We start from the raw sequence: 72,089 nt of genomic DNA on the forward strand, positions 1-72,089 counted from the left end.
GATCCAACAGCACTCAATAATTTGGAGAATTATTAAAACATTGTTTTGCACAGAAAATTAAAGCAAGCACTGGGAACTATATGGAGTACAGAGGACCCAGTGCCCTGTAGGAGACCACGGGAACTGGCAGAGCCACCAAGGAAAGCAGTGAGAAGGTCCCTCTGAAAATTGAAAGTGAAGCCACCTCCCTTCTGGGTGAGCGTCTAAAGGGAAAGAATGCAGTGCCTCAAAGAGACAGCTGCACTGTCCACAGTGGGCAGGACATGCCAGCAGCCCTGGTGTCCACCAGGCCTGTGTGGGCATGGGGTCTCTTCACGTCAGGGAGCATGATGGGGCCTCCTAGGTAGGGAACTACTGCCACCGTGAGGACAGGAGTGAACCTGGAGGGCAGGGCAGGAGGTGACGTAAATCAAAGAGAAGCCCTGTGTCTCACTCAGGTGTGGGATCTACAGTAGTCAACGCCTCAGAAACAGAGTGAAAAGAGGGTTGTGAAGAGGAGGGTGGTGAGGGACACGTGGGGTTGGTCAAGTGCACAAAGTTCCATTACCACATGCATGAACTTTGGGACCCACTGCCCAGCGTGGAGACCGCATTAGTGAGACAATGTTGTGTTCTTCACATTTTTATGGCATCTCAAGTGACCTCAGCACACACACATACTGAGATAACTATGTGACATCATAGATATGTTAATGAGCTGTGTCAATATGTTAATGAATTGTGTCAATCAGTGTACAATATATACAATATTTACACATGTCAGGTCTGCCTTGGTACACATTAAATGCACACACATTTGTTTCTCAGTCATACTTTAAAGAAGCAGGGCAGGTGGGGGGGGGGATCTGTAAGCATTTTCCCCAGATCACAAAGATGGGCTCAGTTCTCCACCCTGTGAGCTGGAGGCAAGGCTGAAACTCCACCAATCTCCCTCATCCGTGAATCCATTTGAGACTCACATCAGACCCATATATCCCTGCATCCTGTGACCTACATTCACTCTTCTGTGATTCCTGTCCCAGGGGCCTCAGGACAGCCCTTCTACCCGCCATCACCTCAAAAAGACCCATCACCAGAGTCCTCCTTCTATTGTCTTTTATCCATTCCCGATTCTAATATCTTGGTCCCTCCCCATAACCTCTGTATCCTACACAAACCCATGTCCAAGGTGCAACTCTCACCATCCTCCACTTCCAATTCAAACCCTAGATCAATTGCCGTCGATCCCATCCTCCTCCACTTTTCTCCTTGGTGACACCGCTTTGTCTTACTTCTTGTAGGGATGTGTGTTTTAACTCACTGTGTTTCCGCTGGTGTCTTTGCATGTCCTCCAGCTCTGCCATGTTGCTAAAACTGTGGCCTCCAAGAAAGTCTTGGAATCTAGGAGCAGGCGTCTTTCTCTGGATTTTCCTGTTTCTCTTGCTATCTGGGGAGTCCTGACCTTTTTTGCTCTCTCTGCCCAGTATCTCCACCAGCTTCCTCATGGCCCTGTCTCTAATTTGTCACCATGAAGGCCCATTAGCTCTCTCCAGCCTTACCCTCCTTTTCGGACACTCTAGGTCTCTTTTGGATCAATACATACACTCAGGACAACCCACCCCATGTGAAGTCACAATTTTCCACCACAGGTATACATTGATGCCTCCGAGACATGAATCTTTTATGACTTTCACCAAGCAGTGACCCTCACCTTTGTTCACACTCGCTCCCAGTCTCCAGACACCCATTCATTCCTGTGTCACCATGTACCCATGACTCTACTGTCTGGTAGGAACTTGTCCTTAGTGTCCCTACCTGTTTGCCCCCTGTGTGCCCAAACTCCACCATAATCATTAACTGTTTCTGGGTATTTAAGGAGATTTGCTCCCCCCACCTTCTCTGTTTTGCCCTGTCTTTCCACAGCATCCCGGCTTGTCCCCATGCCCTCCTTCCCCTCGTCCTCTGTCATCCCCTAGCTTAGCAGTTCCATCTCAGACACCTAGGTAGTGTCACCACCCAGAATGCTTCAGTTGGTCTTGCCCTCCGTTGGTCGTGACTTCCGTGGTACTTATCACAGCAGTTATTAAGACGATTTACTATAAACGTGGACCTAGGAGGTTGAGAGGGATTACAGAAAAAGGCAGGGGAGCTCCTTTTCTTCTTGAGGCCCTTGAATTACTGAGTAGCAGTGGCAGATCTTGTGGTTATAGAAGGGGTAGCTTTGTCCTGTCCAGCAATCGGTTCCTGCTGCTGCTGTTGATCATGGACTCATTTAGAATTCTGTATCTTGTACTGATGTGCTAGGTCTGCCCACTGTCAATAATGGAGATTGGTATTGGTAGAATATATTTATCCACAAAATTTTGGCATGAATCGGCAATGAGTTGTGCCAATGAGTCCAAATTCACTGACTTGAATTTGTGCCAATGAGTCCAATGACTTCAAGGTGAATTATGACCATCACATTTTTTCTTTAAGTTGTATCTGTTAAAATTTTTTTCCCAGGTCTTCAGTCTCCTTCCATCTCCCTGATAATGATGTAACTGATGGTGTTACTAAAGGAAATGAAGAATAGTAATTTACTACCCTTGAAGTAGAAACCTCTCAGGGAAGCAAGGAACAGAGTGAGGTGTGCACAGCTCACTGCCCATTCTGCACTTGACAAGACACAGGGTTTTCTACTTCCTTGGAGACCCTGTCTCCCTCCAGGGACCAGGGATAAATAAGGTCCTCTCCAAACACTCCAGAATTCCCTTAAGAGAAATTAGGGAGAACTTGTAATTGTTTTTGATCAGTGTCACCTGGGGAGGAAGTTTCCAGTAGTGTCCTCAGCTCCCCCAGCCTGCCCACCCATTGCTGCCACAGGCACAGTGATAATTGCAGGTCTGAGTGGAGGTGAGGTCACAGAGTCAAGGACTCATATCTCAGGAGCTGTCCACCTAGTCAGAGAGGCCTCTGCACTCAGATTGCCATCCTGGTAAAATAAAGAATCCAGTGTGTTATCCAACGTCAGCCTGCAGCAGAGTCTGAGAGGGAACACCCCCTTCAAGAATCTGGGTAAGTGGTTGTGTCAGAAAAAGGCATTCTGGTTGGAACCCAGTAGAATGCCAGAGCCACCCAGGAAGTAGATCAGTTCTGTGGGAGCAGATCAGATGGTGAAGGTGCATGGAGTTCCAGCCATATTCCTAGTCTCTCACAGCTCCTCATCTAACTTAATGTGATCCACTGAGCATCACATTAAGTTAGATTCATATTTTCCATGTGAAAATGAAGTGTGACTTTTAAAGTGTATGAATCTTCAGGCGGTGGGCTGCTCAGCCTCCAGAAGAAGATTTCTACCTGAAACCTTCAGGATTGCTGGAGCTGAACCGTAGTCTCCCCACGCCTGATGTACAGAGTACAAAGAATTGACAGGAATCCTCCCTCATCCTGGGTAGAAAATATATCTGACTAGTGATTGTTTGAGCAGGAATTTTTCATTCACTCTGGGCTGATACCATTAGTGGATTTGGTGACTGTACCAATCTTGCTGTCATCAGCAGTCTATGATTATCATGACACTGTTTCCCTCTTAATGTGATAAGAAACATGTATCGAAAATGGATCATAAATATTGTGGGTTTCCAACACCACCTTTCAGACATAATATCTTCTTGCTTTCACTGGTTTAATCATATCCCCCTGATTGTAGCATACATAACATCAGGTCTAGGAGTTTGATAGTGAAGGAGGCAGCGAGTGTGCAGGGGTCAGATAGGAGATCGCATCACCTTCTGCTCAGATTTTCTGTGATTCTAAATTGGCTCTAAGTGAAAATTTCTGAAATATATGCATTTGAATGACAGGTGATAATCTGGTATTTGAATTTTTAAAAACACAACATCATGCTCCACATGTGCCAGACTGCACCAGGTTTCTTCTGATATCACTCAACAATCTTGCTTCCTTGAAATAGTTGCACTTGAATCGGGTGTTAATTAACTCAAGAGTGTCACCTCTGAAATCAGTAATGCCGTGGCTTCGCCTCTCTCTCATCACATGATCTGGTTACATGTGCTAAAGCTCTTGGTGTGGATTGTGGTTCATGGACCAGTCCTGTGGTAGATGCCATTGTACTTGGTTCCTAACCCTCAGAGTGGTCCTGAAGTGGAGCCAGTGTGGCCTCATGCACATAACCAGTCAGGTGCCTGCGGTGATCTTGTTCCCTCACTTCACCTGCATTCAAGAGAACGTGTAAATGTTCCCTGATAAGATAGACTGGCTGATAAAACGAATCTTTTCAAGAGAATGGGAACTTGTTACAACAAAAATGCATAAATGCCACTAGCTCAGATGGTCATTGTAATGTTAAAAAAAAAGTAAATCTAGAACTGTGTTGTTTGCAAACCCCCTTGATGGCTGCAGGGAGGTCTGATGTTTCACTGTACTGTCTCTGTTACCGCTGAACAAGTTCCAAGAGCTCTCTGCCCTGAGCCAGTGTGAATTTAGGCAAATACCTAACCTCTGCATGCCTGAATTCTTGTAATTATTCAATGTCGTCTCAGCACTTGCCTCATGATTGTGAGGACTGAAGAAGTCACCATGTTCTACCTGCACAGCAGGGATTGACCCAAGCTTCATGCTTTTAACTACTTACACAAAACTTATTAGACCAATCTAGAAAAGCAAAAACATGAAGCATATGTTTGTTCACAGTGGGAACTCTGCAGTGTGGGCAATGCTGGGTTTTGGTTGAGAGGACACATGCAGCCCAGGCCTCCTCTTCCCCTGCAGGACCCTCTGGATGGGGCAGCAGGGACCTGGCAGGATGGCAACCAGTGATGTGGCTGTAGGCATCATCTTCCTGGCACAGACTGTGGTTGGAGCTCTGGGCAATTCCTCTCTTCTCCTCCATTACCTGGTCCTTTACTTCACTGGGTGCAGGGTAAGACACACAGACTGGATTCTTCAGCACTTGATTGTGGCCAACTTGTTAACTCTTCTGAGTAGAGGAGTTCCCCAGACAGTGGCAGCTTTCAGTTTGAAATATTTCCTCAGTGATGTTGGATGCAAGCTGCTTTTCTATCTTCACAGGGTGGGCAGGGGTGTGTCCATTGGCAGCACCTGCCTCCTGAGCATCTTTCAGGCCATGAAGATTAGTTCTAGGAACTCCAGGTGGGCAGAACTTAAAATGTCCATTTGCAAGTATGTTGACTCTTCTGTGTACCTGAGCTGGCTCCTGTACCTGCTTCTAAATATTGTTGTTCTTAGGTACACGACTGGGAACAGAAACAACAAAAACAGCACAAGCCTGAAAGATTTGGGATACTGTTCTACCATTCAGTACAACGTAACTATACAATCACTATTTGCAGCATTGGTATCATTCCCTGATGCCCTGTGCATGGGGCTCATGCTCTGGGCCAGCAGCTCCATGGTGCTCATCCTGTACAGGCACAAGCAGAGAATGCAGTACCTTCAAAAGACCAGCTCCCCCAGGTCCTCCCCTGAGACCAGAGCCACCAAAACCATCCTCCTCCTGGTGAGCACCTTTGTCTCATTTTACACACTTTCATGCATCTTTCAGATTTATGTGGGTATTATGTCTAATCCCAACTTGTTCCTGGTGAACACAGCCACAATATTTGCTGGGTGTTTCCCAGCTGTCAGCCCCTTCCTGCTCATGCATAGGAACTCCAGTGCACCCAGGCTCTGCCTTGCATGGATAAGGAATAGGAAAACCTCTGATATCACGAGGAATATGTAAATTGTAAGCTTTTGCACAATGACATTAGGTCTAGGAGTTTGATAGTGAAGGAGGCAATTAGGAAATCACATCACCTTCTGCTCAGTTTTTCTGTGATTCTAAATTGGCTCTAAGTGAAAATTCTGAAATATATGCATTTGAATGACAGGTGATAATCTGGTATTTGAATTTTTAAAAGCACAACATCATGCTCCACATGTGCCAGACTGCACCAGGTTTCTTGAGATATCATTCACCAATCTTGCTTCCTTGAGATAGTTGCATTTAAGTCAGGTGTTAATTAACTCAGGAGTGTAATCTCTGAAATCCGTAATGCCTTGGCTTCTCCTCTCTCTCATCACATGATCTTGTTTCATTTGCTAAAGGTTGTTTATTTGTTTTTACCCACAAAATTGTAAGAACAGTAATCCAAAGTCATATACCATAAGAATGGTGACTTATAAATATTTATTTGTGTATTATAACTGTGTGTATGTGTTTGTGTGTGCACGCTTATGTTCATGCATATCACTAGGATTGTTTATCAGACATCAAGCACTATTTCTGGATCAATAGATATAACAAATATAAATCTTAGATTTAAATATAAAACTACAAGTTGGCAAAATCCTTCGCCATAAAATTGACTCATGTTTTCCAACTCTTTTGATTGATTAACTTGTTTAAACATCATGTGGAATGTGTTTTTCATTTATCTATTCTTATGTTTATGTTTGAGCTATGTCTCTTGATGATAATGTCGATGCAAGCATTTTCAAAGAGTATTTTCCCTTGCACAATGGGTATCAATGGTCTAGTAGTGGTCTATTTTAAGATGTTTTAATTTTTCTATTTCTTCTGTGTAATTTTTATAATGCTGCATTTCATCTTTTCCAAAGTTGATAAGAATGTAAATTTATGTAATATATTTATTGTCCACTTGAGAATGTATGACATTGAAAACTAATATATTTTGGTTATAGCTGATTTTTAAGTCACTGACATGTATCTTTAAAATACACGTAAAAGATGGGTAAAATTTCTGTACAAGATGGGTATGCCTCAATTACCTTACAGAAACTAAACACACTCCCCAGAGTGGAGCTCCTGTGTGGAAAACAGCATCCTCATTCTTTAATATGCCTTGTCTTTCCTCTTCCATAAGTTATCACCAAGAGTGACTCACAGGTGACATCTGACAGGTAGATCACATTCACCTCTTTCATAGTTTATATAGACAAACAAGTGCAATATGGACTCTTGTATATTGACTTTGAAAATTCCAAGAGTTTAAAGTACATATTTTTCCCTGTTGGTGTTAGAATTCAAGTGCAGGAATATCACTTAACCCCAGTGTTCCTCTCCTGATGCACATGTGCTTTGCTTTGGTTATGATTTATTTGTTTTTTTTTCCCCCAAGTTCCATGTGTTGGAAGATTTGCCCCAGTGTGATGTGTTGGGTGTGGAGCCTTTGAAAAGTGAAGGCAAGGAGAAGGGGCTTGGGTAATGGAGCAGTCACCCTTGGAGGGATAAATGCTGATCTCCTGGAGTATGGAGATCATTTGACACACTAATGGGTGGTCCCACCGCAAGTGCCGGTGTCTCCACCGTCTTGCTCCCTGTCCTGCCCTGTGGTCTCTTCTGCATGTGCTCCCACCATTGTGATTCCATCTGCTGTGAGGGACTCATCAGAGCTGAGCAGAGGCTGACACCATATTCTTTAATCTCCAGAACTGTAGATCAATGCATTTATTTTCTTTACCAGGTGTTGCATAGGCATTTGGTTATGCAGGAGAAACAAATCAATACGACATATGAGTGCCTTTCAGTTTGGAGCATCATGATCTGCATTGACATGCGGGATCTGCAACATGATTTGATGACACTTGCAGGAGTTTCTGTGGGGTGTCCATGGAGTGGTGCCCTTGTAGGTCAGAGTTGACACATACTCAGCTTTAGGATACACTGCCAATAATGTTACTGAGTGTTTATATGAGTTTCAACCCATGAGGTGCTTCTGTTTTTATTTTTAAGGAAGAAGATTCTTTTATTCATCATACCATGCAATTAACGTGAAATCCTATTTTGATTCAACTAGAATGTGTAATGCTGTTATAAAATTATATTTCTCACATTTATTTGTGAAGAAAATGTCACACATTGTTGATAGGGGCCGACAGATGTGAGTGATGGGAACACAAAGTGAAGGGAATAATTCCATACATGGGCTCACTCTGCTGACCCCCTTAGGGTTGATTTTCCAAGAAGAAATTCACCAGCAGCCCTTCCTGGCTTAGGTGAAAAGGATCCATTACATTCCTCAGCACACTACCTATTATCTGTAGGAGAAATTTAGACTTGAAATAATGTGCATAAAAGGAACCCAAACGACAATGAAGGGGGAGCCTTTGGTCACTCTTTTCACCCCTCAGATCCTGAAATTCAGGAGATCAGGCTTATTCCTCCTAACCAGAAAATCTGTAAGAATGCATGGTTAGAGATCCAATGAGAACTGGTTAACGAGGGCCAAGGTGACCTAGAGTTGTCATGGCAAAGGGGACTTAAAAGTTGATGTCATCCTGCTGTCAGTCAAATGTCAAGGATGGAGCTGGTATAACTCTCTGGAAACTTCTCTGGAATCCCCAATGAAACTGGGGAGCAGGAGAAGCAGGCTCTCTTCTTCCTCTCTGAGAGGACTGACATGTCAGAAATGGTTCTGACTTAAGCAGGAGAACTGGGGCTCGAGGAGTGCCGCAGCCCGGCTGGGCAAAATAACCGGGAGGTGACCAGCAACTTGAAGGTTGAAGCGGGAACTGCTTTATTGCAGGGGAACTCAGCCGGAACTGAGTGGACACGCAAGATATCGAGAGCCGCTTTATTGCAGAACAGCAGAGGTATATATACCTAACTGATGACACACAGCTTGGCTCAATTAGAATCATCTAGATACAGCAGTCAGCCAATAAGGAATCCTCACCATCTTAAAGGCTCAGTGGTGTTGCCTCACAAACCATTCCTCCTGGCAAACTGTCAGGCGCCATCTTGACTTGGTCGTGGCCCCCAACAGAGGAGGTCTTCATGCTGCCTCAGTTTCCCAGACGACTCCTACTCTGTAATACCATCGGATCCCCTCCCACAGTGTAGGCATTCTGTCTCTTCTCACTTAAATCTCATTCTGCTCACTTTTCCTCTTCATTATGGTCTATGGGTTGTATTTTTCAAATTTGTAAGAAAAAAACATAAGGAATTGGTGAGGCCTGCAGCTGCACAAACCCCATTGAGGTGAATCAAGATTCATCCCCAAAACTCCATTTTCATCATGACCATGCTTGGTGTTATGGAGTAATTTTAGCAGAATTGTCAAAAAACAGTAAAGAGCAATTAACAGATACTCTTTTATTTTTATGCCCATTTCTTGTTGTTTGACTTCTACAGCTTTGTAACATTTTTCTTTAGTGGGTTCCAGTTACACATACTGTTGGGGTATCCTTCGACACAATCATACAAGGTGGAATATCATTTGCTCAACATTGCTAAGACACAGTTAGAAAGGCAACCACCAAATCCCAGGTGGTAGGGGGCCAGCGGCAGAGGGCTGAGTGGTTAGGTAGTGAGACTGTGTTTCTACTGGAGCCGCTGCCTCAGGGCTCCTTTTCATTGAGAGACACGGCTGGCTGTGGGCGCCAGACCATCAGCACATTTCTCCTGCAGTAACAGATACTCGATTGCTCAAGATCCAATTAGTTTTCTTTCCCGTTTTTATACTTCCAAAGCAGAGATGAATGCCTTTGTCTTTTTCACCCAGGGAGGCAAATATGGAATGCAGCCATTGCAAGTCTTTCAAGTTGTAACGAACCGAGGAAACGAATTATTATCAAAAGTGTCTCTGAAGGTTTTTAATATTTAAAATAGCAGTCTTCTGTGTAATTTCTCAAAATCACCTTTCTATTTTTGTATGCAACTCAATGACTCCAACATATTTGATATTTGATCTTCACTTTAGAAATTTCTTTTTTTTTTTTTTTTGTGGTGCTGAGGCTTGAACCCAGGGCTTTGTGCATGCAAGGCAAGCACTCTACCAACTGAGCTATAGTCCCAGTCCTAGAAATTTCTTAAACCAACCAATGTTTTCTGTGAATAAGGCTGGAAGTTATGGTCTCAGAAATTTGTACGTATAAAGTAATTTTAAGTTTTGTTTTCACTGACCTGAAGAACTTTTTCCACTTCTGAGCCCAGGAAAGCATACACATATATGAACTTGCAAGTGTTCGTGTAAATAGGTGAGCTAATTTACCAGTAGAATAAAGCTAGACACTGAGGGGACACGTGTGAGGTGCAGCATGGTCCTCCCTGGACACCCAGCTCTGTGTCAAGGAGGTCCGCCCAGCACAGCTATGTGCCCATCTGCTTCCCCTGCAGCCCTGGCTCTCAGGTAACATCTGCCAGAATCGAGAGGTCAAGGCTGTTGGCAACGTTCTAGATTACTCTTCCTCTGCACTTTGTATTCATCCTGGTATCAAATGAGCATCAAGAATTCAGGAATGGCTTCTTCTGCATCCTGTGCCTCTGCACTCCCTGAAGAGCAGCCCTCCACCTTCACCCCAGCCTCTCTCCACTTCCTGATGGCTTGGACACCCTCTCCAAGGAACTCTGGTTCCATGCCAGCTGTGAGTGGTACAGTGCCCACGTGGCCCTGAGGCTGGGTGAGCACCGTGGTCTTCAGGTCCAGAGACATCTGCCAGCTCACGTTCTCTGCCAAGCTCTGGATGCTGGTTGTAGGCCACCTACCTCTTTCCCAGATGCTGCAGGGGATAGAACAGCGCTATCCAAGTGGCATCTTCTTCAGCCTGTTTTCTGAAAAGATGGACATCCTGCTGGTTCTCCTCTTCCTGTGTGTGTACAGGCACTCTTCACCTTCCTTGTCACGTGGAATCAAGTGTCTGGATGCTACTGTGAAGGACCTTCTCAATTACTGCAACAGCCCTGGAGCTGGGGACAGCATGTGGCCTGCAGCATGTGGGAGAAGCCACTCCCTGCTGTTGGTGGGAGGATGGCCACCCAGGGGCCAGAACTCAGAGGGGTGCCAGGTGTTCCTATGCATAACAAGAGAACGTTGAGTGGTCTGGTTTTCTTTAATTTTTTTTCTGCCATGACACCTGACTCTAAGGTGTTCTCTCTCTTTTAATCAGACATCAACTTATACCTCTAAAGTTTACACCAGGAATCCATCCTGATTCTACTTGTTACATACATTCATAGTGATTTAGTGTTTTATAAAGTAAACAAAACATTTCAACATGTTCTGAGAATGATGATTTGACGTTCTGTCCTCACCTGTCACTGCCTCACCCAGGATGACACCCCTTCCCTTCTGAGCTGTCTCCTGTCCAGGCTCCTCCTTCCCCCTCTCCTGACCCCCTCAGTCCTATCAATGTCCTGGCACCACACATTCAAGGTTAGTCCTGGGGTCTAACGTCCTCAGTGGGAGAGGATCCTGGGAAGACTGTGGGTAGGAGCCCCAGGACTCTGTCTCCACACAGACACGGCTTCACTGCCACAGATGTGGGTGAAGACTCACGTTTTCATTGAGCTCTTTGGAGGTCAGGACTGTGAGCAGTGAGGCTGAGAAAGTACAGACATGAGCCAGGCCCCAGCAAGGCCAGGCCAACTCCTGTGGAAACAGGAAAAACACAAAGAACTACCTGAGAGTGAGACATCCACTGCCTGGTGCCCACCCCCACAAAAAAGGCCCAGTAACCAGATTGGACCCTGAGGAGCTGTGGACACTGTGTGCCTTACCCAGGATGGGGTTGGAGGCCAGCTGCCTTAAGTGGGTCTGTATGAGCTTCAGGACAGCAGCCAGTCTCCTGGGCCCCTCCCAGGACCCTCCCACTTTGGGAGCTCTGCTTGCTTTCTGTTTCTCTATTAAACCCTGTTGCTTTGCTCCCACCTCCGTGTGTGTGGATCTCATTCCTTGAATTTGTGAGATAAAGAATCCACCCTCTGCTCTGTGCTTCACCACCTGAAGGTTTTTCTGATAAGCTCTCTTCTAACAGTGTAGCCTTCAATTCAGGTTCTGTGTGAGTCTCTTTGCCAGCTGTGAATCAGAGGATTCATTTTGTTTGCTCTAAATTCTTGTTATTTGCAGTTTTGGTGCTGACAGGTGGCCTTACCCATTGGGGAAGACTGGACTTACAACAAGCAAATTCTAGAGATAAAATTGGGCTCCCAGAACATGTGATTTGTATGAAAGTTCACCTGTCCAGACCTGTATGTAAAACATGCCAAAGGGCACATATATAAAATGACTAGTTCAGAAGATCTAAGGTCCAAGAGGTTATCATTGATATAGTATAGTTTAGTTTTTTCTCTTTTTCTGAGGAGTGGGGTTACTGGATGATTAAACCGTGGGACTCAACCACTGAGCCACATCCACAGTCCTTTTTTAAAAACTGCTGTGACAGGTTCTTACTAAGTTGTTTAGGGCCATGCTAAGTTGCTGAGGCTGGTCTTCAACCTGCAATCCCCCTGCCTCAGTGTCCCATGTTGCTGGGATTACAGCTGGACACCCCTGCACCAGGCATGATGGTAGTATATTTTAGTTATTATTTTGCCAATAAGTAGATTAGAACTGTTTTTTATCAAAGTGGGACATATGGGAAACTATGAGAGAGATAATTTATTCAACCCAGTAACCGCTTTGCCATGCACCTTAAGGTGTCACATTGCCTAACATGACACACACAGGAGAACTTACTTGTTTCAGATATTGGACAGCACACCTTGGTAGATATCTATTCTACCAAGAAGATATGCAAAAAGGACATCCATAATAAGATGCTCAGAATCTCCAATCACCAGGGAAATATACAAAGCCATGCAGAGATGTTACCTCACAAGTGTTAGAATGAATGATTCAAAAAGGTGAGAAAACAAGAACTGGGAAACACATGGAGAACAGAGCACCTTGTCCCCTGTAGGAGACTATGTGAACTGGAAGAGCCACCATGGAAAGTGACACAAAGATCTCTATGAAAATTGAGGATGAAACATGTATGTGGTGCAGCAATCTCACATCTGGAGTGTGACTGAAGGGAAAGAATTCCTATCTCAAAGGGACAACTGAAAGTACCTGTTCCTTGCAGAATTACTCATAATAGCCCAAACATAGAAGTAACCTACATGTCCACCAGGGGATGTGGGGGTATAGAAAATGTTGTGTATACCATGGAACCTCCTAAATAGGGAAATACTGCACTGACAGGACATAAATGAACCTGGGGGTGGTGCAAGAGGTGACCTTATTTAAATACAAGTATCCTATGACCTCACTGTTGTAGAGAACTCCACAGAAACAGAGTGGATTGAGGGTTGAAAAGAGGTGGGTAGTAAGGGACATGGGGGTTGGCCAAAATTCCATTATGACATAAATGAGCTCTGGGGATCCGTTACACAGCATGGACCCTGCACTAGTAGAACTGTGTTGTGTTCTTGGAATTTGCTGAGATCCTGAGTGTCCTCACCACACACCAGGTAGCCATGGAGGTGGTGGTATATTAACTAACACAACTGTGGTGATCTCTGTGCAGTGTATTTCACATCAAGTTTCCTGTTGTGTACCTTAAATGAACCACCCAGCTCACCTCCACCTGCCCCCACAAATTGCATATCCTGTGTCTGGCATTCCCGTGCCCTGTATCTACTCCAAGATCCAACACTTAGCCCATTCCCTGTGTTGGCTGCACAACACCCTCAGTCCCATGGTGCTTAACCTTCAGGCACCTCAGCTCCTCCATGAACAGCATGTGTACCCCTGACCACTACCCACCACCCTCTAGAGCCTGCAGGCAGCCCCACGTACCTGCTCTTCCCTGGGCCTCCCTTTATTCCTCTCCATTCTCTAATTATGTATAAGGTATGCTTTGGGGGAAATCTATTTATTCCACCTGGATCCCAGCTACTTTCTGGATCTAGATTCACTCCTTGATGATGTTCTTTTTGCCACATCACTTTGACAGCTTTGAAAGGCTACAGCTTTTCCAGGAATTTATCCCAACATCTAAAAGTTTTCCTATATCTGAATCTCTTCTGTACTCAAATCAAATTTTCATATAAAATTAGACTTTCTTATAAGCCAAGAGAAAAAAAAGAATTTCTAGGTCTCTCCAATATTCCCCAGAGGATTCAGATTCACAGAAAACCTATGTCTCATGTGGCATTCTTGGAGGATATTAAATGGGTGATGGAAAGAGTTACCAGGGCAATCAGGGGAAATGAAATCTGTACCCCTGTGTAATAGTAGTTTTAGCTCCAAAGACCCTGTAGAGGTCTGCCTCTAGGCCTCCTTTGTCACCCCTATCCCAGGTGATCTCCAAGACCTTGGTATGGTCCATCTCTTAAAAGTGGAGGCTAGAATATTCTGACATTTTGTTCCATGGCAGTGGCTTTGGGACACTTCATTTTGATTCCAAACACCCGGAGGATGCAGACACAACACTGGTTTCCCTCTGCAGACCCTCCAGCCTGAACTTCTGGGAGGGATGGAACCTGAAGGTCATCCAGGCAGAATACCTGACCAGGCCCTGGAATCCCCAGGGACCAGGCCTGAGTGACCTGTTCCTCCTTGAAAATCATTGACAAGTATTGTCTTGTGTCAGTGCCAGGAGAACAACGAGTCTGTGACTCTCCAGGGAGGACAATGTGGCTTCATCTTGGGTCCTTTTCTGGATGCTGCCCGCCTGCTCCTTCCCTCAGCTGATTTCACCCTGTGACCTTCTCCTGTAATAAGTCATAATGGGAGCACAATACCCTTCAACTGTCCCTGAGCCCTACTGGGGAGCTGCTGAACTTGAGTGTAATTTGGGAATCCTTGAACTTGCAGTTGGTGTCAGAAGTGAGGGTGGCTTATGCAAAATGTGCTCCCTCTGTTTTGTAGTTTAGTTTGAGAGGCAGAGTTAGTAAGAAAAGTCAGTGTGACAAGTGCTCACATCTGGAAAAGGGATTCAGGGGGAGAAATATCCCTTATCCATCTGATCAGTTAGTAAGAGATTTGAGGGCCCAAGACCTTACAGTAACCCCTGAGGGATCCCACTATAAATTTCTGAACTTCTCACTGAGAAGCAGAGATGATCAATCACCCCAGTGATGGTGACATGAGATTTCAGATGCTTAAGATTATAGTAGTGAAATTTATCTGTTGCTTACTTAAAATACCATGAATGAGGGCAGTTTGAGAGGATGAAGGATGCTATGTTTATCTTGCCTTCATTCCTATGAGATAGTAGGATGGAACTCCTTGATCTGCCTAATGCTATGTAGAAACTATGTATGTGAGATTACTTCCCAATCAAAAAGGATTTAGAAAAACCTAACTCTGCATATATGAGGCACACAAAAGACAGTGATTATCATGTGCTGTAAACCCCTGAGCTCTGAGGATTTTGGTGAGCCTGATTTCCTTCTAGGATTTAGGGGGGATCCTTACTAAGACTTCCATCCTGACACCACGTGGATCCAATACTCATAGCACAGTTTCTCCCACGTCCCCTGAGTGCAGAGCCACCCAGAGGACCCTGGTTCTGGTGATCAACTTTGGATCAGTTTCCACCCTCTTCCTCTTTCCCTTTTCTATGGCTCATTTTAGTCTCTGGTGGTGTTTGGTGTGGGGAGCCGCCCGTGGCCCCTGGGCTGAGCTTGCTCCCCCTGCCCTTGAGCAGCGGGGATGTTGGCCTGGCACATATGTGAAAGCTGTGTAGGGCAAGTGGCCCTTACCCTCCCTAGGCAAGGGAGCCTGCTTCAAGCCCTACCTGGGAGTCACCTAATGGGAATGGGCAACCCCCTGAAACCTGATTCCCCTGCCCAATTTGGAGAGAACATTCCACAGAACATTTACTGTGTCCCCTATAATAATAAAGAGAATCTGGATGCTGGTTCTCTTACTCCTTCCAGTGCTAGAGCTGAACCTTGGGTCCCCAAGCTGTCCTGACTTAGAAACTTACATTCCTTGCTGCGTGGTTTCTTCACCATTTTCTTAGTTATGGATACAGCCAGCTCCTTTGAACCCTGTTCATATCACCAGCCTGGCCAGCTGGGGTTAGTTTGGTGAATGTGCTGCCCCACTTTCTGTATGTTTCCCCACTCCCAGCCCCTTGCTACTCTCCCAAGATTCCTCCCTACCTATCTCTCTGTTTTCAGATATGTTAGGTTCTCTGTTTTTGCATAAATTTCAGTTTTCTTCTTTCTCATTATTCTGTAAAAGCCAATACAGAAATGTAAGAATAAGACAGATTCTTCTATGGGAGACATGTAAGTACTGTAAGTGGTTGCCTGTTGGACCTGCCTAGAAATGCAGGAGGTGAATACAGCCTGCTGGCCTCACTCTGGTTTGCAGTAGCCTCCTCACTTCACTCTTCATCAAATGTGGACTGAAGAAATTAAATGCATCAGTCCTATGACAGCACTTGAGGAATTAAAGCATTTCCATCAGAGTTTTGCTCTTGGAAAGATTCACCAAAAGTGAACACAGCAAGGAATGGGCAGTGGACCTTGGTCTGAGACAAATCTCTCTGGGTCTTCCATGTATGTGGACATCCCCTGGGAGGATGGATGTGCTGTTTCTATTCATGCTTATTTACCCTGATAGGGAGCTTTGGGTTATAAGATATCATCAACCACAGGATAGAAATATGTTTATTTAGTACAGAGGGAAATGAGACTCCAGGAAGGAACGACCAACTCCCAACACATCAAGGGTTATGGAGACCCATGGAAAAGCTGTTCTGGAGGAGTCCCCAGATCCTGAAACCACACAGAGAACAGCCCTGAGAGTGAGTTATAAAGCCTTCACAGGGACGTGAGGGATGGGCCATCTAAGGGCTCCACCCTGCACATAGGTGGCCAGTATCCTGGAGAGTTCTCTTCTTAAAAACCTCCTCCTCGGGACTGCATGATAAAGCCAACTCTAACCTTGTCCCACTCTAATGACAATGTCCCAGATACTGTTCCCTGTGATATCTCACTGTCTCATCCCCAGACTGGGCTTGCTGGACACGTGAGAACTTCAGGGGCTGTGTGTCCATGTGGAAGTTAGAATGGACAGATGGTTTTGATCCCTGTGCCCCAAAACTTTAGGCTTCAGAAATCCAGAATAAGGATAATTCCATATTAAATGGAGAGATGACCTTAGGATCCTGAATTCAGTAGAGCATCAAGGAGGGAGTATGGAAATGGGGCTTCTCAACCCAGAGGGAAATGTCACTTCAACTCACATGGGTAAAGCTGAAAAAACTTGAGTATTAGCAGTTGTCCTTCTATGACAAAACCCCGGAGGTTGGATACAGTATACAGCACAGATGGTTATTTATTTCACTTTCAGGGTTTTTTTTTAAAAAATATTTTTTTCATTTATAGGTGGACACAATGTTTATTTTATTATTATTATTTTTAAATGTGGTGCTAAGGATAGAACCCAGTGCCTCATGCATGCTAGGCAAGCGCTCTACTTCTGAGCCCTAACTCAAACCCACTTTCAGCGGTTTTGAGCACGACACCACCATCAGTTTCTCTGTGGCTCTCAGGATAGCAGATGGCATGGGACTCTCTGTGAGAGGGACAGATGACATGGTGAGTTTGAAAGTCAGAGACAGGCTGGGGCCAGTCTTCTCTTTCATAACAACCCTCTTGAGAACTAGCCAGGTCCCATGAGATCCACGTTGGTCATTTCGTTGGGAAAGACCCAGAGACCTGTCTCTACCAGGTCTCACCTGATAAAGACCTCACCACCTCCTAACATGGCCACAGTGGACACCAGGCTTCCAAGACAAAATCCCTGGTGGACAAACCTCAGGCACATTGGATATTTGCAGAAATGTTAGATGTGGCCTGAGAGGCCCTCTGGTTCTGCCACTGTCTTTGGGGAGGAACCCATCCTTCTGTGGATGTTGATCTGTTTCTCCTCCTGTCAGGATTGGAGGTCAGTATTAGGAGAATACATGTATCCACACTAGAGGATAGCAGTTACAACTGGATTGAGCAAGTGAGTCCAATTAACTGACTCTCATTTGTGCAGAGGAATCCAGTGACTTCCAAGGTGAACAACTAGCACCACATTCTTCCTTTTCCTGGTACCTGTGTTAATATCCTTCCTGTAGGTTTCTCTCTCTCCATTTCTCTGATGACACCTTCAATGATGCTGCCACTTGTTGAAATGAAGAACAGGAACCAACTAGACTTGTGGCAGAAACTTCTCAGGGAAGCAAGGAATGCCATGGGACATGCACAGCTCACTGACAGTCCTTCACATGACAGGCCTCAGTACTTCCTGTTACCTCCAAGTGAGAGACTCTGCCTCCAGGGACCGAACACTCCAGGGTCCCCTTAAGACATGTTATGAAGAAACCTATAATTGTTTTTGCTACGTGTCACCTGGGGAGAGAGTGTTCAGCAGTGTCCTCAGGTCCCCAGCCTGCATGCCCATTGCTGCTACAGGCACAGTGATGATTGCAGGTCCCAGGGGAGGTGAGGTCACAGAGTCACAGGCTCATATCTCAGGACATGGCCACCTCCCTGCAGCACATGTCCAGGTCACAGAGCTCGGTGCACTAGGATCACCATCCTGGTAAAGAGAAAGAGCCTGAGGAGTAATGCACAATCAGTGTGAGAGCAGCATCTGGGAGGGAAGACCCAGCTCAGGAGTCTGGGTAAGTGATCCCATCAGAAAAGGGGAGGCTGGATGGAACCCATAGAAGCCAGAACCACAGGGGGGAGAAGAAGAAGTGATGAAGAATGGGCTCCAGGTAGTAAAGATGAATGGGGTCCCAGCCCCAATGCCAAACCATGATGGATCCTAATTAACTTAATGTGATCCTCATTGACAGTGATTTCTATGGTTGAATTCAAGTGAAAAAGAAATGTGATTTTTCATGGTGTACAAGGATGTTGTTTGCAATTCACTCAGCTGCTCAGTTTCTCTCATAGGGAATTCCACCCTAAATGTCTGTGATTTCTAGTGCTGGACCTATAGTCTGTCTCTGCCTGTTGTGTGGAGTAGGAGGAGCTCACAGGAATCCTCTAGTCCTGTGCAGAGAGAGAGCTGATGGTGATGCTTGAGCAGAAGGTTTTCTCTGACTCTGAGCATGGTGCAGGCAATGGGGACAGTAATTGTGCCAATCCTGAAAGCCTCAGAGTTAAGGAGAATGAGGCATTTCTCTCTGATGTGGAAACAACAAGTATGGAAAAGTGGACATGATTATTACAGGTTCCAACACCACCTGTCAGATGTGCATCTTTATGCCTGTCCATGATATTCTGATTGTAGGGAACTCACCATCTGGGCCAAGAATCTATAGTGGAGCAGAATGCAGTGCTAGGGGTAAAGGAAATCTCTTCCCTCCATGCTCAAGTTTCTGTGAACCTAAATTTCTCCAAATGATGAACTGTGTTAAATATATGCAGTCAAAGGACCTCAGAAATTCTGACATTTCAATGTGAAAATGAACATGTTCTCATTCCACATAAGCCAGTTAGCGTGGGAGGCTCCTATTGTGATGACATCACCCATCTCTCTTCCTTGAAATAGTTTTTTAACTGGGATATTAATTAAGTCATTTACATTTATCTCTTTAAAAACCAGTGAATATTTTGTTTCTACTCTAAATTCTGTTATCACATATCGATGCTTTATGTCCCAATATAAAGACCTGGCTTGGGAATGTGGCACATTACTATGATAATTGTCATTGTATTTGGGCTCCAAACACACCCCCAAGTGAGTCATGGGGTAGCCGTCCTGATGGGGAGCCTGTCCTGCCTCATTGCTTATGACCCACCAGGGGACAAGTGCCTGCAGTACTAAAGTCCCCTCACTGCATCTGCAGTTATTAAACTATATAAATGTTCATTTATAACTGATATTACATTTAGAATAAAACTTTATAAGCAAGTGGAAACATTTTCCTAATAAGAAGTTACAAAGTAGCACTCATTCAGAGGACACTAGCAATGCATAAAAGCAGAAGTAAAATGAGCTGATTGGTAGAAGAACCCTGCTCACTAGCTTTAGGGAAGCTTGGTGGTTCACATAGCCTCAGCCAGTTTCAAGGCTCCTTACTGCACTGGATCAGTTATGAATTGGTGTGCCCAAGTTCTCCTGGTCATCAGCAAAGTCATCTCAGCACCTGCTTCATGTTGTGAAGACTCAATAATCACCATGTGCTGCCTTCACAGCCAGGATTTATACATACTTCATGTTTCATCTAGTCACACCAGGCTCATTACAACCTGGTAATGAAAAGAAAACATTAAGTTTTCACAGTGGGAACTCTGGGGAGTGGGCAATGCTGGGTTCTGTTTGACAGGACATGTGCAGCCCAGGCCTCCTGTTCCCCTGCAGGACCCTCTGGATGGGACAGCAGGGACCTGGCAGGATGGCAGCCAGTGATGTGGCTGTAGGCATCATCTTCCTGGCACAGACTGTGGTTGGAGCTCTGGGCAATTCCTCTCTTCTCCTCCATTACCTGGTCCTTTACTTCACTGGGTGCAGGGTAAAACACACAGACTGGATTCTTCAGCACTTGATTGTGGCCAACTTGTTAACTCTCCTGTGTAAAGGAGTTCCCCAGACAATGGCAGCTTTTGGAGTGAAAATTTTCCTCAGTGATGTTGGATGCAAGCTGCTTTTCTATCTTCACAGAGTGGGCAGGGGTGTGTCCATTGGCAGCACCTGCCTCCTGAGTGTCTTCCAGGCCATTAAGATTAGTCCTGAGTACTCCAGCTGTTCCGAGCTTAAACTAAATATTCCCAAGTACATTGGCTCCTCCACATACCTGGGCTGGATTCTGTACCTGCTTGTAAATGTTGTTTTTCTTTTGCACATGACTGAGAGAAGAAGCAACAAGAACATCACAATCCTAAAAGATTTTGGATACTGTTCTGGTGTTCGTCATGACACAACCACAGACTCACTGTACACAGCATTACTAACCTTCCCTGATGCCATTTTTGTGGGGCTCATGCTCTGGGCCAGCAGCTCCATGGTGCTCATCCTGCACAGGCACAAGCAGAGAATGCAGCAGGTTCACAGGTCCAGCTCCCCCAGGTCCTCCCCTGAATCCAGAGCCACCAAAACCATCCTCCTCCTGGTGAGCACCTTTGTCTCTTTTTACACACTTTCCTGCATGTTCCAAGTTAGTTTAGGTGTTATTTATAATCCCAGCTGGTTTGTGGTGATCACGGCTGCAATCATCTCTGGGTGTTTCCCAGCTGTCAGCCCCTTTCTGCTCATGAGCAGAGACTCTACTGCATCCAGGATCCACTCTGCCTGGATCCAGAATAGGAAGAATGGCAATCATGTGAGAAAAATATACATCATTTAGTTTTGTACATTCTCATCTCCACAGACTGTTAGTGATAAGGCGGTCACATGGTAAGGGTGAAACACACGCACACACGTTTGCATAGTGTGTTATAATGTGTGTCTCTGCACCTGCCTGTGTCTGCCCATCATTCAGTTGATGTTTATTATGCATAAAACGATATTAGAAAATTTTATGTAAGTTGTACAAATTCAAGATTGTAAAATAATGGTCATTTGATAATGACAATGTGCTTTAATACAATGTTTATTTATTGGATGTTTGTCTTGCCATTCTAGTTGGTTAACTGGTTAAAATGCCATGGAGATATATATATTTTAACCTAATTCAATTCTTTGGTCTTAGCTATTTCTGGAGTCAGATGTGCTACTGCTGTGCCTGGGAACCTTCTTATCTCCATCTTTTCTCTTGGAAAAAAATGATCAGATATGTTTACTCAACTAAATTTGACTAATATCACAGTTAGTCTTCAAGGTGATACAATCATGGACACACCTGGGAAGGATTTATTCAGAAAGCTTGTGCTCTTCATGACACTTGTTCTATGTTTAAATATCTGTATTGATTCCTTTTCTGCAAGTTATTCTCATAATTCCATACTTCTCCCTTTTTATTTCATGATGTGTATTGAGTATATCTTAGATCAGCCTAGTAATGATAGTCCACATGTGGATAGTCACCCAGTAAAGATATTTAGAATGTTTGGCCTCTTCCTTAACAATTTAAGACTGTTGTATATTAATCTGTTTACCTTCTTTCAATGCACTTTTAATTGCTCCTGTGTCTTTAAAATAATTTTATGCATGGATCATGATTGGTCTGCTCAGTGAGTGCAGCTCTGCAGGCAGCTCCAATGTCCAAAAGAAGCAAGGCCCCCTCACTGGTGCCTCCTCTTTCCTCTCCAGTCACTGTCCCTGGGTCACCACGATGTGACAGCTAACTACATGGTGACTTTCTTCCCTTTGTAATCTGTATAGATGGATCCACACAGCATGACTTCTTTAGTGTTTGACTTTTAAAGTTCCATATGCCTGTTACCATCTCTGCATTTTCACAGTTAGTGACAGGATTCCACTGTGGGGGTCTCCAGCAATGAATCATCCCTCCCTTGATGCTCAGGTGGGGCTTCAGTTTGGAGCCTCATGGATAGTCTTGCCATGAAAGTTCTACCTCATGTTGTAGACACAGCAGGGCTTTCTGTTGGGCGTAAGTGTGGGAAGAGCTGGGTCTCCAGCTTGCATGTATACACAGGTCGATTTCTCCTCATTTCCACCAAATGCTTCCCATCAGTTTTCTAAAATCCATGTACATATTTCATAAGAAAAATCTCTTAATTTTAAACTATACAGCTTGATATATTTACCTTGATTCTTATGTCTTTGTTGTTGTTTTATTTACCCAGGACAGGGACACAGGTGAGTAGTGGAGCACCTGTTGTTCACCCCCTCTGTGATCCTAGTCCCTTCTTGGTTTCCTTGCTGACTCCTGCCCACTGTCCTCCTAGAGCCTTCCCTGTCCTCTGCCCTGTTGCCCCTTGCCCAGGTCTCTTCTCCCCCTTGGTCTCAATCTCCTCCTCCCACAGTTTTAACCTCCTTGGACCACTGCCTACTTCCACGATCTTCCTGCCCCAAACATGCTACTCACCCCTACAACACCTCGTTCCCTAAACCCCTCAGGGGACTTCTGCTGTGACTTCTACAAACCACCGACTTTCACCCTTTTGCCCAATATCTCCCCATCCCCACTTCCTCCTTCACTCTCATATATCCTGCCCTCCCCCTCCTTAGCATCTGATGTGCTCCATGCCCTTAAATCCCCTCCCTGCACTTTGCCCCATGTCCTCAATCCCTGTAATGCACGTTGACCCCTCAGCTTCATGCAACACCATCTCTTTTCCTTTCAGATCCTCTCCTGCTCTCTATGCTGCCATGCCACAGACTGTCTGGCTCACCCTCTTACCATCAACACCCTGTCCCTTTACCCTTCTGGATCCCACTGTCCTCCACCCAAGCAGTGTCTCTCCTGCAAACACTGTGGCCTTCTCACCAGATTTCTTGGTGTTAGGTGCTCACACTCATACCAGTTAGGTGCTCACACTCATACCAGGTTTTAAGGCTGTGCCTGAAGTTTGGATGTTGAATGTCCCCACAGATTAGTGTATTAAAGGCCTGAGTCTGGGGGATGGACTCTTTAAGATGGGGGACCCAGTGGGAAGTCCTCAGTCCCTGGCTTCTGCCCATGAGGAAGACTGTGGGATTCTGGCACTTCCTCTTTCTATCTGCTTCCTGCCTACCGAGGTGAATGGTTTTGCTTTGCCATAAACTCTCACCACCATGTGCCGCCTCGCCACAGTGCCAAAGTAATGGCACCAATGGAACATGGAATGGACCTTCCAGAGCTATGAGCCAAAATGACCATTTTCCCTTTTTGAGTTGATTATCTCAGGGACTTCATCACAGGGAGGGAAAGTTGATAAACAGAGTTATGTCTTACTTTATTCCTATAGGACTTTTTTATGGGTAGAAGGATTAAAATGATGGCAGGGGCTCTATCACCCAGAGTTATAGATATGTAACTCTTCTGTATATGGACAGGTCTTCAAGACACATGCCTGATGACTACATAAGTCATAAGAATGTGAATGTGTATATCATTGGGGGTATTATGAATATGAGTGGTGAGGGTTTATGTGCCAATTTCTGCATAAATGATTGAACATGCTAGTGAGTCTGTGTATGTGAGGGACTGTAGGAACATAAGCATGTGAGTGTATATGTATATTTGAGTGTGGATTCCTGCATACACATATCTGCATTTCTGACAGTGTAAATTAGTGTGTGTGGATTTAGACCTATATCCGTATAATCCTTAATCTACATTTTTTTTGTATATGTAACCACAAAACCTGACAGGAAAAACTTCCAGGAGGAAATATATATTTGGGTCTCACTGTGTGAGAGGTCCAGTCCATGGCTGGCCAGTTCCTTTGCTGTGAGTCAGAGATGAGGCAGAAGATCATGACATCAGAGCATGGTGAGGAAAGAGCTTGCCTAATGGAAGTCAAGAAGAAGAGAATGATAAAGGTGCCAGGGACAAAATATGAAGCCCAAAGTCATGCCTCAGTGACCTCCTTCCTCCAACTATGCCCCAATAGTTACTACTCAATTGTTTAAAATTAGGATGCACTGATTAGGTCAGAGGTTTTGTAATCTCATCATTTCACCCTAAAGTACCTCTGCTTTAACACAGGAGATCTTGGGAGATGCCTCATATCCAGTCAAAAGCATTCCACCTCTGGCCCTCATCAGCTCATGTCCATGTCACAATAAAAAGTGCATTTAACTCACCTCCAAGAGTTTCCATAATCAGCAGCTTCAGCACCATCAAAAATCCAAGTCTAAAGTCTCATCCCAGACTCAAGACCAGCTCTTGGCAATGAGCCCCTGTGAAAACCAAAAGGAAGTCCTATTCATTGACTATATAATGGCACATAGTAAACTTTTCCATTCCAAAGGGATAAATCAGCAATAAAAAGAAGGGATGAGAGTAAAACACAGCTGGCAAGCATTTCCTCTGTATCTGAGGCACATGGAAGTGAAATGTTATCTTCAAAGGGTTGGTGTAGCTCTGTTCTTGGGGACTTGCCATTTGTAGATGACGTGATCTCTCTTAGACTGCTCTGTTCATAGCTAGCAGCTTATCTCAGCAGACATTTCACATTACTGGCACCTCTAAATCCAGGGACCTATTTTTTTTAAATATTTTTTTTTAGTTGTGCTGTACCACTGAGCCTCATCCCCAGCCCCTAATCCAGGGATCTTCAGTCCAACTTCATCTTAGTTTTACAGCTTAGTGCATTGCCCTATCAGGGACTGCCTCAGTGGATTCCAGCCCTGCTACACTTTTCCTGTCCTCCTATATCTTCCTTTTAAATCTCAGTAAGTGCCTCCATGATCTCTCAATTCCATCATCTTGCATTCCTACCATGCCTTCTCTCTTGGATGACACCAAACTTTTCCAACAGGTCAAGCCTGAGATAGGCCCCTTTGGACTGTGGCTGCCACAGCCTCTAAATATGTGTACAAGTGAACATGGTGAATAAAATCCTGTGAAAATGACTTCCTAAAAATCCCTACATGTGAACATTGTCCCTATGGTCTCTTTTTTTTAAAGAGAGAGAGAAAGAGAGAGAGAGAGAGAGAGAGAGAGAGAGAGAGAGAGAGAGAGAGAGAGAGAGAATTTTAATATTTATTTATTTAGTTTTTGGCAGACACAACATCTTTGTTTGTATGTGGTGCTGAGGATCGCACCCGGGCCACACGCATGCCAGGCGAGCGCGCTACCGCTTGAGCCACATCCCCAGCCCCCTATGGTCTCTTCTTAATAATTTTCTTTTGCACACCCCTGAGCCTATGGTGGATGGGTCCCACTAATCCCTGAGAGGCCCTCAAGAAATTTCCCCATTATCTTTTAGCAAAGTACTTAATTTCTCTTTATTGGCAGTAATCTCTTCAATAGCCACATTTTCACGGGTGTCAATTTTACATGTGCTTTTCTGACAAAACTGCAAGTTTTAAAAATCCTTCCATTCTACTTTCTGCTCCTGCTCCTCCCAGTCTGCCACACCCTTGCCAATGCCTGAATGTTGTGGTACCTGGAAACGCTCCCCACCAATTTCAATAGTACATCATCATAAAATTTGGCTCCACACAAAGTCTCAGGACATGAGAGAAATGTAACACACCTGCCTTCCGGCCAAATTCCCACTCTTTATTCCCCTTTGAGGTTTCATGCACACAGTCCATACAGTCTGCACTCTTAGCAGCATGCTGATCTTCTGAGTTTGCACCAGAAGCTTCCATGCAGCTTCATTTATAACCATTTTTCACCTCCATTCTGTCTCCACCACGATCTGCACAGATGAGATGAACTGGGTTTAAAAGAGCTGGCTGCAACATTAAGCTAAGAAAGTGGCAAAAAATCACGCAACACAGAGAACCGTTTTCTGTTTGTTTTGTTTTGTTTTAACTGAGTTTATTTTTATTAAATTATTTATTCATTCTAATTTGTTATACATGATGGCAGAATGCAATTCATTTCATATCAACCTATAGAGCACAATTTTTTCAAGTCAATGGCTGTACACAAAGCATTTTCACACCATTTATGTCTTCATAAGTGCACTTATTGTAGTGATGTCTAACTCCTTCCACCACCATTCCTACTCCCTTTCCCCCTCCTTCCCCTCCCTCTCCTTTGTCCTATCTATAGACTCTCCATTCCTTGCATGCTCCCCCACCCCCATAGCCATAATAAGTCAGCATCCTCATATCAAAGAAAACATTTGGCATTTGATTTTTAGTTTTTAAACCCAGGTTGGGATGGCTCTGTGACCTTAAGGGTCAGCTTCCACACTGGAAAGACAGTGTGAGCCCATGTTTCCTTTATTTTATAGCAGGGACATCAAAGGAAGGGATAAGGATTCAAGGGTGGAGGTTGGCTTCCTGATGTCTTGTGGTCAGCAGATTGATTGACATCTTGGCAAGCCACACCCATCTCAGGTGCTGTGTGGGATGTTAGGCAGAGCTAGGGGGAGGCACACCTGCATCACAGGATCACACCCTGACAGATTTTGCAGAACCAGGCCTATGCCCTCATTTGGCTACTATGCATCATAGTTCACACACACAGCCGATGGATGCCTTGTGACAATGCTATGTCTCCAATCTTTTCCAAACTCCTTACATGTAGCAGTTCTAGTGTCTTGTGAATGACATGGTTTTACCAGTCACAGCATGGACCCCACTTCTCAGTACCAATTTCTGTCCCACTTCTCAGTACCAGCTTCTCATTGATGAGACCAAAATACCTGGAAACTACCAAGATGAGGACATTTTTATGTTGACTCATGGTTTCAGAAATTTAGTTTGTGCTTGGCCAACTCCATTGCTGTGGATTTGAGGAGAGGGATGGAAGGCGAGTGACTCAACTGAGTTGGAAATTCCACCAAGAGATTTTATTGGGGGGCTGCGTGAAGGGAAAGAAAAGGAGAGGAAGAGAGCAGCAGCCTCAGCTTAAGAAGGGTTGCTTTGGCAATGTGGTGGGTGCTGAGTGGCAGGGAGACTTGGGAACCTTCAAGGCCAGCCCCAGTGATGTCATTCCTCCAGCCTTTGTCCACATGCCTAGAATTGCCACATTTAGTCCACTCAAATGTGGAGGGACCTATTTGGTTAGAGCTCTGATAACCCAATTATTTCACCTGTGCACACTCCCTCAGTAACACAGAAGATTTGTAGGATAACTCATAGTTGAACCTTAAAACCCTGACATGACTATCTGGGGTGATTGGATCATGGACCTGGAACAAATAATAAATTGTCTGTCAGGAATAACCCAGGAGTTAATTTCAATCTTTAACTTATCTCGTTCTTATATCAATGAGGTTTGGGGAGGAGAATAACACCACTCTCTCCATAAAAAGTGACACAAACTGCCTGCACTGACCATGAGGGGCAAATCAGTATGTTGCATGTGGATCTCTGCCTTCTAAGTCCAATATTCTCAGCATACAGATGATGCTCTGCTGACCAGACAGAGCCTTCAGTCTGGTGAGGTCTGACTCAAGTGGTAACTCCTCTCAAATTATGTTTTTTTATATTTCATACGGTGAAGAAAACTTGGATTTATGGCTTCACATTTTGGAGTCTCCACCAAAGGCAAACATCATTAACCCAGAGATGCCCCTAAGGATGTTGACTTCTGAGAAACCAGACACATGTAGTTACCCTGTTTGTTTGTGTGTCCCTGTCACTTGGGATGGAATCCAGGGCCTTATAGTTGCTAGGCAAGTGCTCTACCACTCAACTATAACCCCAGCCTAACACACTGTTTTGAAAGTCAGCTATTAACTTTCTACTGAGATCTTGTCTTAAGAGAAGTATGAGCCCTGTGACTCTGATCTGATATTCACATGTTAAGACATGTCATCTGTAATCCCACCACTAATAACGTTTTCAATTTTCCTCCGTATTTCTTGCCAACTACAAATAGTGTATTCAACAACAACAACAACCCCAACAACAACAACGAAAAACAAAATAGATTGGCTCTGGCAAAAATTCAAGTTTCCAAGAAAAATGTTAGTGTTAATGGACATGTCTTGACCACATCTACTGCCTGAGGTAGACTTTCTGGCTCTATGTGGCTCTTGTCTTAAGTGGGGCACCCTGAAACTTTACTTATATACATGGACTTTGTGATCTAATGGGCATGGACTGAGTTCTATCTGTATTGGTATGAGCAAAGACAAACTTTGAAGGGAAGTCATATGTTAACACAGTGAGGATACCAAGAAATTATCTACCTGGGAAAACTTCAGGTTTTCAAGACTGTGGCTTTAGTATCAGTGTCAAAATTTCTGTGGGTGAAGAAAGGCAGATGGTACTTGGGTCACGTATAGAATAGTGAGGTAGATATTCTAAACTGCATGTGTAGACACAATGAATGGATTGTGCTGTGATGGAGAACAGAGAAGATTATCTGCTACCAGGGAAAATGGTAGGTACATCAGACAAGGTAGTATGACAGGCCTGTGAGTCCATCTTTCCATTTCTCATTTTCCCTACCCTTCGGGATCCTTTGGGGCTCTACATACCTCTGCAGTGCAGCATGAAATGCTGAGAGAACCTGCCTCTGCACAGAAGGCTGCCTGAGACCCACCTGCTGCAGGTAAGGAGAGCTCTCCCTTCCTTCTGAAGAGACTTAGTGGCTCAGAGAGGAGCTCTACCGAAGTTATATGCAGCATGCGTTTCGTTTTCTCTCTACCAAGTGGGGCTTGTTTTGTTTCTCTGACACAAAGAGATGAATTCATTTATATCAGTATTTCTTTTTTTTTTATTGGTCGTTCATAACATTACATAGTTCTTAATACATCATATTACACAGTTTGATTCACGTGGATTATGAACTCCCCCTTTTACCCCATATACAAATTGCTGTATCATATCAGTTTCCCTTCCATTGCTTGACATATTGCCTTTCTAGTGTCTGATGTATTCTGCTGTCTGTCCTATTCTCTACTATCCCCCCTCCCCTCCCCTCCCCTCCCCTCCCCTTTTCTTTCTCTACCCCTTCTACTGTAAGTATTTCAACAAAAATCAATGGAATAAGTCAGGTAAGGGAACTCTAGAACCAGCCTCAAGTATGACCCTCCCTTACTTGTTCCTCTTCCCCTTTTTAATGAATTTTGTTGGAATAAAAAACACATTGAGATGGAGACTCTGAGGATGTGCCAAATCATGATCTTTTGAAGACAGGAGTTTGAGCACGACAGGCATTAAGGTGGGCTGAGGCTTGTGCAGAATTCAGAATCCCTCTGTGTAGTGGATGGCTTCTGGGGGAAAATAACAGAGTATGTCCATGGCTTTGAGCAGAGCATCAGTGGAGGCAGGCTCCTCACAGAAGAGAGTCAACTCAATACTTGTTTATCATGTGCCTTCCACACCAAGACTTCTGAATCAAACCTCCCTGATAGTGCTGACCTGAAAAGCAACACAGAGACTAGGGAAGTCTCTGCTCACATGGGAAAGAGGAAGCTCTGGCCTCAGGAAGCCCTGGAGCTTCATGCACCAGGAGGCAAGATTCTGGCCCCTTCCCTAGTAGACTCCTGAATGAATAAACAATTAAAGATCACAAGTGTTTACCTGTATTAATGGAAAAAAAGAAATAATATTCTCTATGTTAAAAATGAATAACACCAAAGAAACAAGAGCTAAGTTAAAAGTAAAATAGATAATATTTTACATATAATAATATATTTCTGCCATGTTTCTCAAGACACTGGAGTGAGATTGGATTGTCAGTGCCTCATTCCTATTTTTTCAGCATCAATGTAGAAGTAAGAGTGGAGTCGATGGAGTACTGAAAGTTACGGGTCTTTCTGGTTTGACCTTGGGGTCTGCCAGATTCCCCTCAAACCTTCCCAGAGGCTGTGAAAAAATCTGAAGATAACAAAAACTGAAATTTTTTTCTTCTCAATGTAAAGTCTTTAGAGGAGGCTCATAGGTGTACACAGATGAACCCAGCCTAATTCCCTCTTAAGATTGGAGCCCTCTTGTAAATGTAACAAAAAGTTCATTTCTGTTTTCTGTAAAATATTAGGACTTCTATTTGGCCTGGCCCTATTTTGATGTTTTAAACTTGCTTGGAATGCCTGCCCAGGCCTTGAACTCACCCATACCTGGCTTTCCCTGACCAGATAACAACCCTCTCTGACAACTCAGCAGCATCTCATAAATCCTGGTGTTGGGATCTGAATTTACTCCCTAACTTCAAATGTTGTGCAGTTTAGATCATTAACCTACTATTTGCTTTTGAATTATGCTTGTCAAAATCCTGTTAGCTGTAAGTTCTCAAGACCCTCCCTCTTATTTTGCAACTTTTTGAGCTATAAAATCTCTTCTTTGGGGATCTAGGGCTGCTGGTCTCTAGCCCATGTTAGGACAGTCAGCCACTGACCAGCTTTTTTTGTGTACACAAAATATAAACTTGCTTTAATTTGTTTAAAGTTGGAGTTGGTGGTCTTTTCTTTGCTGCATCAGAGTGTAACACATACAAAGAGCATGGATTTATCCTCCTCCATTATCTGTCCATACATGGGAATTACACATGAAGAATTTCATCTTTTGAGTTTTATGCAGTTGTTTGTTACCTGAGAGGAGTGGCAGGAGGAGTGGTTGACTTTGGATGCAGAATTGCTGAATTCTGCCATTGGTCATTGGAAATTTCCCATGAGGTGACACTATAATAATAATGTTTCCCAGTGGCTCGAGAGGCTGAGTCAGGAGGCCTCTTCCAAACAGGTACTGGCCTGAAGCATAATGAAAACTCAAAGCATGTTTTTGTTGAACCCCAACACAAAGAAAAGACCACCAACTCCAATTTTAAATCAAATTTAAGCAAGATTGTTTGTGTACACAAAGAGAGCTGATCAGGGGCTAGAGACCAACACCCCCCCGCCCAGCTTTCCAGGAACAAGGTTTTATAGCACAACAAGTTGCAACGGGGGATGTCTGGAGAACTTATAGCTAACAGGATTTTGACAAGCATAATACAAAAACAGATAGTAGGTTAATGATCTACATGGCTTAACATTTCAAGGTAGGGAATGAATTTAGATCCCAACATTAGAATTTATGAGGCACCACTGAGGTTTCAGAGAGGGTTGATATCTGGTCAGGGGGAGCCAGGATTTATGAAGTGCCACTAAGGTTTTAGAGAGGATTGTTATCCTGTCAGGGAAAGCCAGGAATGAGTGAGTTCAAGGCACAGGCAGGAATTCCAAACAAGTTTAGAAATTGCAGTAATTTATAGTAAAACAGAAATTAACTTTTCATGACTTTGTGATGACGTGACTTCCAATATTAAAATGGAATTAGGCTGGTATCTGTACAGTTCTGGTATCTGTACAGACCCCCGGAGTGATTGGCAGCCCCTCCTCCTCTGTGTCTGGCCCACTGCAGGTGTAGTCAGAGCAACTGGTGCTGAGCTAAAGCAGAGGTTGTCTGCAGAGTGAGCTCGTGTGCACTAGCGTCAGGCTCTGGGTGGTAATGGGCCAGGAGACCAAGGAGGTTCATTTCCTTAATGAACCCTGCTATATCCTCCATCCCTCCATCCATAAAATCTCCAATATTCCTCACTCTCACTAAATATTTATACTCTATATTAGTTGACTGACTCTGTGACCTTTTGAAAAAACAACAAGAAAATTACCCTTTTCCCCTTACTCCAGAGACCACAGTCTGACCCTCCTCACTGTTAGGTCCTCAGGCCAAAGAAACTTTATTTTGAAAATCAGTGTCTGCCCACCCAGGCATGACCTTCCCATTAGGCCCACATGGAAAGAGTTCCTAACCATCAAGATCACAGCAAAGGTGCGGAATAACAACCACAGAGTTATTTTTTAACTCCTCCATTTTACGTCACTCTCTAGTTTATAAAGAATTTTTCCCCAGTAGGTTGCTGTACCTTACAGAAGGGTCAGATATTCTGTCAATAAACCTTTGTTTGAACTTAGAGCTAAGTTTCTTGCGGATATTTGCACCAGCTACCTTAACACTCACCTGAGTCCCTCCTGCAAATTCCAGCATCTGTTGCTTTCTACCCCTCCCCTATCTACCTATGTAGTCCCATTCCCTGGATCCTTTGAGCCCAACACTCTGAAATGCCACACCATAACAGTGGTCCACCTCATGCTTTTTGAGTATAGCTCTTGCTGCTCTGCCAGTGAGGCTCATTCCACTTATTTATTTATTTATTTAAACCATTCATCATTTATTTGCTTTAAGAACATTAAAAATCCATTTTTTAGTTTTAAATTATTGTGAACTATAGTCCCCCTCCTGTGCCTTGAGTGGGGTTGAGTGTTCAGACTTGAAGCAAACAGGTGAGAAAGGACCAGAGAGAGTGGAGTTTGAGGGCATGGGTTATCCTGTAGCTAACATTCATCTAGTCTGCCCTGCAGACAACTTAGTTCAGCCTGCCGTGCACCTAAGAGCTTGGAATGCCTGCCAGTGCCTTGAACTCACCCATGCCTGGCTTTCCTGGCCAGATAACAACCCTCTCTGAAACTCTAGTGGTGCTTCATGAATTCTGATGTTGGGATCTAAGTTTACTCCCTATGTGCTAAAGCATTTAGACCATTAACCTATATCTACCTTTGTGTTTTGCTTGTCAAAATTCTGTTATCTGTAAGTTCTCAAGGCACCCCCACCTCCTTTTGTAAATTTCTGTGCTATAAAGCTGTGCTCCTAGAGAGCTGCAGGTCTGTCTTCTATTCCCACAGGTTTGAGAAGACACAGCCCCGGTCGGTTGGAATTACAAGCTTGCTTTAATTTGATTTAAATTGGAGTCGGTGGTCTTTTCTTTGCCTCATGGTTTAAAAAGTCAATAGGGTATTATTATCCAGATATAAAGGTGAATACATTTCACATATTATACATTCTTCTTCTTTTAGATTTAACTAGTGGATATCATATAAGTGAAATAAATCACCAAAAGGAATACCCATATGTTCTCACATATGGAAAATGGGAAGATAAGAGTGTGGATGTCATAGAAGTAGAGAATAGCATAAGTACTGTCTAGGCTGAGACAGTGCTCAACCTCCAGGCACCTCCGCTCCTCTGTGAAGTGCATGCTGCCCCTGACCACCATCCACCACCCTGCAGCCCTGCCCCTTGCTCCTGGGTGCTTCAGTGCACTCACAACCAGGGTCCCCTCCCTCAGGTTCCCTCCCTTCCTGTGCACATCCTTCCTCCCTCCCCATGTCTGTCCCCTCCCCAGGCTCCACCTCCTTTGCTTACACTCTGGATCCACCTCAGTCACTGTCCACCAAGGTGGGCTCCTCCTCTCCTACTCCTTTGCCCCCAGCAGGTCTCCATCACATGCTTTCCTGACCACAGACTGTTAGCCAGTGACTGTGGGTTGGAATCACACCCTTGTTCCTGTCACCTTGCCATCCATCCACTGGGAACCCAGTGATTGTATGCCTGTTGAAACGAGTCTTCAAAATCTGGATCAAGTCCTCATTCCCACACTGTTGAAGACTAAATATCTAAGAAATGCCAAGGTAAGAGCAAAACATATTTTAAAAGCATAGAACAAAGGGGTGGTGGAGAGAGAGAGAGAGAGAGAGAGAGAGAGAGAGAGAGAGAGAGAGAGAGATTCCTCCAGAGAGGAGGGAGTCCAGAGCTGATTCTTGAGGGGGGGGGCGGGTCTTGTTCCTAAGGGCAATAAAGAGCCAGATGTATGCAAACTTCAGGAATCAGTTCAGATCTTTTATTCAGGAACATAGTCACCAGGAACAGGGTTTGCAGGGATGGGATCATCTGTTGGACCCACTTTCTTGGTGGAAATGAGCCACTATACAAAGAAAGGGACCAGGCTTACAGGGGTTATACTCAGAGGTGATTTAGTGAGCCTGTCAGGTTGGGCAATCAGGAATCTGAGTTGTTGGGTTGGGGGTCAGCGACCAGTACCTGGAGAGGAATTGTCCTGGAGAAGATAAGTGTTTCCTAGAGGCTATGATTCTAGATTTGCTGGAACACTCTCTCTCCTCCTGTGGCCAGCATCTGGGAAGGATTTATCTCAGGAGAGATGAAAGCTGTCAATGTGTGGCTTTCTTTTTCATTTTCCCAGGCCTCACAATCTTGGGGTTTTAAGTTTCCATTTTCTGTATCCAATAGCTCCTTTTGTAGATTTCAGGGTTCCTTTCTTCTCCTGCCCCCTCCTTTCACCCTGCCTACCTGGTGAACAAAAGGGCAGGAAGAGAGCCCTCCAGGAGGCCCCTCTCCCTATTTCCCACATCTGCCCAGAGAGCCAACAAGGGAGATGCCCAAGGGGTGTTCACCAACAACTCCTTGCTGGAAGGACCAGTTCCCTGGGGGCAGGTGACATTGGCCACAGGTGAGGAGGAGGAGGAGTGTTCTGCAGGCTTAGCATTTCCTGTCCTTTGGCACCAGCTCAGTCTTCCCAACCCCACCCATCATCTGTCTGTCTGGACAGCCTGCCCTTCTGTTCTTGTCTTGCCATGACTTCCTGGCTCACTCTGTCCTGTGAATCATAGCCTGACATGGGCCTTAACCTGGAGCAAGATGTCACATGCTTTTGCCTTTTACCCAGGAGCTTCTCCTGCCCACACTTTTTGAACCTCACAGTCCAGGCTCTCTGCTTCACCTTCTTACGTCTGTTGTCCATTTCCCTGTGTCCTGTGCTCACTCTTGTCCATCACACAGCCGTGCTCTGTCCCTCCCTCAACACATCACTGTTAACAGTGGCCCTGGGTGTTTGTAGTAAATGCCCTTGAGTGCCAGGGCTCACAGGTGAGGGAGTGCTGAGGCAGCCACTGGAGGGAGGTGAGGCCTGGGCCTCTCGGCAAGCCTCCAGGCAGGTTCCAGAGCGAGCTTTCCCCAGGATGTGCAGGGCCTGCTCCACCTCTCTCCTCATCCCTGGGCCTCCCTTTATTTCATCCCTGTTCTCATCACATGAAAGTCCTTTGTTGGGAAGCATCTGTTCATTCCACAGGTAACCCAGATCCTAGCTGGGTTTAGTTTCACACCTTGAAAATCAAGTACTTACCAAGTCACTTCCACTCCTTGAAATGTTGATGTTTTCCTGGGAAGTTGGGATAATACCTGAGGGGTTTCCCCTATCAGAAGCTCCTCTGTAATCATCTCACCTTCTCCAGAAAATTAGACTTTACCTTAAATAAGCAAAGCCTTAAAACTCAATCACCTTCAAACATTCCTAAAAGAATCCACTTCCACAGGGAAACCTCAGCTACTCATGAGGCCTTTCAGAAGATAGCATATGGGTGGCAGAGGAACAAAGATACTAGGGCAACTGAGGGCAAAGAGACTAATGTCCTATAGTAATCACTTTTCCCCACAGCCCCTCCATGATGCTATTTCCTGGGGAATGCTCCCAGGAAGCCCTGTGTATCTTCCCCTCCCCCACTGCAGTTCTCAGCCTGTGGTGTTATGCTCAAGTTCATGACCCCCAAAAGACCACCAGAGACCAAGATCCATGTAAGCAGCAAAGAGGTGTTTATTGTGAGCTAGCTCGGTTTTCCGCGTGCACACAGCAATGGTGACGCTGAGAGGCCCCAAGCCCAGTGTTTGCAGCAGTTTTATATAGTCTTTGGGGAAGGCAAGGACTTCACATACATCATAGCATCTCTTACATCATCACACACCGTGGGAAAATCATAGAACAACTCTGAAACAGGATTAGCACATTCACTGGCAGGAACAAGTTGGGTAGGGGTGATTGGTTAGTACAAGAGCAGGATTCATTTGAACTGATTGGTTTAAACCACCAAGGGGTGTACATGCTGAACTACATGGTTTTCCAACATGTTATCAATCACCATAAACTCCTGGGAGGGTCATCTGACATCCCACGTATTTTCCCTGTCTCATGATAATTGGTGGTTGCTGGGAGGTTGCTATGGGTCCTCACCTAGCCTGACAGAGTCAGGGACACCTGGTGCTGCAGATCTCTATTGTTATTTGCAAAAACTCAGGAGGGTGGGTGTGTGCCTAGGAGTGCTCTGTGGGTCTTTCCAAGGACAAGAGTCACACTCCCTCCTTGGACAGGCTTTTCTCTGAGGTCCAGGTTGGTTTTTCAGTGGGACCTGCTCCTGCACTTCTCAGGACCCTGCCTGCACCAACAAGAATACAATCTAGCCTAAATACACAAATTTATTACCATTGAGCTGTGCTAACTGGTACTTCATAAGAGTGAAATAGAGATGTGATCAACTATCTTTCCATTTTTCACCAAATCTGAATGTGACATTATGCTACAACTCTTGTACACATCCCAGCAGGAGAGGTGCAATTCCTAGGTGAGAACCCAGGGCTCCTTCCCGTGGCACAGCAGGCAGCAGGAGCACTGTGCTCCCACCAGCCTTCCCCTCTCCTGCCAAGTGCAGTCTGGGTGTGTGGAGTGGCCCAGGTGGACGCTGCACAGGAAGGACTGGGAATGACTCCATTCTGTTTCCCTCAAGAACATGAACTAGAATTGATGCCTGTAGGATGCTCTGCATAGGGTGAGAATCACCAGCTCTGCTCCCCTCCACCATGGCCACGTGGGTGCCACTACCAGCTGAAGGCCACACTGCCTTTTAGGGTCAGAAAGTCATGTGACTTTCCCATCCATTTTTATATTGGTGCATTGAGTGTGAAAAAGGATGAAACATCATATAAAAACATGCAATCTATATATACTGATAGTAAGATTAGGCTACATTTTACCTTTATTTTAATACTGGGGATTAAGCCCATGGATGCTTTGCTACTGAGCTTCATCTTCAGCCTTATTTTTGAGAAAGGGTTTTGCTAAATAGTTGAGCCTGGCCTTCAACTTGTCTCAGTCTTCCAGGTTCCTGGGATAATAGATGTTTTCCACAGCACCCAGCAAGATTTTGTGGTTTTTATACAGACAAAGCAGAGTCTGGATAGAGTGCAGGCAGTGGACTCACAGCTCATGAGAATAAAGGGGCTGACCATGGGAAAACATACTAAAATTAGCTCATTGGTGTTCACCAACCACCCTTTGGGGCTGGAAAATAGAGCAATATGAACACTTAATAGGGAGGAGAGGGTGTGGAAAGTCACAAAGGTGCCCACTAGGACAAGGATTCTCTGGGTGGCTCTGGACTCAGGGGAGGGTCTGGGGGAACCTTTGATGCTGTGAATGTGCTGAACCCTCTGCTTGTGCCTGTACAGAAGGAGAACCATGGAGCCACTGGACCAGATCATTAGAATAGAAAAGACAACCTCAGGAAATATAAATAAGCCTGCATATATTGATTCTGTTATTTTGTCACGACCTACAGTATCCATGATCTCTTTTCTCTGTTGTGTTTTTCCTACTCCATTTGGTAAGCATATAGAGAGGAAAAATGGAATTCACCACCATGTAAAGGATCCAGCAGAGGGAAATGGAGAAGCCAATGTACTTTGGAGTTTTTCCTTTGAGATCCTTCCAACAGGAGTTCACGGGGCTGATGGTGATGTTCTGGAAGACGCTAAAGAGGCAGGTGATGAAAATGGACACACTCCTGCCCACTCGCTGAATATACAAAATAAGTTTGCAACCAAAATCACTGAGAAAATATTTCAAGCCAAAAGCTGTGATTGTCTGGGGAATTCCATTAGAGAGAATGACCAAGGAGTTGGCTATCATCAGGTGCTTGAGAATCATAACTGTGGACCTTAAGGTACAGTCATTCCAGGAATGGACTAAATAATAATAAAGCAGAGAGAAATTTCCCAGAATTCCAACAGCAGTCTGTGATAAAAACATCAGTCCTATTGCCACATTCCTGGAGGCCATTTTGTCATTCAGCACAATGTCCTTTGCATATGGCAACAGTAGTTCCTCTGAGCAAAAAGACTCTTTGAAACTAGTTGTGCCCAAGCACAGTGGGAAGCACCTGTATCTGCTTGCTAGCTGTGGAGATGAGCCAGGAGACTCACTTGATCCCAGAAGTTTAAAGCCAGTCTGTGCAACATAGTGAGATCTCCATCTTCAAATCATGTTTGATGCCAAGAGTAACTTCCATTGCATGCACCTGTGGGATTGCAAAGCCCTCAAGATGCACAGGTTGAAGGGGGAGATTTAACAGTGTGCTGTGTAGAAAAAATCAGCCTAGACCATCAGATGATGCTAACCTGGGAGAGGCAATAAAAAGTGAGAACAATTCATAGAAAGAATTTAAAACTTAAAGTTTCAGAAAGAACTGATATTTGCTAGTCACATTGGAAAAAGAACTTCAATTGCCACTCACACCCTACACAAAAACAGATCTCAGAGCATTTCTGACATACACTTTAAAAGTGAGCATTAGGACATTGATAATAACAAAAAGAATATTTCCATGTTCTTAGTTAGAAAAATGAATATTAAACAGCACAAACACATGAAGCATATGGTTGAAATGACATGGTAGGATATGTTAAATTGAGGGCGACTGATCATCAAGTGCCACACACTGGGTGAGTTTGGTGTATACAGTACTGATACATCTTACAGAATGCATAATAGAAGAAAAGATAGATGAACATTTTCAAAAGGTATTTCAAAGCAAAATCATCACTGAATAAATAAATAATAAATACGGAGGAGGGAGTTTCACATCGTTATTTAAACAGCTCCTCAGTACAAGTGCACACCAACCAGAATCTAAAATAAAATGGTAGGAAATACCCCAATTGGAAGGATGAAGATAGGCCAGGAATCTCAAGAACTGGCAATGGTGTTAAAATTGGTGCAAACATTTGGCCAACTGATGGGGTCCACTTACTGGATGAGATGTATGATCCTGACCTCTATGGTCAGCAATTCCAATAAGACAAATGATCATGCAGTCCTTCAGGTTTGCCAGTGTCCATGTTGGTAAATTCAAGACTGAACCAATGTTCAGTTCCACAGGAAATGGGGAATGGGGGCGATGAGGTGTCTGAAAGGAAAGTAGTGGGTACTGAAGTGGAACAAAGGGTCCAATGAGCCTAGTGTTTTGTGTAACTCTAATGTTCTAAAAATAATTTTAAAATTAAATGAACAAAAACTGTTTTTGAGGAATCAGTCTACAAGTTACAAAATTATGTACTTTTTAAATTTAAAATAAATAAGTGGAAGAATATCCATTGTAAACAAAGGTTTAATTCCAGAGCAGAAATACTCATTTGTTGTCACTGAAGAAATAAAAGTATAGTAGAATTTCAAAAGGAAATATTCAGAATTATCAATTGGTCCTGAATAATGGAACATGGAACACTAATCTCTGATAAATAGTTTAGGATCGAAATGGAGTCCTCACTGATATCAGGCTAAGAGCTCCTGGGCACTGACAGCTACATTACTGCAGCCGTCAGTGATGAAGCAGGATTTGTGGAGGACATTTCAGTACAAGAGACAGGTCAGTAGAAGCTGGAGCTTGTGAATATTTTGCTGAATGAAGTAAAAAAACAGAGGAAACTGCCATGAATTTGTGATTAATGATGAAATATTATTAAACCAGGGGAAATACCACAGATCAGTTTTTCCAGCAACCACTGTGCAGTTCCTGTCCCTACAATGAGCCTTCTCTTGTGTGTGCCTCAGGGAGAGAAGTCTCGCCTCAGCCATCACAGCACGGGGTTCAGGGAGGTACGGTTCCTGTATGCACTAGGTGGATGGTAATGTAGTGTGAGAAAAAACACGACACTTTTATTTCTGAAACAGTCCCAGGTGTTCTCGGCACAGGATGAGGTGAGCCTTACAGCTCCATTGTCACCTTTACTATGGGCAGGAAGACATTACAAACAGCCATAGAGCACTTCAAAATATGCTCTATGATTTTATACAGTAATGAGAAGAAGAGATTAGTGACTAACTTCAGTCCTTAGGCTCCTCTCAAATAAAAACCCACTAACAATGGTATTATTCACCTGTACACCTCCTCAGGGTGTATTTTATTAAATAACATTAAGAGCCAGGAAGACTTGGCTTCAGGTCAGGGACACTTATCCTTTTACTACTGAGCTCATACTGAAGGATTTATTTCTTTTTCTTGTCCACCTTTTCACTGAATCAGTTTCCACCCCCAAACCCCTCTGCAGACATGACCACGTCCTCAGACTCCATTTCCTGACTGTTGATGCTGAAATAGAAAACACTCACCTTGCTTCTTGTGAACAAGCAGTTGAGCTCAGTGTGAGGTCCTGACAGCAGCACAGGGAGGAGGCAGTTGCACCCTGAGATAAAGGTTTTTCACTCCTGTGACCTCCCTTCCCCTTGGGGCTGCAATTATCACCTCACCTGTAGAGGCACTGACAGTGCAGGCCTGGGGAACCCAGGACAAGGCTGAAAAAAGTTTCTCCACACTTGACAATTACTAAGGCAATTATCAGTTCCTTGTTAGTAACTTCAAAATAAGTGTCAAGGACTTTGGGAGAGGCTCTTGCTTTTCCATGATCCCTGAAGGCTGATGGTGTCTCCTATGGAAGGTTCAGGAAACGTTGAGGTGGGACCTCTGAGTGATTCACAGAGGGTTTGTGTGTCTCACTGGACTTGTGAGTTCCCAGAGTTCCTGACCCCACATCTTGCTAATTCTGGCTTCTGTCCCATCCTGTACCATTCCCTTCTCTTCTCTTCTGGGAATAGGCTGGGACCTGGAACTGGGCCAATCCTGTGGTTCTGTGGCCTCAGCTCCAGGCAGGCTGGGGTATGGAGAGTGTAGACCAAGTTAAGTGCTCCTGTTTGTGACATCTGATGGTGGCATCACATCCATTTCTTGGCAATGGATTGTGTCACAGGAAAGAAGACTGCGAAAGTAGCCAACAGGATGGGTCACTTGAAGCATATGCTGAGGGGCATATGGAGAAGGTGGAGGCTTGGGAACAGGACACCTACCCCAGCACTGGGAAGGAGGTGGGTTTCAGTGATGAGGCATGGAGTGTGCAGTATTCTGCTCCCAGGGGATGTGCACCAAGACCTTCTCCATATGTTCTATGGAGTCTTAAGGAGCCAGTGCAGCCTGGAGATGCCCACAGATGAGCTGCTAAACCATGACTGCATGAAACACCTGTGCTCTATGGAACATCAGCAGAGGATACATATGGCAGAGCTGGGGACACACCTTCTGAGCATAGACAGCAGCTGGCACAGCAGAAGCAACCATCCAGCATACATGTGGGCAACCCACAGGGTCAACTCCAACCCTCATACCTGCAGGAGAGGGTGGATACAAGGAGTCCCTGGAGGGCTGCTCCCTGCAGCTGGCCACAGTGACCCTGGCAAGGGTAATCTGGAACACAAGGCTGTGATAAAGTGTGTCCTGGTGAGAGTGGCTGTCCTTCTTCTATTGTCAATGAGCTGATTGAAAATTCACAGGAACATCCTGGACTCAGACTCTGGCCCCACTAAAGAGACAAGACAGATGAACAGGCCATACTATGAGAACTATGTGGCCACATGCATCCCTGGCAAGGAGGCTGTTGTCCCAAGGGCCAGTGAGAACCAGCCTGCGGGTGATTACATGGTGCAGGAGCCAGGGCTTGTCATAGTTTGCATGGTGTAGAGAGGATACAAGAGATCTGAATCCCACTTGGTCATGGTGCACGAAATTTTTGATATGTTTTTGTATTCGATTTTCCAGAATTTTATTGAGAATTTTTGTATCAATGTTCATGAGAGATATTGGTCTAAAGTTTTCTTTCTGTGATGTGTCTTTGCTTGGTTTTGGAGTCAGGGTGATATTGCCCACATAGAATGTGTTTGGAAGTTCTGCCTCTTTTTTTTTCTGAAATAAATGGAAGATTATTGGCATTAGTTCTTCTTTAAAGGTCTTGTAGAATTCGGCTGCATATCCATCTGGTCCTGGGTTTTTCTTGGTTGATAGGCTTCTGATGGTGACTTCTATTTTTTTCATATTTTTTTAGTTGTTGATAGATAGACCTTTATTTATTTATTTTTTTTATTTATATGAGGTGCTGAGAGTCGAACCCAGTGCCTCACACATGCCAGGCGAGTGTGTCACCGCTGTGCCCAGCCCAGCCCAGGCGTCTTCTATTTCACCACTGGATGTTGGTCTGTTTAAATTCTATGTATCTTCCTGATTCAATCTGGGCAAAACATAGGACTTAGGAAGTTTATTGATACCTTCAATATCTTCTATTTTATTGTATAAGTTTTCAAAATAATTTCTAATTATCCTTGTATTTCTGAAGTGTCTGTTGTGATATTACCTTTTTCATCACGTATGCTGGTATTTTGAGTTCTCTCTCTTTCTCTTCATTAGCATAACTGAGGGTCTGTCAGTTTAATTTTTGAAAGAATCAACTTTTTGTTTTGTCAGTTTTTTCAATTGTTTCTTTTATTTTGATTTAATTGAGTTCAGCTCTTATTTTAATTATATCTTGCCTCCTACTGCTTTGGTGTTGATTGGTTCTTCTTTTTCTAGGGCTTTGAGATGTAATGTGAGGTCCTTTATTTGTTGACTTTTTCTTCTTTTAAGAAATGAACTCCATGCAATAAACTTTCCTCTTAGAACTGCCTTCATAATGCCCAGAGATTTCAATATGTTGGATCTATGTTCTCATTCACCTCTAAGAATTATTTAACCTCTCCTTGATGTCTTCTGCCACCCCTTGTTCATTCAGGAGCATATTGTTTAGTCTCCAGGTGTTGAAGTAATTTTTATTGTTTATTTTGTCATTGATTTCCAATTTCATTCCATGGAAACTACAGAACTCTAAAGAAAGAGATCAAAAAAGACCTTAGAAGATGGAAAGATCTACCTTGCTCTTGGATAGGCAGAATTCATATTATCAAAATGACCATACTACCAAAAGCACTGAACAGATTTACTGCAATTCTGATCAAAATCTCATTGGCATTCCTCATAGACATAGAAAAAGCAATCATGAAATTCATCTGGAAAAATAAGAGACCCAGAATAGCTAAAGCAATCCTTAGCAGGAAGAGTGAAGCAGGATTATTGTTACTTTCATCTCAAGGAAATGAAATTACAATCATTGGCAGTGCTGGTATTAAGTTGATTGCTCATTTCCCCCCCAACCTATGAACAGTGCTTTGGTTTCACTAAGTAGAAACTCTATTTTCACTAAGTAGAAACTCTATATGTAGAGCCCTATGGCTCATCATATGCTTCCCAAACACACACACACACACACACACACACACACACACCCCACACAAATTCATGTGTGGCCACAAAGGTGCACGTTCTCACATGCTCAGTCAAATGCTGGCACACGTAGGCCTTCCAGGATCTCACAGTTGCCTTGCTCCTTCATTCACACTTGAAATGCAGACACCAACACACTCATAGTTCTGTTCCCTTTCTGTCACTCACATAGTCACCTGTTGTGTGTGTGTGTTTCACAGAGGTCTCTGCCATCTATAACGTTGTGCACGTCTCTAAGTCTGTGACTGCCGGAATATGAGTTGTCACGGCTGCCCTTCATCTTGTTCCCCCACCACATGACAGCAGGACAATATTTCCCATGCACAGCCTTTAAACGGTATTCTAAACTTAGTCACATGTTGTCACGAGATAGAGAGTGTGGGGGGTGACTGAGTGTGACAGGGTCAAGGAGGGAGGGTGCGGGGTTCCCCTGTACCCCTCAGGGTTAGCATGACTCACAGGGCCTGGGGCTTAGAGGGGTGGATAGTGCAGTGGGAGAGAACGGGCAGTGGGCAGCTGCATGAGGCCTAAGTGTCCTCTGCAGGCCCTTCTCCAAGAGAAAGCACTAAACCCTCCCTCCCTGCCTGTCTGCCCCATTGGTCCTGCTGCCCTGGGGGTGGGGCTGTGGCTCATCTGACCATTGCCCTGAGGCTCTCCTTACTGGGAGGTTCTCAGGACCCTTGGCTTTCTATTTTATTATCTGTTCTCACCTTTAAAACCTCCTTGATTTAATAATTTAAGGTCCTTTTGTGCTCAGAACACACTCCATGTAGACATTCCTGCTGTCATCTAGTACAGACTTCAATTCTCTGCTGCCTTTGATTGTGCCCAGGTGGTTGAGGGAGCGAAGAGGCCTGGAGAAGAAATTTTCTACTGATGAAATCTGCCAAAGAGAGGAGGAAGGCCAGGAAGAAAAGCAGCACCTAGGGCAGTTAGAAGTCATGGGAAGCCAGGTGGGGAGGCACAGGCCTAAAATCCCAGCTACTCAGGAGGCTAAGGAAGGAGGATTCCAGGTTGGAGGCCAACCTAGGCAACTTAGTGAGAGACTGTCTCAAAATAAAAATAAATAAGTAAAAAGGGATGGGGCTGAAGCTTAGAGGTAGAGCACCCCTGGTTCCCTGCCCAGGACCAGAAAATAAGAGAAAAAGAAAAAGATGAGAACCTAGTACAGTGAGCTGAGTGCACAAGAGGTCAGGCTGGGAGTTCTCTGGTGTCCTGCTGGCAGTGGGACTGTGGGGACATTTCCAGGTAGTGGGACCTTTATTGCCAGGCTGACTGAGGCAGACTGTATGGTTCTAGTTGATGGTGGAGTTGTAGACTGTAGGTTTCCTGTTCTACATTTTTCTAGCTTCCCTTTTCTTCTGAGGTGAAGAATCCTTCTGTCCTGCAGTGTTTTCCCTCTTTAAGAAGCACTCCCTGCCTCCCTTACCTGGGATTGAACCCAGGGAAGTCCACCACCAGCCTTACACAGTGACCCTCTATATTGTTTATTTTGAGACAGATTCTCCCTAAATTTCTGAGACTGGCCTTCAACTGCTGAGCCTCCTGCCTCAGTCTTCCAAGTCACTGAAATTATGGGTGTGGTCCCCCTGCCCCATTTGTGCCACCTTGTTTTCTGACTCCTGCCCTCTGTTCCACCTGGCTTCTCCAAACCCTGCGATCTTTGGCTACATCTTTCTTCAGGCAGAAAAGTTCCTGGCCTCGGTGCCACCTGCAGTCCAGGATCTCAGGAGCCAAGGGCTGCAGGCCAGCTTGGGTGGCACAGCAAGCACACTGTCAATACAGAATGACACAAACTGGCCTGACACGGTGGCCAGGATGTGCAGCCAGTCCCCTGGTCCCTGCCTAGAAGTGGCAGTAGAGCATGGCAGGCAGAGCTGGAGAGCAGGGCCAAGTGGGGTTCCTGGCAGCACAAGCCATCAGGAGCCTGGGTTGAGAGTCCATGGCCAGGGAGCCATGGCTGCTGACCTATCACCCCAGGGCTCCATGGCCCAGAGCTGACACCTGCTGTAGCAGCCAGCGCCAGAACCCCAACCCTCACTGAACATGTGCAATTCTGTGACTTCAACCTCCAGCTTCCTGAGACCCAGGAGAAAATAAAGAAAGACAAACCCCAGTCGCATTCAGCACTAACCAATAACAACAGTGCTTTTCTGAAACCTAATTAGCATAACTGGGAACCAATAGCATTCTTCCATTTTCAAACCCTGATTAGCATAAGTTTGAACCAATAGCGTTCACCCAAGTGCTGTATAAACCCCTAGCCCGGCACTCTAGCAGGAGCAGGTTTCTGTCTTCTGCAGTGGTTCTTGTTGCTGTGTGAACTTGAGGTGGCGATTCTTACTTTTCCACATCTCACTGTAACATGGGAGGGCTCTAGCCCACCCCTAGGAGCTGCCAAAGGCCATCTCACCAGCTACCACAGGTAGAAAATTTGAGTTTCTTCTCAAAACTGCAGTTTCATATTTTGATGTTTATCGTGGGCATCTTTGGGTGAAATGATCTAAGAAATATGTGGATTTTTTTTTCAGGATTTCTGAATTTCTTTTAAAAACTGTGTTTCAAAAATACCAGGCTTCTGTTGTGCTTTAAAAGAAAATATCATTCAAATATATCAGACTCCTGTTGGTCTTTTGAAAAATCTCTATTAAAATGCTGGGCATCTGTTAGTCTGTTTTTTGAACTGTCAAAATACAAGGCACCTGTTGGTCAAGTGAAAGGGGCTGAGTGTGGAGGTGTGTGCCTCTAATCCTAGTGGCTTTGTCTCAGCAATTTATAAAGGTTGAAGAATTTAGTGAGATCTGTCTCAAAAATAAAAAAGGGGGTGGAGGACCTGTGGAATGGTTGAATGGTTAGGCCCCTTTGGTTCAATCCCTCGTAACCTGCGGCCCCCCACTTCCTCAGTAAACGCCTGGCCCATGTCTGAAGGCAAGGTTGACAGGCCTGCTGCAGTGAGGCTTGCTCAGCCCCCTTTCTTCCTGATGGAGGAATGGAGGTCAAGCTCTGTTTCAACTCAGGACTTGAGTTTCATCTCAAAACTCTGCTGTCCAAACCAGCCCTGACCTGCCCTTGGATATGCTCCCACTGCCCAGGCTAACAATCTGGGGTTGGGACGCTAGCTCTTCTCATAAGGTTCCTGCCCCTGTGTAAGAAGGGATGTGAGGAAGGCTGATGGTCACCAGGCTGTTGGTATGAAGCAGGGGGCTTGCTACTGGTGGAGATGATTTTCATCAATGTTACTGATGACACCTGGGGTGGTGGAGGCTCCAGGGCTGAAGTACCCAATGGAAGATGCCAACTTTCCTGAGGCAAACCTTTAATGATGGCTGACCCACAGGTTGGCCTTAACTCCCCACGAAGTCTCTTGGGGTCACTACATGACCAGCAGGGACTTTCAGTTATTGGTGCTTTGCTAGGGATTACTTGGGGAGGTGGTCCTAGAAAGCCCGCTGTTTTTTGAGGTCTTGGCACCAGCTCTGCTGGGAAGGATGTATGAGGATCCATGGTTGTCACCAGAGGGGTACAGAGAATTCTTAAGATGGGGATACCAAGTGGAAGTTATCTAGTTTCTCAACCTTTTTCACAAAATTGAAGGACACTTCAGGAAAACAAGGCAAAGATAAAGATTTATTGAAGGACATCTAAAGAATTTACACTCAGTAAATTCTGAGAAACCCTTGTCTGAAGAGATGAGTGAGGTACCCAGCTTTGAGCTCTCTACATATGATTGAAGATGGACTGGGATCCTAAGTATAGGAGCCATTGTTAGATTTTGCTGATTTGGTAAGGGTTAAACAAGCTTCCTTGAAGATTGAGTCTCCTGACAATCAGATCGTGTGGTCTCCACCTTATACAAGAAGGCTGGCAGGTTCATTTGTCAATCAGTCTAGCTGTTCCTAACATCCTGACACATTCTATAGCTCTCTCAGGTGGATGTTATTGAAGTTGATGTCTGATCTTTGATAAGCATATGTTGAATGTTGTTTGTCATCACCCGAGGATGCAAGCTCAACCTGACTTATTTTCATAGGTCTCCGTTTACTAAGGGTCCATTTCTTCTCCCCATTTTACCTTCCCACCTCAAGATGAGGGCCTGAGCGTATGGGCCAGTGATTGTGTCTTGAACATAAAGAAGAGGGTGTGGGGGCTGATAGGGAATTTGTGTCAACAACCTGAAAGCCTCTGAAATTGCACCTTGAAGAATCTCTGTCATAGATGGAACATGTGTGGGGTCATTGATGGATGAGCAGCCTATAGTGTCAAAATTAGATACTTGAGGGATAATGGGCCCTTTGAAGTCCCTTTTGTGTTGGGTAATATGTTCACAGGTTCTGGGTATTAGGATGTGCACATCTTTGGGGTCATACTCAAGTCTGTCACAGCTACTATGCCCAGTGTAATGTTTTTGATTCATCAGTTCAGTTCGTGTATGAGCATTAATTTCTTCATATTGCTGAGTGTTATTCCAGTGTATGAATGCATATGCAAAACCTTATTCCATTCTCTTCCTGATGGACACTTGGACCATTATTACTTACACCACGCATAAATTTAGTTAACTCCAACTGCCTCCATAAACTTTAATGTCAAATGAAATTCTTGCAAAAATCTAGAAGATCACATAGAAGAAAATTTAGGTGATTTTGGGCTTGGCAATGACTTTTTTAGGTACAAACACAAAAGCATGTTCATAAAAGAAAAAAGCTAGAGGCTGGGAGAAATGTTTTCAAAATATATATCTGACCTCTTAAAAGTCAACAAGAATAAAAACAACCCAGATGATAATTGGCCAATGTCCTAAGCAAAAATTTGCCCAAAGGAGTTAACTAGATAGCAAAAGAATATAAGAAAAATGCTCATCATATGTCATTAGGGACCAGAACTTCTCATCCAGAAAGTCCTGCAGCATGGCCTATAGAGGCAATTTGACCCAGTATGGCATCACTTAAAAATGTCCACTTTCAACCATAGCATGGCTTAGAGCATTCCAGTGGCCCAAACCATCATCTGGTACTTGGACAGACAATCTGCTATTTGTTGCGTCTCCTCCCCTGTGCTTGGTCCTCATTTGGGTGCAATTGGACCTGCTTATGTCATGCTACCCTGTCCCCTATCAATGCAGAGAGCAGCATGTGCACCAGAGCCATGCTCAAAGTTGGAAAAAAACTCAGAGCTGTGAGGGTCATTGTCCAACAGTGCATCATGCTACATGTCCATCTCTCCAATTCTGTTGCCTTTACATCCATCAAACCCCTCTCATCCCTCACTTCCATACAGTCCTTCTAGTCTATTCTTGTTAGCACAAAAGGACCAGGGTGGACACACACTTCATGGGCTCAGCGTTTTATTAAAAAATGGAGTTTTATTCAGGAAGGGAGTAATCCCTCTGATGCACCATTTTTCCTTGACGAAATGATCCTGAAGCCCAAGGGAAAATCTGTGCTTACATAGGTTACACTGAGAGGTGACTTAATTAATAAGGTGTCAATTTGGGGCACTTAGGTATTTGGAGTTTGTCTTATTGAGTGAGATGGGGGTGTCTATTGTCAGTGGTCAGTTTGCCTTTTGGGAAACAAGTTTGTGAGAATTGAAAAGTTTTACACAGAAAAGAGTGCAGGGTCTGAGATCAGCATTCTTTGATTATCTCTTTCTTTTCAGGGTCCCATTGTAGTATGACTGGGAAAGAATATATTTGAAGAAGGAGCAATGCTTTGGTTTTCTTTCTAGGGATTGTTGTGTCACTGGGAAAGAATGCATTGAGAAAGGATCAATGTCATGAGTGTGCTGCTTTCCTCTATACACCTTCTTCCCAGGCCATACTATTTTGGAGTTTTTCTTTTTCATGTTCAACAATAGTGTCCCCCAGCATTACAAGAACCACTCACCACACCTTCTTCTGCATATACCATCACCTGTGTCTTTTCTCTTTCCCTATATCTACTCCTAGCCCCAACATTTCAGCCTATTCCCTGTCAATAGATGGAGTTGGAAAATATTATGCTAAGTGAAGTAAGCCAAAGCCCCCAAACTAAAGTCTGAATGTTTTCTCCAGTTAGTGGATGCTGCTCTATGATTGGGGTGGGGACATGTGGGAAGAATGGAGGATCTTTGGACTAGGCAAAGGGGAGGGTGGGGAGGAGTTAATAGGGTATCAAGATGATGGAATGAGATGGACATCATTACCCTAGGTACATAGGGTATAAAGATGGTGGAATGAGATGGAAATGATTACCCTAGGTACATGTGTGATTACCTGGATGGTGCATCTCTACACCATATACAGCCAGAGAATTTAAATGTTGTGTTCCATTTCTGTATGATGAGTTGAAATGCATTCTGCTGTCATATGCAATTAAGCACAACAAATTAAAAATATATATTTAAAAAAATTGAGTGAATGAGACATTTGAGTCTGCGGTATGAAGGAGGGCAATGGTCACAGGAACAGAGGACAAAATGGGATTGTGACTATGGGCTGAAGTCACCGATGGACAGAGATAGGAAAAAGTTCTGGAGAAATAATGTTCACCAGGGATTAAAGGACAGGGGAGCAGGTGCCTATTTTTTATTTGACTCAGACATAAAGGGAAGAGACCACACACTGACACCTGCCTAGAAGATCTGCAGATCCTCTCTACTCACACTGCAATGGAGAGCAGGTGCTAGAGTCACCACAGGGGAATTGTTCCTAGAAGCTTGATGACATCAAGGTGGGGATGGTTTGAGGAGGGTCATCAGGGTGAGTTTTCCAGGGCTCCCAGCTGCTCTGTGCTTTGACTGATTTGAACAACTCCATGGGCCCTGACATTCAGGGCCTCTCCCTATCTGGATCTGGGCTTCAAGGAATTTGGCCTGCTGCTGAGTAGCAAAGTATCAGGGAGCCTAGAGTTGATTGCATAAGGACACAGTCAGCTGATTGAGAGTGCAGTTGACCTTCCTCTAGCCAGGGCCTTCACACTGTCTCAAGACGACAGATTTCCAGACCCATATGTGTTAAATGGAAATATCCTGGGAGTTATTAGTGGTACAAGGTAGAAACAAAGGCAAAGGAGGAAGATGGCAGGGCAGGGCCAGAGAGTGACCTCTGATCCCGCCACAGCCCAGAAAGGAGGTAGTGACACAATGGCTGACCACAGAGGTGGGTGGCAGTGTTAATGCTCTAAGAGTCATCTTTAAACACAGATATTTGAAGATTTGTCACTGGAGCAGGAAATAAGGTCAGAGATCTTGAGGTATCCTCAACTCACGGTTCAGACCAAAGCACGTCACTGCCAACCCCATCCTCCTCCAGTTTTCTCCAGGGTGCGCAGCTCTGACTGTAATGTGTGTGTGGTGTAAGGCAAGACGCATTGGTTGGCTTTACTGGTGTCTTTGCATGACCTCCATCCACACCACTTGGATGGAGCAATGTCCCCTCCTACTTAGTCTTGAACTCTAGAGAGCCCATCTTGTAAGGTGGTCTCTCTGATGCTTCTCTTGCTATTTGGTGGTCTCTTGGCCTCCTTAGCTTTCTCAACACACTGCCCTCTCGACTCCCTCATGGCCCTGTGTCTAACTTGGCTCTCTCCAAGACCCACTACCTCTCCCTGACCCTTTCTCCTTTCCAGCCCACTCTGTTATAGCCTCTGCTTAAATCCAGGACATCAAACCCACTCGTATCTACACCTCCCTCTCAAACCTGTCTATTGATGACTCAAGATTTAAAACTTTGATGAATTTTGCAAGCTGCTGACCATCATCACTCTGTTTCATGCCAACCTCCAGGAACCCTTCATCCTATGAAAACATCATCCCGGGTCTCCACAGCCAGTGGGCCCCGTGTCCTTAGTACCCACTAACACTTTGCCCCTGCATGCCCAAGTCCAGCCATGTGCTGACTCCTCTGCCTTTCACCACCTTCCCAGGAACTCGGTGCTACCTTCTCCCCATGTCCTGTCCCTGCGTCCCCTTCTCTCTTGCCTTCTCCTCACACCCATGTAGAGTCCCTGCCCAGGCACTCCACTGTCGTGACAGGTCTTGACCTGAATGGGAAAGCTCACAGTGATTTGAGGACTCTTCACTCTCACCAGTGTTTCCTCAAGGTTGGATGAATTGGAAATATTGGAAATGGCTGCCTTTTGTGGTCACCACGTGAGGCTCTGTAGTTAGCGTTCACAGCAGGGGTGAATCTAGTGACAACAGAAGGGGTGATCTGGACTCTCAAACCATCTGGGGCTGCTACTGTCAGCTTTGAGGGGCCCTTTACAGAATTATCTATTTCTTGTAAAATCTGTCCTGTCACTAATGGGATCAGTATTGATAAAGTATATTTTTCCTAAATTTTTTTTTTTACATTAACTGTCATTGAGTCATGCAAACAAGTGAAGATGAATTGTATATCTTAAGAGGATTGACGTTCAGAATGCATTAATGCTCAGAATGCATTGTTAGCATGTTCTTTTACTTGTGTCTTTTAAAATCCTTCCCAGGTGTTTAGTCTCATTCCATTTCTCCACTAACAGGTAAAATAGGGGTTCCAAGTAGGTAAATGAGGAAAAGGAAGCAACAAGTTTCGGAAAGCAAGGAATGCAGTGAGCTGCCAGTCCCTCACATGTCAGACCACAGTATTTACTCTTCCCCTGCATGTGACTGTGTGACTCCAGGGATCATGGATAAGCAAACGCACCTCCCAACACTCCAGGATCCTCATAATAGATGACAACAAAAAACTTATAATTGTTTTTGCTAAGTGTCATCTTGGGAGAAGGTTTTTAGCAGTGTCCTCAGCTTTCCAAGCCTGCACACTTCTTGCTGCTACAGGCACAGAGATAATTGCAGGTCCCAGGGGAGGTGAGGTCACAGAGTCACAGACCCATATCTCAGGAGCTGGCCACCTCTCTTCAATACATGTTGTGGTCACAGAGGCCTCTGCACTGAGATCACCATCCTGCCAAAGAGAGAGAACCTGGTGAGTATTCCAATGTCAGACTAAAGAGCAGCATCTGTGAGGGAAGATCTATTTCAGGAGTCTGGGTAAATGATCACATCCAAAAACAGGATTCCCTGTTACTCCTGGTTGAATGCCAGAGCCACACAGAGAGCAGAAAAATTCCTAAGGAGTAGATTCAGGCAGGGAAGGGCACTCAGTTCCTAGGTCCTACAGCCATACTTGAGGGCTCTTAGTGGAGGGTAAGTGATTCTCACTGATAGAGACTGCTGAATAGACTACACCAATTTTCAAAATGCATTTGAAATCAGTCTCCTGAATTCTATGCTAACTTCTCTGGATTTCTAGATCAGGACTTACAATATCTCCAAGCCTGTTGTGGGAGTCGGAAGAGCTTACAGGAATCCTCTAGTACCGTGTAGAAAGGGATGTGAATGGTGAGCTTGAGTAGAACCTTATTTCTAACTCTGGGCATGGTGCAGCTTTTGGAGACAATCATTGTACCAGTTCTGAAACCATCTGATGTCTGTGAATTTTTGAGGATATTTACCTCTTATAGTGTTAAGAAACTTATAAAGAAAATTGAATATAATAATTGTGGTTTCCAACCACATATTATACATATATCTTGTTTTGCCTGTTTGAAAATATCCTCCTCATTGTGTCAAATGCACCACCTGGTTTAGGAATTTCATTGTGGAGTAGGGTATGAGTGTGTAGGGATAGATGACAAACCTCTTCACCTTCATCTCAATTTTTCTACCAGCCTAAAATTGCTCTAAACAATAAAGTCTATTGAATTAACATATAGGAATGATAGCTAACAATCTGCTCTCTCAATATTGTGAATCATAAAGTTTCATGCTGTATTCATGCCAGTGTGTCTCTGTGGCTCCTGTTGTAATATCAGTCACTGATATTGTTTCTTGCTAGCAGTTTTACTGAACTCAGGTGTTGTTTAAGACATTTCAGAGGGTGTCCTCTTAAATCAGCACTGATGCCACTACTACCCTAGTGTTGATGTGTGACAAAGCATAGGAAATAACATGGAGAAACAGTTCCTGTGACAGATGTTGTTGCCCTTGTATTCCTCACCCACAGCCAAGTGAGCCCTGTGGTCACTGTCCTGACATGGAGCCAAGACTGTCTCCCTGCACATAAGGCACCATGGGACAGGTGCCTGCTGTAACAATAAAAGCTAAACGCAGGAGTGGACTGTTTGAAGAACCCACTCACCACTGTTAAGGAGGCCTGTGGGCTCCCGGTACTGACTCTCACCACTCAGCCAGGCTCATGTCCCCTCCACTCCTCTAAACAGAGCAAGAATTTAGACAGATGTTTAGCTTCTTCGTGACAAGTTCTCCTGGTCATTATGCAAAGTGATTTCAGCACCTGCCTCAAGTCTTTGTTTTAATTGGTCATTATAATTATGCAACAGTGGAGTTTGTTATATGTGCACACAATGAAACAGTATAATTTGATCAATATTATTTCTCAGTACCTGCCCTTTTCTTCCCCTCCCTCTCCATGATTCCCTTCTTCTATTCTAGTGGTTTCCCTTGTATTTTTTTTTAATTTGTTGTAATTAGTTATAGTGATGGTAGAATGCATTTTGACCCATTGCACCCAAATGGAGCACACCTTCTCATCCCTCTGGCTGTCCATGGTGCAGAGCCGCCCCAGTGGTGTGATCATAATGCATAGGGGTAGTAATGTCTGTCCCATTCTACTGTCCTTCCCACCCCCACAGCCCCTCCCCTCCCCTCACTCCCCTCTGCACAAACCCAAGTTCCTTCCTTCTTTCTTATCTCTCTCCCTGACTATGGATCAGCATCTGCTTATCAGAGAGAACAATAGGCCTTTGGTTTGGGGGGATTGGCTTATTTCACTTAGCATGAACTTCTCCAGTTCCATCCATTTACTGCAAATGCCATAATTTCATTTTTCTTTAAGGTTGAGTAATATTTCATGGAGCATATATACCAAATTTTATTTTTCCATTTATCTGTTGAAGGGCACATAGATTGGTTCAGATATTGTGAATTGAGCTGCTATCTATTGATGTGACTGTTCGCTGTAGTATGCTGATTTTAATTTTGGGGGGTATAAACTAAGGAGTGAGATAGCTGGGTCAAGTGATGGCTTCCTTCCTGAGTTTTATGAGGAATCTCCATACTGCTTTCCATAGTCCCAATGGTAATGTATGACTGTACTTGCCCCGCAACATCCTTGCCAACACTTATATTGCTTGTATTCTTGGTAATTGTCATTCTGACTGGAGTGAGGTGAAATCTTAGTGAATTCTTAACTATTGTACTCTATCCGCTGTTTTCATGCTTGAAAAAAATCCACCAGACATCATTAAAATCTGCCAGTAAAACAAAAGCATGCAATTTTTGCAGTGGGAACATGGGAGAGTGGGAAATGCTAGGTTTTTGTTGAAAGAACACGTGCAGCCCAGGCCTCCTATTCCCCTGCAGGATACTCTGGCTGGCACAGCAGGGAACTGGCAGGATGGCAACCAGTGATGTGGCTGTAGGAATCATCTTCCTGTCACAGACTGTGGTTGGAGCTTTGGGCAATTCATCTCTTTTCCTCCATTACCTGGTCCTTTACTTCACTGGGTGCAGGGTAAGACACACAGACTTGATTCTTCAGCACTTGATTGTGGCCAACTTGTTAGCTCTCCTGTGTAGAGGCGTTCCCCAGACAATGGCAGCTTTTGGAGGGAAAGGTTTCCTCAGTGATGTTGGATGCAAGCTGCTTTACTATCTTCACAGGGTGGGCAGGGGTGTGTCCATTGGCAGCACCTGCCTCCTGAGTGTCTTCCAGGCCATTAAGATTAGTCCTGAGGACTCCAGCTGTTCAGAGCTTAAAGTGAAAGCTCCCAAATACATTGGTTTCTCCATATACCTGAGCTGGATTCTGTACCTGCTTGTAAATATTATGATTATTTCACATATGACTAGAAAAAGGAGCAACAATAATATCACAAGCATGAAAGATTTTGGATACTGTTCTGGTGTTCATCTTAGCAAAACCTTACAATCACTGTATGCAGCATTGATAACACTCCCTGATGTCCTGTGTGGGGTGCTCATGCTCTGGGCCAGCAGCTCCATGGTGCTCATCCTGCACAGGCACAAGCAGAGAATGCAGCATGTTCATAAGAGCAGCTCCCTCAGGTCCTCTCCTGAGTCCAGAGCCACCAAAACCATCCTCCTCCTGGTGAGCACCTTTGTGTTTTTTTACACACTTTCCTGCCTCTTTCAGGTTTGTGTCACTGTTATTTATAATCCCCACTGGCTGCTGGTAAAGATGGCTGCAATACTTTCTGGGTGTTTCCCAGCTGTCAGCCCCTTTCTGCTGATGAGAAGGGATTCCAGTGCATCCAGACTTGGTCTCTCTTGGATAAGGAATAGGAAAATCCCTGATTTCGGGAGGAATATGTAAATTGTATGCTTTTGCACAATTCTTCCATGTTTCTTCATTTGTACCCCCAAATTGAAAGAAGAATGATACAGTCATATCTTGAAGAATGACAACCAGCATCATGCATTTTTTTTATTTTAGTGTGTGCATGTGTGTGAGTATGTGTACCAGAGTATGTGCACATGTATACCATTTAGATTTGGCTTTACTGTCTATCCATCAATATTTTGAGGAAAGTAGATGTAACAAATATAAATTTCTGATTCCATATAACCATTATAATAACAGCTAAATTCTTCAGCATAAAATCTGCTTTCTTTATTTTCCTGCTATTCTATTTGATTAACTTGTGAAAAAAAGTGACATGTATTTTTCATTTATCTACATATTATGGTTATGTCTCAGATGTGTCTTTTGAAGGAAATATCAAAGTGAACACTATCAAATGTTTGTCTTTTGCAATGAAATGAGACATATATTTCATGTAATTTTGGACATGATGAGAAGCAAAGGTCTATTGATATCCTCTATTAAACAGCTTATATAGAATTTATTGATTTCTGTGCTGTGATTTTCACAATGCAATTTTTCTTTTCATAAGCTAATAAGAATTTAATCTTTATTGAGTGTCCACCTTGGTCATTTAAAACACTGGGTACTAATAAATTTTATTTTACTAAATATTATTGAATTAGTGTCTTTGAAACATTTGTATGTATGGGTTGGTAGGCATTTCTGATAAAATTTCACAAACTGAATACACTTGTCCAAGAAGCTGGTACATGGTAAAACAATGTCTTAGTCTGTATAACTCCTCTTTCCTGCATGTGTTCCCAAGAGTGACCAGTATGTGACTTCTAAAGGTAGAGATCACTTTCAATGTTTTGCACTTTACATAAATGAAATCATACAACATCATCTGTTTTATATTTGACTTTGAAAATTCCATGTGCTTCAAATTTGTATTTTTCCATGTTGTTGATGACAGAATCTAACTGAAGGAATTTCAAACAATTCTAGCATTTCTCACTTGATGCACACATGCTGTAGTTTGGATGTGATTTATGTTTCCAACCCAAGTTCCTTGTGTTGGAATTTTTGTCCCAGTTTGGTGTGTTGTGTGGTGAAACCTTTGAGAAGTGGGTGCAATACAAGGTGGTTGGTCATGGGGAGGTCACCTTGGAGGGGATTAATGATGGGTTATTTTAGTTCCCATGAGAACATGGGTTGTCCTACAGCAAGTGCAGCTGTCTCCACTGCCTCTTGCTCCTGTTCTGCCCTGTGGACTCTTCTGTATGCGTTTCTACCTTTGTGATTCCATGTGCTGTGAGGCCCTCACCAGGACTGAGCAGATGCTGGCACCATGCTCCTGAGTCTCCAGAAATGTAGTTCAATAAATTTCCTTTCTTTATAAGGTGTTTATGTAGGCATTTGGATAGGCAGCAGAAACTGATCATTACAACACATTAGAGCATCATGATCAGCACTGACATGTGGGATGTGTGACATTTTTTTATGATACATGTGTTTCTTCACAATATGTATATATGTGAACATATGTTTATGTATAAGTATCTATAAATCACACACGTTTGATCATAGGTTTATATCTAATTGTCTTTAGCATGTATTGCCAGAGGTCACCAAATATTTATATAAATTCCAACCCATTAGTTGCTCCTGCTTTTATTTTTATATTTTTAGAAGAAAATGGTTTTATTAACCTGAACATGAAGAAACGCAAAATCTTATTAGAAGTAAAACTGAATGAATAATGCTGCTATGAAATTTACATTTCTCACATTAAATTGAGAGGAAAATGTTACATATGAAGACTCTTCTTGGTGTAATGAACTAATTTCTACAGAATTTAAAAAATAATAAATAGCAACTGGCATGTGTTTTTAAACTGTGCTACGACAGAGTTACAATCTCTTCTGATCAGAAGCAGCAGTATAAGGTCTGCTTTGTTAAACATCAAGAACTACATTGCTAATGAGACTGCTTCCTCAGTGCACCATTTTTATTAATGTGGCCAGTGGTGGCTATGGGCACCACATAATTAGCACATTTCTCCTGAAGTAACAGATACTTATTGATCAAGTGAGTTTTCTACCAAATTCTTCATGCTTTCCAAGAAGAAACAAATATACTGGTCTTCTTTCCCCAGGGAGGCAAATGTGAAATATAGCTATTATAAACCTAACTCACAATTAAATGTAGGCAAAGAATGATTATCAGAAACTTCTCTAAAGTCATTCTGGAATTGAAAACAATAGGCTTCTACATAACTCTCAAAAGTAGCTTTCCATTTTCATATACAACCTGATAAATAAAACATGTGATATGTATTTTAGCAGTTCTTCCTTTGTACTGCACTTATCCCTCAATAAGTGTTAGAGCTCTGTTCTCAAAGAATTTCTACATATCAAGCATCTTTGAAGAAGTTTTGTTTTTATGCAACTGAAGATTTCCTTTGCTTATGTATTCATAAAGATTAATTTGATCATGTACATACATACATACATGGCATACATACATACATATGAGTGAGCTATTTTCTCCTAGAATAAAACTAGACCCGAGGAGACAAATGTGAAGTGCAGTCTAGGCTTCCTAGAACCCTCCTCTGTGTGGAGGAGGCAGGTAGAGTGTGCTGCAGAAGCCACGAGGCTGTGGAAGGGTCCTCATCTGTTAACTCCCATCACTGGTCTCCCCAACACAGCTGCACCCCCATCTGCTTCCCCTGCAGCGCTGGCCTCTACCATCTCTCAGAAATGAGATGTGCTTGTTGGCACAGCCAAGGCTTTTTGCAATGCTCTGGATAACTCCTCCTCTGCACTGGTGTTCAATCTTTTCTGTTCAATCAAGTGGCCATGAAGAATTCAAAAATAGTTTCTTTTGTAGCTTGTGTGTCTTGCATACTTCTGGAAGAAGATACCTTTATTCAAGCTTCTCTCCTCTTCCTGACTGTTGAGACTCCATCTTCATGCCCAGCTCTAAAGGGTACCCTCCATATGTGGCCTGTGGTTCTTTTAGCATTACAACCATTTGATCCAGTGATATGTGTGGGCACACATAATCTAACAGGTTACTGGATTATGTATTTTAGTTACCTGCTACACACTCTAATACTGTAGAGATTGTAGCAGCTCCATTCAAGTGGAAATCTTTCCAGCTTGTTTTCTGAAAATATTAACATCCTGCTGGTAACCTCTCCTAATGTGTCTCTGACATCTTTAACTTATTCATTGTTTAAGAAAAAACAAAATGTCTGGAAGGCACTAGGATTCTCTGCTGTGTGGAGGGTGGAGCATGGTGCCCCACTGACACCTTGGGCTTCATGAGATCTGCAAGAAGCCCTTTATATCTTCTTTCCTGCTTTGTATAATCCTGTAGGGATGTTGTTGAAGATTTCTCTGATATTTTCTGTGTTTTTTTGGACCATCACACCAAGTCTTTACATTACCTGGATTCCTCTCTGTCCAGGCTCTGGAATACAACTCTTCCAAATCCTTTCAGAAGTGTTTTGATTGTATATTTATGCACAGTTGTCAAATATTTAATTGATCACTTCACACAGCTTTCTGGGCAGAGATAAGGGTATTTCAACTGGTTGCATGTGGATTGGCCTGGGAATGGTGGAGGCGGGTAGGATGGATTGACCTCATTCTTGTGCACAGAATCCTTTAATGTCACTTTGGTTCTTGCTTTTTAAAAAATCTCTTTTCTTTTTTTGCTGTGTTGGAGATTGAGCATGAGGCATTGTGTGTATGAAGCAAGTTTTCTACCACTTAGTTACATCCCAGCCTCCTTTATAAAACACTGTGTTTGCAGCATGATCTCACTAAGTTCCTCTTACTAGCTTCAAATTTGAAATCCTCCTGCCCAGATTCCAGAGCTTCTGGGATTACTGGTATTAGCCTCCTTGTCTGGATGTCTAATCATATCAATCCTTACTAAATGTTGTTTGAAGCAAATAAACTTGGTCCCAATGACTGCATTTGTTGAATCACTGTTCTACTAAACTGTTCACTCAAGGAGACAGTTTCCAGCATAAAGAGAGTGACAAAATGGGCCTGGACATTGTTCAACATTATTTGAGTTTCCTGTGTGTGCTCATGTCTCAAGGGTGGGGGCATGTTCTGTTTTTGCTACATCCTGTTCTCTCCTGGATGCTTAGGTTAATTGAGAACCTTCAGGACAAGGATTGTGTCAAATTTTGGGGCAGAATCCAGGTTTGGTTACTGAAGAGAGAAACAAGATGGAAACAAAAAAATAGTAAGAAGTTTGGAGATCCATGAAAGAAGATATGCCCCAAAGTGTCCAGATCCTCAAGCTACATCCAGAGACATCTAGAGGAGTTATAAAACCATCCCAAGTAAATTACTCCCATGGGAACAGGGCCTTGTGGCCTCCACCATGAATGCTGGTTGCCCCCATTCTGGGTAAAACATGTATTTAAATGCACCTTGCCCTTGCGCCCATGTTAGAGGGACCTGTAGACTTGTCCCACTACAACAAACAGGCCACAGACACAAGGCTTTGGAAAGCTCCCTGCCTCATCCCCAGGTTGTGCTTGTGGACCTGTGAACCCTCCTGGGTGCTGTGTGTTCGTGTATAAGTCATAAGAAAGAGAAGGGGTTTGGGTGCCTGTGCCAAAACCTGCAGGTTTCAAAATGAAAAAGAATTTAGGCCCTACCAGGTGGAAAGATCATCTCATGAGACTAAAGTCAGGAGATCCTGAAGGCCGGATGTGGAACTGGGAATCTTCCAGAGGGAAGAGTCGCTGCCCCTCACACAGGGATAGGACACAACATTCATAAGCCCGTTTCCCACGTCTATGACAAATCCCCAGAAGCTCAGTTCCCTGAAGAGAGAAGAGTTTGTCTCATGGTTTTGGAAGATCACGAGTATGGCACCAACAGCAGCTCAGTTCCTGTGCGTCTCCTGGGCTATGTCACATGATTCTGGATGATATTAGGGGAAGAATGTGTGAGAGAGGAAGAGGTGACATGGTGAGGTGTATTCTAATGTACATGAGGTCCCTTGGGTTTATAGTAATATCTTTATTGATTTTATCTTTGGATGACCTATCTATTAGTGATAAAGTGTGTTAACATCACTAGGTATTATTTTACTGCAGTATATCTAGGATTTAATGTCAAGAATTATTTTATTTAACGTATCCTGACATTGGTGCATGTGTATTTACTACTGTTATTTTTTCTGGTTGAATTGTTCCTTTGCCAGAATATACTGTCCTTCTGTGGTTATTTTTTGCTTGAAATCGCCTTTGGTTTCATCTGAGAATAGCTAGCTCCTAATGATTGTTTTCAGATTCCATTTGTGTGATATGTAAATGTCTTTTTACAAACTTCAGCCTGTGGGCATCTTTGCCTCTGTGATCAGTCTCTTGCAAACCGCATCCAGTTGGATCTTGTCTTTTGATTTATTCTGCTAATCTATGTATTTTAATTGGAGATAGAGACCATTTATTTTCAGAGTTAGTATGAATATAAGTTTGTAGTTTCTTGATATTTTTATGTATTTGCCATATTTAATTTGGTTTTGGTTTTCATATAGTTGGTTACTCTTATAGTGGGCCTCATCCACTTGGGTCCTTTGGGGTTTGTTCTGGATAGCTCTGTGGGCAGCATATCTCTGTGGGCAGCATATCTCTGTGGGCAGCATATCTTGTGTATTCTTCATAGTTCTAGCTTGGTGATCATAATTTCTTTTAGTTTAGCTTTATCATGCAATGTTTTTATTTCCCAACTCATTTTGAAACACAGCTTTTTTTTGGATATAGAAATCTTGCTGAAAACATTTTGTTGAGCTTGAAATATCCAGTTCTAGTCTTTCTTGATATTAGTATCTGAGTTGAGAAGTCAAAGGTAAATCTTATTGATTTGTCTCTAAATGTACTGTGATGCTTTTGTTTTTCTTGCATATTTTAATATTTTGTCTGTATTTTCAATGTTGATTATGATGTATCTTAGAGAGTCCTCTTGGCCTTGTCTAACGTGTCATCTGTGATTTTCTGTATGTTGATTTCTGTATCATATCTTATGAGAACTGTTTTATGTCACTATGTCATTGTGTTAAGATTGTTATTGATATTTTGATGGGTGTGCATTAAATTTTTAAAATGGTTTTGATTATATTCTGTTCTACAATATTAATTCTTCCTATCTAAAATATGTTGGTCTTTCCATCTTCTACATTCTATTTCAATTTTTTGCTTCATTGTTTTCTAGTTTTAATTTTATGTCGTAAAATCCTTTGTTAGATTTATCCCTAGGTATTCTAATTTTGGTGTTATTGTGAATGAGATCACTTTTCTAATTTCATTTCCAATAGATTATTGTTTGCATATAGAAAAATGACTGATTTATGTGTTGATTTTATATCCTGCTACATTACTGAATTCATTAGCTCTATGAATATTTTGGTGGTATTTTGTATGTACCTTCTCAACATAGGATTATATAAACTGCAAAGAAGTACTTTTATTTTTTTCCTATTTTTATTCCTTTGATTTTTTTCATAAGTACCATGTTTAATAGGTGTCCTGAAAGCCTGGACTCCTTCCTCTTTTTATATGAAATGCCTTCAGCTTTTCTACACTCAGTGTAATGTTTCCCTTTGTTTATCATATAAACCTTTATAATGTTGACATAAGTCCCCGTTTCCTCTCCCTAGTTACTGTGTTTTAGAATTGAGTGGTTGGTGGATATAGTCAAATGACTTTTCCAGATCTATTCAGATGATCATGTGGTTCTTTTTTTCCTTTTTAAAAATTTTTAAATTAATTTTTAAAACATAAATGACAGCAGAATGCATTACAATTACACATATACAGTACAATTTTTCATATCTCTGGTTGTATATAAATATGTTGATACCAATTTGTGTCTTCATACATGGACTTTGGATAATGATGTCTATCACATTCCACCATCCTTGCTAATCCCCTGCCACCTCCTTTTCCCTCCCATCCCTCTCCTTAAGTCTATTTATATAATGGGTCACATTTGTTGATTTTGTAGTTTGAACCAACCTTGCATCCACTTGATTATGGCATGCTGTCTTAATGGGTCTTTGAATGTGTTTGCCAATATTGTATTTGAAATGTTTGCATCTACACTCTACAAAAGTATTAGTCTGAAGTTTTCTGTCTTTGATATGTTTTTGTCTGATTGTGGCATCAGTGTGATGCTGGCTTCATAGAATGAACTGAGCAGGTTTTTCTCACTTTCTATTTAGTAGAATGGTTTCAGGAGGATTGGAATAAGTTCTTCTTTAAAGGTTGGAGATCTTAGGTGAGAATCCAAAGGGCCTTGGGGTTTTTGTTGTAGAAGTCTTCTAATGCTGCTTCAGTGTGATTGGTTGATATTAGCAGGTTTGTTTTCTATATATCCGTGGTTCAATTTGGGTAGGATATGTCTTTAGGAATTTTTCAGTGTCTGAAAAATACTAGCTTATTGGAGTATACATTTTCAAAATAATCTCTAATGATCCCCAGCATTTTGGTCATATCTGTGGTGATATACCCTTTTTGAGTTCTAATTTTGTGAACTCTAGTTCTTTTTCTCTTTCTTTTGGTTACTTTGGCTGAGCTTTATTGTTTTATTTACATACCCTAAGAAACAATCTCTATCACAGTGATTCATCATGGTCCTTTATTATTTTAAACTTTACTAATTTTGGCTTTGGTTTTGACATTTCTTGTTTTCTACTGATTTCGGTATTCATTTGGTATTCTTTTCTAGGGACTTACAGCACAACATTAGATTGATTATTTGATATCTTTCTTTTTTTTTAATTGTAGCAACTCAGTTCTATAAGCATTCCTCTTAGAAATGCCTTCATACTGACTGGTCCAAGAGATTTTGATATATTGTATCTCTATTCTCATTTGTTTCTAAAAATTTTTTAACTTCTTACCAAATTTTTTATGATTATTTATTCATTTAAAAGAGCATTATTTAATCTTGTGGTCTTCTATTAATTTCTGTTTTTGATCTTGTTATTGCTTTTAAAAACATTGCATTATAAGTTGATTGAATGCCAGGAAAGTTTGTAATTTTTGCAATTATTAAGATTTGCTTTGTGAAGACCTTAGAAGATGGAAAGATCTACCTCAGTAGATTACTGATTTCTTCTGTTCCTCCTTGCTCATTCATGCATGCATTATTTAAATGTATTGTTTTAATGATTTGGTTTTCACCTTGTTTTTGGTTTCTAATTTCAGTGTTTGTGTGAAGTATTTTATTAAGGATGTTTTTGTAGTGCTGTCTTATTGGTTATGGAGTCTTTTGGTTTCTGCTTAACATGGGAAATTTTTATTTCATTACCAATTCTGGTCTATAGTTTTGTTTTGCTATAGAAACTTCTCTTAGAGGCATCAGGGACTTCTCTTTGCAGAATGTGCATTGATTGGCTTCCATTTCTTTAGGGTCCTCTGGATCCTCCATATCGGGTAGTCCAGTAACCCTCAGTGAATTCTTTTGAATTGCAGGACCCTTAGTAAATTCTCCCCACTTCTTGAATCCTGGCTTCTATTACAGGACAAAGAAAAAAATATGGGCTTTTTGCCCCAAGCCCTTTGACTTCCTTTATTTTGCTCTTCTTGTTTTGCCTTTCAATAAGTGGATTTCACCAGTCTTAAAGTGAGAATAATGTGTTTTACTTTGGTTCCCTCTAATTTCATGATTACCCCTTTTGTTTAATTAGCGTCAGCATCAGTACTGGAAATCAGCATTATATCCTTTAGATAATAGCTTATTTTCTTAAATTAATTCAGTTACTTATGTTTGAAGAAATATATCTGGAAACCACTAACAGGCAACAGTCATAAAGTTTGACAAAGAAAATAGAAGGTGCACATTAATGCAACTTTGGTATCTATTTAGGTTCTAGAAAGACTTGCACATTAGTCAACTCAATTGCATAAAAGATTTACTTTCTTTTAATACTGTTTCACAAACCTTAAAATCTTTTACAAGTTACCCAAACTTTTAGTTACATTTTGTGTCACATCCCCACTTAATTTTGAGACCAGAATAATATTTACAACAAAAATTATCTTTGGAGCATAATTGAAATAATCTTAGTACTAGCTCACTTTGAACCTTCCAATCATGGAGAAGGATGAGAGGCAGAATCCTAACTCAGGTGAGGCTGTCCTCTTCTCAAATCTTGAAGCCTTTTATTTCTGTAGCTGATCTTTTCTACTTTTTAAAGGGATCATTCTACAATTTCTCCTGTATTGTTTTCTGAGTCTCTCTGAATATTAGATTACATAATAAGACATTATTACATTTGAAACATAAAATCAAACAGAAAAACTAACAGAGTTGTGAACTTCACTTAATGAAAACTATGGTAAACTATTTTTCTGTCTCATATAGTCAATGTTTGAACAAATTAGGTTCTCCATGTTACCTTCCAAAAATGCATTCGAATTCCCATCCCAGTGTAAAATATAAAATTTCATTTATAACATTGATAACAGGTTACCTTGCCTGTAACATTAACATAAACTTCCATTTTATAAATTTTTACACAACATTTAGAAAAGGTTCATACAAACATTTTTAATTTCAGATGTATACATATATCTAGTCACATGTTTAGTTTGTTAATTGTATTTTAAGTACATAAAATAACAGTTGTTAAGTTACCAGTACTTTAAAATAGATACAAACCTTAATTCCTGGAAGACATTAGTTTTCCTAAATAATGAAACCTAAGAAAAACACGTGATTATCTTAATTGATAAGAGGAGATCAATATTTGAGACTATTTCATGTCAATATGTTAAAATTAAACCTCAAGAAAACCCTCATATAACTTTGTGCTGGATATGGCTAGGTCACTCACACACACCAGCTTTGTGAGATTTATTTTCTACAAACCTTCTGCAGCATTATACAACTTGATTACAGCCTTAGTTTTGTCCTCACTTTCATCTTGGAATTTAGCTCTACCACATACATTTTCTCCAAAAGCACCAAAATATATTTCCCTACACTAACTTTCTTGTAACTCATTTCTACTTTCAGACACTTTCTTAAATGCATGTTTTTAATCAATCTTTATGAATATAACCTGTGTCCCATGAATTTTAGTGTTCTCAAGTGATCAGGTTCTGTGGCATGTTGAAGGGGGAGAAATAATAAGCAATGAATTTATCATCAAGCTACGAAAGAGGTTCAAGAATCAAAATTCACCATGAGTGTTTTTAGGTGTATCAGGTCCACTTCCAATTCCTCCTTCCTCCACTAGAGGGCGGACTCTCACGGTGCCTTCAGGGCAGCCTTGGAGCCCAGGCGGTGGGGCTGGATTGAGCTTGGTTAAAATGACAGAAGTCTCCATTGTGCTTTCTGCTCTGGATTGTATGGGCTGCTCTGGACGGGGAACTGCAGGGCTTCTAGTTGACTCGGTCAAGTCAACATAAAAGAGTTTGAAGTGCTCCATCACAAGTTCAGACATTTGTGGTCAACTTCAGGTTAAATGGAGAATCCCAGAGACAAGAGCACTTTCCCCTCACTTTTATTAGTGTCTGCCATCATGAAACTAGAGTTTGAGATGTAACTATATTCTCTGATATGCTAATTTATTTATGTGTTTTTTAATCACAAATTTGAAGAATAAAATACGTAGACAATACAGAAAACAAGAGTGAATAAAGTAAGATTTATTTAAATGAGAAGAAAAGAGAATTTCTTCAAGGGTAGAGAGAAAATCATAGCAACTTTTTCAGCTTAAATGTACCAGTCTATAGGGCTTATATAACTTCTGGTAGGGGCATTGAACAAAATTCAAGCTTAACAGGTATTGGAATAGTGTTAAAGATGTTGTCTTGCTCTGTGACACTCCAAGTGTCTGTGTCTTTTAAATATTGAGTTGGAACATTTCTGTAATTTCTGTCCTAGTATGCACCAACTTCCATTTTTAGACACTCCAGGACAAAGGAGTTGGCTGGAATATTTGGAAGGTTTCTATAGTTTAACCTCAAAGAGTGGTGTTTACTAAAAAAAAAAAAACCCTGAATTTAAACCAATCACCATGATTACTTGATGATTAGTGACATGTTTTTATAAAATTCTAATTTATTAAAAAATACCATCATCGATATCTTACTGTCCCTAACTTACAAGCTGAGCCTTATCATAGCTACGCATACGTGTATAGGAAAACAGTTATGTTGGTCGTGTGCATGGCTTCCAGAATTCATCAGGCATCATGAACTGCATCCCCTGCATGAGGAAGGAATACTGCGTGATATTCTCCATGACCCAGTGAAACAGATCCCCACCTGCAGGGCCACCCCATCAACCTACTCTTCTCTAGGCCTCCCTTTATTTCACCTCCATTCTCTAATCACACAAACATTATGATTTTGAAAAAACCAATATATTAATTCTTCTCATTTCCCAACTACTATTAAGTCTGGTCTCACTCCAGAGCAAAAGCTGTCCATACCATATAAGCATATGATATAGATATATGGAGAACAGTTCTCCAACAATATCCATCACTCATTTCTCCACTCTATTGTGGCCAACATTTTCAGTAGTCCACCACATGTCCATCATGTTGGTTAAAGTTACATTGAAGGATGGAGAATTAACCCATTCAGTTGGCCTCAGGAGCATGAATTTGGATGACCATATACAGGATGCTGTTCATCATATGAGGACAATATTCTTTATTTCTCTGCATCATGACCATACAGATCCCACATTCAGGCAGCTGAGGACTTCCATGATGATGCATGTTTATAAAGGAAAGAAAAGTGGCCCTTCTATGGATTCTATGTTGGTGTGTTAAGAATGCATATGACTGAACAATTGGACATTGTAGAAAGCAATTCCTATATTATCAAACTTTGGAATTACATATTCAAAGCTGAACCTGGAGAGAATGAAGTTGGGTCTCATAAGAAGAAAGGGGCTGACAGCAGGAAAACACATGGAGATCAGCACATTGGTATTCACCAACCACCAGCGAGGATTGAAATAAAGGTTAATTCATCATTTAATAAGGAGGAGAGGCTGTAGAACATGCACATGAGGACAAAAATGCTCTGGGTGGCTTTGGTCTTGGGCAGAATCTAGAGGAAACTTTGGTGCTGTAAATGTCTGGACCCTCTGCTTGTGTCTGTACAGAATGAGAACCATGGAGCCACCAGACCAGATTATGAGCATAGGAAATCCAACAGTTCTGCAAAAGATGCTTCTGTGATTTTGCTATGATATATGTAAGGAGAGTACCCATAAGCTCTTTTCTCTGTGAGGCTCTCACTTCTTCATTTGGTAAGGGGATAAAGAGGAAAAATGGAATTTATCACCATGTAGAGAATCCAGCAAAAGGAAATGAAGAAGCCAATCTTCTTTGGAACTTTTCCTTTGAGATCCTTCCAACAGGAATTCATGGGCTGATTGTGATATGCTGGAAGATGCTCAAGATGCAGGTAATGCCAATGGACACACTCCTGCCCACTCACTGATTGTACAAAATTCTTTTCCATCTAAAGTCACTGAAGAAATATTTCAGGCCAAAAGCTATCCTTGTCCTGGGAATTCAACTAGTGAGAATGATTGAAACAATTGGCTATAAAGATACTTGAGAATCAGATCTATGGATCTTAATGAGCACTCATTACAGAAAAGGACTAGATAGTAGTAAAGAAGTGAGAACTTTGCCAGAAATCAAACTATAGTAAGTGATGGAAACATCAGTGTATTACCACATCCCTGGAGTTCATGCAGTCATTTAGCACATTTTCCTTTAAATTATGGAACAATAATACTGTAATATTTCATCTCACTCCAGTAAGAATGTCAGTTGTCAAGAGTACAAGCAACAATATTTGTAGGTAAAAATATGGGGGAAAAGTGCACTCATTCACTGCTGGTGGGACTGAAAATTGGTGCAACCCCTGTAGAAAGCAGTACAGTGATTCTTAATAAAACTTGGAATGGAAACAACATTTGATGCATTTATCCCACTTTTTGGTCTATACTGAAAGGTCTTAAAATCAGAATCCACAGCGATGTGGTCACATCGATGTTTATACCAGTTCACATAGCTAAAGTGTGGAACCACTTAGGTGCTTTTCAATAGATGAATGAATAGAGAAACTGTAATGTATGTTCACAACGGAATATTTTAAGTCTTAAAAGAAGAATGAATTTATAGCATTTGCAGGTAAATGGATGAAGGTGGAGAATATCATGTGAAGTGAAATAAGCCAATCCAAAAAAAATAAATCAAAGGCCAAATATTACCTCTGATATTTGTGTGGTGTAAGAAATAAGAAATAGATTGGGCAGAGGGGAGTGTCAGAAGGGACGGGGCTATGTGGGTATAAAAGACAGTTGAACGAGACAGACATTATTATCCTAAGTATGTGTATCTTTGCCCGAGTGCTGTGATTCTGCATTGTGAACAACAGAGAAATGAAAATCTGTGCTCCATTTGTGTACAATGAGTTGAAATACATGCTGCTGTCATGTTTAACTAATTAGAACAAATAATTTTTTAAAAAATGCAGTGGGAAAAATGCACACTGAGCCAACAGAAGCTATGTTTTCAGAAATGTATGGACTAGATTGTGCAACAACCCTAATACATGTTGAATCCTCAATTTCCAATAAGACTATTTGGGGATGGAGCCTGTGAGTAAGTAATACAGGGTAGCTGACACAAGAAGAACAAGGTCATAGTCCAAAAGGAGGGTGCCTTTATAAATAGAGGAGACATGCTGCAGTCTGGCTGGGCACAAATAACCGAGCTGCAAAGTTTTCTCTCTCCCAAATGAGAAAAGAGTGAGAAAGTGGCCACCTGCAAACCAGGAGGAGAGCCTTCTCCAGACAATAACCTGACCTCAGCTCTCCAGCACTGTAAGGTAAATTTATTTTTTAAGCCATTGAAGATTGATGTTTTGTTAGGTTAATCTGAGCTGGCTAATTCAATGGGAAACCAGAAGAAAGGTATTGCAAGAGCCAAATAAGGCAAATGTTTCGAGAAGAAAGATGTCACTTAGTGTTGGTTTGGAATTTATTAAAATTGGATGAGTAACCTTCCTTATTTAGAAAAAAATGCTTTTACATCATGATTACATTTTCTGCTTAGGCAAAGTTATATGATAGGACACATCATGTGACATTTCAACAGAAGTTTGAAAATCTTTTAAAAGTTTCTTCCTAGATACTTTGATTTTCAAAAATTATTATTTTGAGTCATTAATCCACTAAATTTGTAATATATATATATATATGTTCTTTTTTCTCTGAAACTCCATAGTATCAGTAAATTTATAAATTTCTGTCTCAATTATTGTGGGAAAAAGTAAATTATGGTAACAGTCATTGTTATGAACAGAATGATTAAGAATTTTTGTAATCAGGCACAGTGTTAGGTGGCTTCCCAGGAGGCTGAAGCAGAAGTACCATGTGGTTCTAGGAGCGGGAACGAAGCCTGTGCAACATGACAGTCAACTCAAAATATTATATATATTTGTTTTACACCAAAGAAAACATTCATCTTATGCACTTTTGGGAGAGCCAAGGACATCAAGATGCATGCATTATGTTATAAGAGATTGCCAAGACTTTTCAAAGACAAGTCAGCATTAAAATTAGGTGATGATATCCTAGGAAAAGCAATGAAAAGTGGGAGAACTGGGCAGAAAGCATGATTCAGTTTTTCAAGAATAAAGTGATATTGGGTGTTGATAGTGAAAAAGACCAAAATTCAATCACTACCTATGCAATGAATCAATTCGGAATGGATTTCTGATGTAAGTTTTAAAAAATAATGGAACCCTTATAATAAAAAGAACATCTGTGGTCTTAAGTATGAGTGTCTATGGACCAGAATGAGCATATTAAGGATATATATATATATATATATATATATATATATTTGAAATGACAAATTATGTCATATTAAATAAGACCTTGTTTTCATCAAGCACCGTACCTACACTCCCAGATTGGGTGACAGCGAGAGAGTCCAGTGGGAGTGACACTTACAGAGAGCCCAACAGAAAAAATGAGGATCACAATCCAACAAACCCTGTGAGAATAGACATTATTCAATGGGTGATTTGGGTAATAGTCTAGTGTCTGGGTTAAGACCATTCCTGGTATCACACACCAATAGAAGCAAAGTAGAAAAGGCACGAACCACAGAGTTCTGATGAGATAAACTAGGAATCTCATGCAGTGACAGTGCATTCTGTAAATGGTACAGACATTTTTGAAAAGTCATAGGTTCTACTAATAGATTCATACTACATGCTGACAATCCCATTCTACAAGTAGAACCCAAATACAATTTCTATTTTTATCTTAAAACACAAATTTTAGAATTTACATAGTACTCATAGTAATAAGAGGAAAGACCACTGGGATATCTCCATTATTAGCCAAATGACTCAATAGACTGAGGGTCACACTATAAAATCCCATACTGCAATGTCAACGAGTGCCAAAAACATAATAAAAATCAGATGTACTGGGAAAAATGTGAAATAATGTATCTGTCCAAATCCATGTGTTATAGTACAAAACAGGTAAAAGTCATTTCAACTCACATATGTGAGAGCAGACAGAAAGCTGTACCTCAACATTGTCACTCCTACAAATAAACCAGGAGATGCCTGCGTGGGGGCTGTTGACTTAGCAGAGGCACAAGGGGTCTTCTGGGAAGCTGACAACATTCTGCTTTCTGATCTCTGTGTTGTACACTGAAGTGTGTTGCATTTGAGGAATTCTGCTGAACTGTGCACTCAAGATTTCTGCATGTTCCTTTAATTAAAAAGAACAAGTACAAATTACCAAAAAACTGAGCTAGGGAAAGGTCATTGTGGGAACACTGTCTTCACAGGTTGAAATATACAGAGTCGGATGCCCAGATGAAAACACAAACACAAGTCACTGAAGAAAAACAAACATAGAATACATATACATTATGCCTATACTGTATAATACATATTGTGATGTGTGATCTCATCACACTGTTCTATACAGGGTTAATGGCCAGTGTGTCATTGGTGGATCTTCTTCCTGCCCAGAGGATTCTAATCCATCCTACAACTTAAAGACTCAAATAATTAGTGAATAACAAAATACAGATACTCAAATATATTTCCAAAAGGCAAAGCCCCTTGTAGATAGAGTCCACATGGGCTCTGGAACTAGAAAAAGGAAAAGGCTCTGCTGGTTTATCTAAGGGGGTACATCAAAGGCAGCGATAAGGGATTCTGCCCCTCAGAAAGAAGAGGAAGTTTTTAAAAACAGATTCATTCTGGTGCTCCTGAGTGTGTGTGAGATTCATTTGTTAACTTGGGAGATAGCATTCCTGAGACCTTCTGGCCCATCC

At 42.6% G+C, this 72,089-nt stretch overlaps 3 protein-coding genes and 1 pseudogene across 3 annotated transcripts; 3 read left to right on the forward strand and 1 right to left on the reverse strand.

The window, feature by feature from the left end:
* The first annotated feature begins 4,786 nt into the window (after positions 1-4,786).
* On the forward strand, positions 4,787-5,725 carry LOC113177355 (vomeronasal type-1 receptor 4-like). The gene has a single exon (XM_026381874.2). It carries the CDS (start codon positions 4,787-4,789, stop codon positions 5,723-5,725), a length of 939 nt encoding a protein of 312 aa, XP_026237659.2.
* A 14,402-nt stretch (positions 5,726-20,127) lies between these two features.
* On the forward strand, positions 20,128-21,075 carry LOC113177356 (vomeronasal type-1 receptor 4-like). The gene has a single exon (XM_026381875.2). It carries the CDS (start codon positions 20,128-20,130, stop codon positions 21,073-21,075), a length of 948 nt encoding a protein of 315 aa, XP_026237660.2.
* Positions 21,076-33,912: 12,837 nt separating this feature from the next.
* Positions 33,913-37,974, reverse strand: LOC144250473 (vomeronasal type-1 receptor 4-like; annotated as a pseudogene).
* Positions 37,975-54,770: 16,796 nt separating this feature from the next.
* LOC113177360 (vomeronasal type-1 receptor 4-like) lies at positions 54,771-55,709 on the forward strand. Its single transcript, XM_026381878.2, has one exon. The coding sequence runs from the start codon at positions 54,771-54,773 to the stop codon at positions 55,707-55,709; it is 939 nt and encodes a 312-aa protein (XP_026237663.2).
* Positions 55,710-72,089: the final 16,380 nt, after the last annotated feature.

Source organism: Urocitellus parryii, chromosome 15 (genome assembly GCF_045843805.1).
Source record: "Urocitellus parryii isolate mUroPar1 chromosome 15, mUroPar1.hap1, whole genome shotgun sequence".
Lineage (NCBI taxonomy): Eukaryota > Metazoa > Chordata > Mammalia > Rodentia > Sciuridae > Urocitellus > Urocitellus parryii.

Coding starts and splice junctions, on each gene's coding strand:
- LOC113177360 (XM_026381878.2), top strand. CDS start 54,771: ATGGCAACCAGTGATGTGGCTGTAGGAATCATCTTCCTGTCACAGACT.
- LOC113177355 (XM_026381874.2), top strand. CDS start 4,787: ATGGCAACCAGTGATGTGGCTGTAGGCATCATCTTCCTGGCACAGACT.
- LOC113177356 (XM_026381875.2), top strand. CDS start 20,128: ATGGCAGCCAGTGATGTGGCTGTAGGCATCATCTTCCTGGCACAGACT.